General features: G+C 37.1%; 1 protein-coding gene and 2 pseudogenes across 2 annotated transcripts in view; all 3 read right to left on the bottom strand.

Annotated features, from left to right (window-relative positions):
* GNRHR (gonadotropin releasing hormone receptor) overlaps positions 1-631 on the bottom strand; it is a 16,241-nt gene extending 15,610 nt beyond the window's left edge. For both annotated transcript variants that reach the window (XM_044225106.1, XM_044225107.1), the window contains exon 1: positions 116-631. In XM_044225106.1, the coding sequence (XP_044081041.1) occupies positions 116-631 (516 nt within the window). The remainder of the gene's footprint in view (positions 1-115) is intronic.
* A 14,731-nt stretch (positions 632-15,362) lies between these two features.
* Positions 15,363-56,442, bottom strand: LOC122890174 (annotated as a pseudogene).
* Positions 49,194-49,294, bottom strand: LOC122890700 (annotated as a pseudogene).
* Positions 56,443-66,254: the final 9,812 nt, after the last annotated feature.

Genomic DNA, 66,254 nt, shown 5'->3' with positions numbered 1-66,254 from the left:
GCTTTCAAAGATAATACAATGCTGCTTTTGACTTGGGATCATAAAATGCAGCACTCGAGTTTAGAGAGGGAATCTGTGATTGCCAGATCCTAAAAAGTTCACGTTCGTGCTTTACCTGTGGTCCAGCAAAGATACCACTGAGGAGCCAGGCCAAGCCAATCAGGGACTGTCCAACGCCATTGCTTTTCATAGCTAGAGGCCTCGTGATGGCCAGGGAGCGGTCCAGGCTGATCACTACCATCATGAAGGCTGGGGCATACATGGAGAAAAGCTTCAGGTAGCTGAGGACTTTGCAGAGGAACTCTCCAGCATACCACTGGACCGTCATGTTCCACATGCCATCCAGCGGCATGACAATCAGGGTCTCCAACAGGTTGGCTAAGGTCAGATGTTTTAAAAGCACCTTCATTCTCGAGAGCTTTCTCCCTTTCTCTTTCTTTTGAGTCCACTTCTGAAGTTTCAATAAGAAAGAAGCATTAAAACTTGTAGAGAGTAGAAAAAGGAAGAAAGTAACTGTCACTCGGATCTTCCCAGATAAGGTCAGGGTGGGGAGGTTGCCCTGCACCAGCGGGCTGCTGCTGTTCACCGCTGAGCAGTGATTTTGATTCTGTTCAGGAGAGGCGCTTGCCATGTTTCCTGACTGACCGAGACCTTCAAGACTTGGGTTTCTGGCCCTTGTGATGTTTTGTCATAATCTAGTCCAAAGTTCCGTTTTATTTCTGCCTTCTTTGGAAACGTCACACGTTTAGATTTATGTCAAAATTTGTCCCTGAGCTACTTTATGTTTAATGTAAAAGATCAAGGTGAACTTGTTTTGCAGGCTAATAATCCGACAGAGTGCTAAAACAGAGCATGTGGGACACATTCTGAGGGCCAGATGTAACTGTAGTACTGCAGCAGATGGCCTGGTTTTCACAACAATTTTCCCAAGTACAGAAGGACACTTGAGGCTTAATTCTGAATTTAAAATTCACTCATGCTACTATTTATGTAACTTAAAGAGATTTTCTAAAAACTATGAAGTGTTACTATTCTGTCCAACAGTTACAAAATGAAGATGAAGAAAAATACTAAAAAAGAACTTGATCCAGTTAAAATCTGTTGTTTTAAAAAGTTAATTCACTTCTCAAAAACATTTGTTTTTCTTTTTCAATCACACACTGCTGTACCTTCACACACTAGACAAATACATTCATTTAAAATCATCCTCCACAAAACATCAAATTAATACCTTTACAGAATTAATTTGATCAAATACAAATTGATGTGCATTCAAATTTATCTATTCATCATTTATCTATTCATATGGACCCACTCCCCATGCTTAGGCTGAAGTAAAAATGATTAATTAACTCTTTATTATTGCCTTGCTTTTATAATGGCTTAAATATTATACTTGACGTTTTTGCACATTATTGCATAAGGTAGCTAGATATTGGAGAGAATGCTGTATAAATGCTGTACCCACATTTATATATGTTTATATATAATATGAATATTTGCTTAAATTCCTTTTCATGTTATCTGATCATTTCAAATTGGGGCCAGTTAGAAACTCTGTGTTACTGCTTTAGCTTTCATGGTGAGTGTTTGATGATGTTATTTACTAACACTGATGTGGCTTACACTGGAATTTATTAAATCACTAACTTGATTTGTCTTTTGTCAGCTAGTTTGCTTTTGTGGTAGCTAAAGCAGGAATAACCATAAGAGCTTACTCAGCAAGGAGTCAGCCTCTCTGTCTCCCTCTGCCCCTTCCCCTGCTCATGCTCTTTTCCCCTCTCTTTTTTTTTTCTCTCTCTCCTGAATAAATAAATAAAATCTTTTTTAAAAAATAAAATCTTTTTAAAAAAGAGTGTAGGTGACTTTTTTGACTCCGATGGTCCATTCTTATTGGTTCATTTGTTTGTTTTCTCCATCCCATATTCATCAATTTAATAAATAGTTACTAGATACCTGCTACACATACTCTTAGCCTTTGCAGGTGATAAATTGTGCACCTGACATCATCCGGGCCCTGAAGAAGCTTATCTGGTACCACAGAAGATTAGGTGAGAGTACTGGATATGTCTATGTGCCTCTCAGACTCCCTCTGCACTGGCCGCCTCCTGCACCTGGAGGAATGAAGGGCGCTTGCTTACCTGGGCTCCCTCTTGGCTATCACCTCACATCCAGAATTCCTGGCTTTCTCTCACCACTTCTAGATTTGAAGGAAATATTACACTGCAGGACGTGGACTCTGGCTTCCTAAGTGGCTTACTGAAGGGTCTGGAAATATTTTCATTTAATTGGTGAATACAATTTCTGCATATCAGAAGTCTTGGGAACAATGTTTTAAATATCTGCTAAGTGTTATACAGGAAAAGGGTTATGTGAAAAAGCAGGTTTTCAATAATGAGACTTCTTATTTTATGAGTATGTTGGCAAATGAACCTATGCTGGCAAATCGTTGTGGCTCACAGGAACCTAACTCCATATTTTTGTTAGGAACAAGTGTTCAGTATTCACCAATTAAGTGTTCACGGAAACCTACAAGTTGAACATTTTTCACACCATGTGGCCTTTTGAATTGTGTAGGTCAGTTACCATAATTTTTTTTTTTTTGGCTTTCACTGTCATAACGATGCTGTCCACTATATTTTTTAAAAAATTAATCCTCATCTCATGAATCCACAAATTTTCCCACTTTTCCACTTTTTCCATGGCTTCATCACACACTGATTATGTTTTAGAACTCTTTAGAGCAGCCACGTGTTCAGATCAGCAAATGTTCTCTTCCTTTTCCTGGATGTACCATATTGTTGATTCGTTAACAGTGAACCCACAGCTCCCAGCACTGTTACTCTGGCCTGAGGAAGCTTATTCAATACGTGTATTTTCGGGGCAGCTGGGTGGCTCACTTGGTTAAGCCTCTGCCTTTGGCTCAGGTCATGATCCCAGGGTCCTGGGCTTGAGCTCTGCATCAGGCCTCCTGCCCAGTGGGGAGCCTGCATCTCCTTCTCCCTCTGCCTGCTGCTCCCCCCCCCCACCCGCCTGTGCTCTTTCTCTCAAATCAGTCAATCCATCAATCTTAAAAAAACAAACAAACAAACCTGTATTTTCTCTGTAAGGTTCATTGCAGCCTTCTTGTGCTAAGGAACATTGGCCAGCACTTCAGCACTATGTGGCTGTTTTAAGCACTGGAATCACTAACAGAATGCACAAAATATGAAGAACATGAAGAAATATACTATGGAAAGGAAGCTTGCTTCTAGTATGAGTACTGCAATGAGATTTGCACGTCAGGCCGTTCACATTTCTCCCCACTCTGCGCATGCACGTGTCTGAGAGTAATCATAAAAGCACTGTGGATATAGATTTGGGGTTCACAAATGAATTTTAGCAAATAGGTGACTATGCAAGTAGTAGGATTGCCTGTACATAAAAATCAGTAAGTAAAACCAGGAAACAAATTTTCACTAGAACTCCCAAGTAAGTTAAACTGTATTACAAACATAAAATGTTTATAGCATTAAAAAACATAGTGTTTTCACCCAGAACTTCACAATAGATTGAAAGAAATACTATTTGTTGTGTCCTCAGCTCTTGAGAGTTTAGAAGAGGTAGTGGAATTATCTCTATATAGAATAATTAAAAAGGCATTTTTTTACATCTGAGATATGTGACCATAAAATTTGTACCTACTATATTAGCTATATGAGGTTCCTTATAATAGCTTGTTATTCTGAAGAACTCAAAAGGCTTTGCATATACCTAATGTCGGTTAATCTGAGCAGGGCCATATGCCTGAAACCATATAAAACAACCCTTGGATAGATTTTACATATTGGGAAAGATGTTATATGTGGGCCCAGAAACCAAAAGAAGAAAGGAAAAATGTTCATGGTAAAATATGATTATATTGAAATACATTTTGCCTTTTGCCTCTCATTTAGGGAAAGAACTGGAGCATGACTGCTTTATTATTAATTTCTACCTTTCCTTTCCTGCCTCTTTCCCTTTCTCACATTCATTTCCCACACTGTAAAGTAATGAAGGAACCAGAAGACAGTGTCAGAGAAGTAATGGGAAGAGAGAATTTCAGGACAGAGGGAGCGATTCACGCATCAAATATCTCAGTGACAGGATAAGGCCCAAAGAGAATTAGGACGATGTGAGAATTGGGAGGTCATCAATGACCTGCCTTGAATAGCTTTGGTGCTTTTGCTGAGAATGACCATTAAAGAACGTATGAAATCTGAGAAAGTAGATATAAAGAAAAGAGGATTTTAAAAACAGATATGTAAGTCTTGAGGATGTTTAGAGATTTAGAGATGGAATCAGTAGAGAGGGAGAACAAGTCAAGAGACCAGGACAAATCATAGCAGGAAGACAAGGGAACAGATCCCTTAGCGGAGCTGATTATGCAGGAAGGCAGTAAGGGTTTAGGGTTGAAGGAAGTTAGGGAAGTTAGTGGATCTATGGAAGGGTGGAGGTAGGGTAGACTGAGCTAACAGGAAGGGTCAAGAAAAGAGGATCCTGTGGGAACGAAGACAAATGATAATGGAGGAAGGGAGTCTTAAACCAGGAGGATGTAGATAGATATTTGAATTTAAGATTCCAGATGCGAAGTTGTTCTGATTAACAAGAAAGTACAGGATGTGGCCGTGAAAGTGGATAGATGAAGAAGAGGGCGAATGAAGTTTGATGCCATGTTAATTATGTCCTTTTTTTTGCAAGAAAAATAAATTCTCTTAAATAATAGAGGCTTCTTTCCTAATATACAATGCCTAGAAAGCCAGTAGGAACCCAGGCAGCTCCAGGGAGGAGCAAATTCTGTTTCATGATCTGAGTCGGTCCTCCAGCGGGATATCTTTGCTTTTCTTTATATTATCTTCTCCGTCCTCTTCTTGTACCTAATTACTCAGTTCTTTCCAGATTGCAAGAATAAATTCTGAGTTGAGAAACAGAGATGGTGGTTTGGAAGTGACCCAGAGGAGCCAGAAATGGATTTTTAATACCTCTTTACCAATAAGACTAAAAGAATAGAAGAAGACAGATCAGTTACTATTTATTTATTTATTGGCTTATTTTATTTAAACTCAGTTAGTTAACCTATAGTGCGTCATTAGTTTCAGATGTAGAGTTCAGTTATTCATCTGTTGCATATAATACTCAGGGCACATCATATTACGTGCCTTCCTAATGCCCATCACCCGGTAATGCCATCTCCCATCCACCCTCTTGTTTCCTGTAGTTAATAGTCTCTTATGGTTTGTCTCCTTCTCAGATTTCATCTTATTTCTCCCCCCCTTCCCCTTTGATCCTTTGTTTGGTTTCTTAAATTCCACATATGAGTGAAACCATATGAGAGTTGTCTTTCTCTGATAGACTTATTTCACTTACCATAATACCCTCTAGCTCCATCCATTTGTTGCAAATGGCAAGATTTCATTTTTTGATCACTGAGTAATATTCCATTGTGGAGATCTATATGTATGCCACATCCTCTTTATCTGTTCATCTGTTGAATAGATAATAGATCTGTTCATCTGTTAATGGACATCTGGATTCTTTTCATAGTTTGGCTATTGTGGACATTGCTGCTATAAACATTGGGGTGCAGGTGACCCTTCAGATCACAACATTTGTATCCTTTGGGCATCTTTTAAAGGAGAAGTATGCAAATGAAGAGTATTTGGTAGAACATTTTGCTTATAATAGGAAGAAAAGATAGACGCAGCAAATTATCAGAGAAAAGGAATATATATGCTTTCCCCTGTTTTTCACAACATGAATTAACTTCATTTAACCAAGAATGATAGTGTCTGTGGTGTCACAGACTTAGTGAGTAAAAGGGGGAGAATTTTCATTTCAGTTTAATTGGAAAGATTTGAGGAAGGAATGTGGGCTATTAAAAATATATATAAATATATATGTCATATATATATATGTCACATATATATATAATTATAAAGAAGTAGTTCCATGAAATTGCTATGGAAATGAGGAACAAATCCTAAAAGCTATACAGTTTTTTCTAAGCCATGTTAAATTATGCATAGCATTTAAAATGGAAGATTCACTTTAATTTTCTGAGAGTATATCTTATTTGGAGAATCATACCATGAGACATTATTATAGTTCTTATTCCAGTATAGTGGTGTCAGATGTAAAGGATAGGAAATTATGGTTGATAATTTAAATATAATATGAGAGATCAGATTAGCAAAAAACATAGAACAAAAATCATTAATATTATGAAGTGAATGAAAAAACAGGAGTATAATGATCACATTTATTTGTCAAAATTGATACAGTCACTAAATACTGAAAGTAGTAATCTTTTTTGTTTTAATTATAATTAATGATATGTAATAAATATGAGTTAATGAAGCAAGAGCGATCATTTTTACTTCAATAATTCAGTTAATTGAACATTTATTGAACATTATGTCTTAGGCACTGTAGTTACCAAAGAAAGGCCAGCCAAAGCTTGTTATATTTGATATTTCCAGACATTTAATAATTACATTATGTTGAGATATTTTTATGCATTTAAACTTCATGTGGGCTGCTGGATATTGAAAGTAGTATGGTTTCAATTTTATTCTTTGCTGATAATTTTCTGTTGACACATTCAGCATTTCCATCTTATAAAGTAATTCAATCCTAAAATATGACCATCTTAATCTCATCTTTTTCAGCTTAGGACATTTGAAAGCTACATGTCCAATAATTATTTTAGGAATTTATGATGCAGTCTACGGCCATACCACCCTGAACGTGCCCGATCTCGTCTGATCTCGGAAGCTAAGCAGGGTCGGGCCTGGTTAGTACTTGGATGGGAGAATTTATGATGCAAATGTGTAATAACATAAATTAAATTTAAAATACAGTTTAGAAAGTATCTGTGGTTATTGGTATTATCCATTTCTTTTTTTTTTTTAAGATTTTATTTATTTATTTGACAGAGAGAGAGAGAGATCACAAGTAGGCAGAGACACGCGGCGGGTGGAGGTGGGGGAAGCAGGCTCCCTGCTGAGCAGAGAGCCTGATGCGGGGCTCAATCCCAGGACCCTGAGATCATGACCTGAGCTGAAGGCAGAGGCTTAACCCACTGAGCCACCCATGCTCCCCTCCTCCCCCCTTTAAAAAAGATTTTATTTATTTATTTGACACAGAGAGATAGGTATTATCCATTTCTTTTTTTAAAAATTTTTTCAATTTATTTATTTTCAGAAAAACAGTATTCATTATTTTTTCACCACACCCAGGGCTCCATGCAATCCGTGCCCTCTATAATACCCACCACCTGGTACCCCAACCTCCCACCCCCAGAATTATCCATTTCTATTCAAATTAAGTTTCAGTAATTTATGGGTTCCCATAAAATTATTTGACAACCTATTAATTCCTGTATAACATATTCACTATTATTTCATTCAGATTCCTTCCTTTAAAAGTGTTTCTATAAATGCTCTGATGTTTCTAAGAGTGGTTTATTGACCTTTATATTCCTTCATGTGCCTTTCAGTGGGCATTTATAAAAAATCATCACTATTACTTGCTTTAAATTGTGTTATGTGCCCCATACAGTCTAGTATGCAAAGGTTTAATATTTTTTGTGACAGAATTAAATAGGTTTCCAACATTTAATTCCATTCTATATCTGAGTGAGGTATAAGAATATGGCAGAAGTACTTTTGAGTGCCACTGAAGTTAGCTTAGAAATAATTAGTATAATGTTACAAATATTTAATATGTAGTATTTTTTTCTGGGAAAATAGTAATAAATAATAATATAATAATAGTAATAAATCCTTTTAAAATTTATTTTACTACTTATGCTACTTCCAGAGAAAGCATAGGAAATTTCTCTGTATTTATAAAATTGAACAATTTCCCAATTTCTACTTAATAAAATAATGAGAATAATGTATCACAAATTTGCACAGACTATTCCACCAGAATAAGAATATACTGACTTAAACAATTCTCAATTTAGTATTTTTCCCTGTTTTTTCTAACTTACATTTCTTTAACAGGGGGAAGTAATATCAAATAAATGGTTATCCCAATTCTTCAAGTATGTTGACCTCTTGTAAGTAAAGATTTTACTTAACAAATACCAATATAGAAATTATTATGTATCAGGAGCTATTCTAAGTGCTTTGTAGCTAGTCATTTAATCTTTGTAACTATGTTTTGAGGCAAATACTATGACCATTCTGAATCTATAAGTGGGGACACTGAAGTATAGAAATGTCAGCTACCTTCACACAGCAAATTATGTGGCAGAACAGGGGTTTGAATCTAGGTGGGTTGGCTTTTAACTCTAGGCTTTGCGGTTTCACAAAACCCACTCAGCAACCTTTCCTTCTCCATGAGACATAACTATTCCTTTTGGAGCTAATGACAGTGACATCAGTTTTATAGGATAATTTTTAATAAAACAGTTTTTAAAATTTTTTTTTATAGGGGCACCTGGGTGGCTCAGTGTGTTAAGCCTCTGCCTTCAGCTCAGGTCATGATCTCAGGGTCCTGGGATCAAGCCCCGCATTGGGCTCTCTGCTCAGCAGGGAGCCTGCTTTCCCTCTCTCTCTCTGCCTGGCTCTCTACCTACTTGTGATCTCTGTCTGTCGAGTAAATAAATTAAAAAAATCTTAAAAAAATTTTTTTTAAATAAAAATCAATATGATGTTTTTAAATCATTAGGACTTGAGGTTGAGAGAGAATGGATACCCAGAGATGCTGTAGTTATTTAATAAGGTCTGCAAAAAAGGTTTGTACGCAAATAGATGATTTTACTGTCCTTTATCTGGAATGTTTTTGTGATTGTTTTGCTAGAATGTGTATTTGGAAACTAATTAGTATTATTTTTTGAAGATAGGCGTAATAATGGGAAGCTTATAGGTAACCCTTCCTTAATTTATTTTCCTCAGTCTATAATGCAGATATCATATATTCAAGGCTTTTGTTATAAAGAGTAATTTCATTGATAGGGGTCTATATCTGTGATATAGTATTATTTGTTATATAGAATTTTTCCTTGACTAGATCATCAAAGCACCCATAGGGGGGAAAAATCTCTTAAAGCAAAAGTTTTTGAATAACAAAACTTGATTAGCTGGAATTTTACAGACCAGGACATGGCTAGTTACTTGGAAGTGTTTTTGCATGATACTTCTTTATGAAAAGATGAATTAAAAACAAAGTGAAGTGATAACTTTGGGAGTTCAGTTAAACACAGACAGTGTCCGAAAATCAGTACTGTTAACATTCAGATGCTTAAACCACTTGCATCTGACCTTATAGCACAATCCAAGGAAACATCATCCTTGTAATAAGGAACTTGAGGGAAGATATTTTGGAACAATAAAGATTCATTTGGGTTTACTATAGTGGGTTTATTGAATTAGAAAAACACATTCATGTATTTTAGGAAAAATATGGCATCCCCTAACTAATTAATCTGAAAATGAAATCAACCAATGTATTAGGCTGAGTTCCCTAAAATCAGAGCTGGAGATGGTGATTTTTGTGCAGGTGATTTGAGGAGGTGCTCCACAGGGCAAGCCTGTAAGGGAGTGAGGAAAGCAAGATAGGGCAGACGAAGGAGCCGGGCAAATGGGGCTTCAGCGGGACTCCAGGCTTAGCCAGATCCCACGTGGAATCCTGCTGTGTAAATGGGCACCATGGTTTGCCCACCCTGTGGACAGGGGCTGAGCTTCTGTTCTCCTGCATCAGTTACTCACTGGTTGAGGCCCACCTGGTAGGTGGGGAGAGGTATCGCTTCTCAGGCCCATTTGGGCGGTGGCTCCCATAAACCGAGGGCGTTTCTCAGAGGGGAGGGCTCAACAGCAGGTGGAGGCATGTCCGCGCCTGTTAGAGGCATCTGGGGGGAGCAGCAGCAACGTCCCCCACAGCCACAAAGTCTCCTCAGAGATCATCCTAAGAAATCAGCGTTTGAGGGCAATACCATTCTCTGCAATGGAATTTAAACTATATTTTCATAATGGATATAGTAGAGAAGAAAGAGCACAATGTTGGGAATCGAGCGATCCCCATTTTCTTGTGTGGTTCTCAAGCCTCTGGGGTCTCAGCTCTTAACCTGGAAAATTCCTGACATGTTTTTAAGTTCTCTGTCAGCTTCAAAATAGTTTTCTGTTATTTTCCTTTATTATGCACAGATTTCTTTTAATTAAAATGTTGTGGGGCGCCTGGGTGGCTCAGTGGGTTAAGCCGCTGCCTTCGGCTCAGGTCATGATCTCAGGGTGCTGGGATCGAGTCCCACATCGGGCTCTCTGCTCAGCAGGGGGCCTGCTTCCCTTCCTCTCTCTCTGCCTACTTCTCTGCCTACTTGTGATCTCTGTCAAGTAAATAAATAAAATCTTAAAAAAAAAATGTTGTGCTTTAGTTTTTTAGATATGCCTTTTTTAATAGTCATAGGAACTAGTTTCCAAGCTTTAGTCATTCATTCATTCTTTCATTAATTTAACAACTGTTCCTGTGTGTCATAATTGTAGATATGGAAAAAATAGACTGAGAGCCTATAACATGGATGTTACATTTTTAAAAAGAGATTTTATTTTTTTATTTGAGAGACAGAGAGTGTGTACAAGTAGGGGGAGCTGCAGGCAGAGGGAGAAGACGAGTTCCCGCTGAGCAAGGAGCCTGACTCGGGGCTCCATCCCAGGACCCCAGGATCATGATCTGAGCTGAAAGCAGACGCTTAACCAACAGTTACCCAGCAGCCCCTACGTTTTCTTAGTATGAAAAAATTTTAAGAAATGTCATTTGAACTATTTGGGAAAATAAGAAATTTCCTCTTTTTTTTTTTTTTTTTTTAAAGATTTTATTATTTATTTGACAGAGAGAGATCACAAATAGGCAGAGAGGCAGGCAGAGAGAGAGAGAGAGAGGAGGAAGCAGGCTCCCTGCTGAGCAGAGAGCCTGATGCGGGACTCGATCCCAGGACCCTGAGATCATGACCTGAGCCGAAGGCAGCAGCTTAACCCACTGAGCCACCCAGGCGCCCCAAGAAATTTCCTCTTAAAGAATGTCACTTTATATTAAAACCCCCATAGAGTGAAGGGTTAAAAGAAAGTGTGACAAGACTATTTTTTCCTCATACTTGAAAACGTATGTCATATGGCTCTCTCTCTCTTTTTTTAACAGAACAATCCTTGGAAATGAAGGAAAAAAAACTATCTACAAAAGTTTTTGCTTTTGTTTTGTATTGTTTAGTTAGTGAAAAGTCTTGATGAAAATCGTTGAGGAAGCCAGCTTTTTACCTAACCTATAAGATCTTCTGAGGGAAGTTAAATTATGGCAGGGAGAGTTTGAACAATGCCACATGCATTTTCTGGTGGCATAACAAGAATCGTTTGCTTAGCGAAAGAGTCCTGAAAAGCAGCAGTCTGAGTAAAAATAAGACAAATCAGAGTTCAAAGTGAAAAATACTAATCTGCAGTAAGGGTAGCAAATTCTAATAAAACTGGTTTTTTTTTTTTTTAAGAATTTATTTATTTATTTGACAGAGAGAGATGACAAGCAGGCAGAGAGGCAGGCAGTGAGAGAGAAAGGAGGAAGCAGGCCCCCTGCTGAGCAGAGAGCCCGATGCGGGACTCGATCCCAGGACCCTGAGATCATGACCTGAGCCGAAGGCAGCGGCTTAACCCACTGAGCCACCCAGGCACCCATAAAACTGGTTTTTATCAGATATTAGATTACCTGATAAAAGAGTCTTTAAGCCACAGCAGAGTGTAAACAGTCACAAAGATGCTGAAGGAGATGCTGGAAAGTTCCGGCTGTAGCAGTCACAAAGGCATGGTGTTGGAACAGGCGAAGCAAGAAACCAACTGAGAAGTGAACCTGATAAATTAATTAAAATATTACTACTTAGCAGTAAAGAGGGATCGACGGAAAAAGTGGACTTCAACATATGGTACTTACTTGTTTATATAATGTTTAATGTTTAAATTACCTGTTTAATAAACTTGATAATAATTTATTTATACTTAGTATATTGAGTTTTCACTATTGTCTCAAAGTTCTCATTTTTAAGTTTTGCCAGGTACTATTTTAGAGCAGGAATACCTGAATCTGGAGAGACCCATTGTTGACCCAGTGGGCAGTCACTATTCTAACCGGTGTTCCCTGTTGTTCAGTCTCTCTCGTAAAGAGGAGGAAAAGGAAGTCTGTCATCCCAGAGTGTATCATTATGCAGGTTGATTCACTTAAGCTGACCCTATTTGGAAGTGGCAGATTTCTTTTTAAAAATTATTTTTTATTTTTTAAAAGATTTTCTAAAACATTTATTTGAGAGAGAGAGAGAGACAGCAAGAAAGGGAACACAAACAGGGGTTGTGGGAGAGGGAGAAGCAGACTCCCCACTGAGCAGGGAGCCGGATGCAGGTCTTGATCCTAGGATCCTGGGATCATGGCCTGAGCCAAAGGCAGACACTTAACTGAGCCACCCAGGAGCCCCTGAAGTGGCAGATTCCTTAAATGTGCTGCTTACTTAACATACCTGTTTTTATGTCAACTTATTTTCCAAAATAAAAAGTATTTGTATTCCGCTCCCCCCAACAGGAATATCATATACTTGCTATACGCAAAGAAGTCAGGTAAAGAAGAGTACTAGTGACTTAAATCATCTTGCTTTTTTCTAAGATACCAGAATAGGCACAGCATAATACTGCTTTATCTAAAATCTGTTGTTAAAACAAGAAACACATGAAAATATGGTATCTGTTGTGAGGTAATATAATTTAGAATAACACTGGTATTGATTCAGAAGATAGCACATTTTGCACAGAGTAGTAGATGACCATTATTTTTTTGTCAGCCAACATTTCTTTTTTTTTTTTCTTGAAATGATCCTCCCTGCTCTGAGGGGTTATTGATGAACCTCCCCTTCCCCCCTCCCGGAGGGATACCCTGATCCAAGCTGGGTTCATCATAGGCAGCCTCAGGATTTTTTCTTTTTTGTTTTCTTTCTTCTTCTTTTTTTTTTTTTACTGGAGCCAGAGGGCAGGAGTCCATATTTTTGTGGGACTGTTAGCTTCGCGCTAAAGAAAACCTAATCCTAGAGCCAGTGAGCAGGTCTTTACTACCTCAGTGGTAGCATCCGGCCATGAATGAAGACAAAGGAGGGAAAAGTTCAGATGGGGCTAGAGATCATGACAGTATTTGAGCCCCTAGAGCTAGCTTCAGCTCTGCCACACGTGGATCTCTGGATTTTTAGTTAACTGGGTTGAAAATGTGTTCTTTTCATTTAAGCTACTGTTAGTTGGGTTTATCTCACTTGTGACCAATGATTCCTGACCAGTATCCCAATATCCATATAGCTTTTTGTAAATACTTAATTTCTAAAAAATTAAAAAGGAGGAATACGAATTCTTATTAATGTATAGCTTGAGATATGTCAAAGTATTTTTTAAATCCATCAGATAATAAAGTTACTATATCAATTCATTTATATAGTCTATGACAAATATTATATTTTAGAATACTATGCTAGGTGGATCTTAGTTATAGCCTTATCACAGAACATAGCTGTTTAAAGTGTGGGTTCTGGAATCCGGTTGTTTGATTTTGAATCCCAGCTCAGCCAGTTATAAACTCTAGGCTTCATTTCTCTCTGTCTCAGTTCCCTTATCTATAAAATTGACATGACGAGGGAGCCATCCTCACACAGTTGTTGTGAGGGCTCAGTGTAATGATGCATGTCAAGTGGTACATAGTAAGTGGTCTTATATGTTAGCTACTATTATTTATTTTGGGGGTCTATGGACAAAATTTCTACCATAAAGAAAGCTATTAGTGGTAGCTGTAGGAATACTGGTGATGAAAAAGAGAAGGGCTGGAGCGCAGTCTGGGAAAGTACCGCCATGCGATAATATTCATGATAAAAGCCAACTGATCTGTTTACGTGGCAAGTTGTCATGAACCCTACCAGTGTGTTTATACACGTCTGTGCCCTTAGGTAGAATGATTCTGTGTAGGCAAAAGGAAAGTGAAGGGAAGGCAAAATTTCCATGTTGCTTACTTCTGGCTGATAATTGATATTGTTGAGGACAAGAGAGTGGAGCTAGGTAATACAGTGCTATCTGCAGAGCATGTTCAAGCCTACATAGTGAAACATAGTCCATGTGCCTGAGGATAATTTTACTATTACGTGTGTGTTTGTGAGAAACATCTTCTGACCTCACGTATGGAAGAGAAACAGGAACAAGTCAACCAGCATTGGTATTTATTTATTCAATGTACCCCATGGGACTAACATGCTGTTTTGGGTCATCAAAGTGAGGAAGCCATAAATAGAGAAGAGATTAGCATTGGCACAAAGACAGTAAAGAATACGTGTAGATGTAAGGAAATGTAATGAAAGCAAGAGGCTTTCATTAAAGTTAAACTGTCCCTGCTCCCTTTCCCCCAGGGGATTCACTTAAAAACAAGTCCCGGAAACCAGCTCCAGGTAACAAAGCCCAGATAGGTCAGGCCAGGTGGAGACATCCGATCAGTGGGGGGTTGCATACTGTCTCCCTAGCTACCAAGGAGTATGGGCCCCTGCCCTTTGGGAACCTTTTTGGCACCAATCCTAATCAAGGTGTGATAGGCTGGTTCAAATGTCTACTAGGGTAAGTGTAATTCAATTGGTCACCTAGCATTACTGTGGAGTTTCCTGTGTGTGTTACAAAGGTGGTCAGGCCCCACTGCATGGCCTTTGCCCTTGAAAGCTAGTCTGTGAAACAGAGAAGGGTTGCCCTCTCTTGTAAGAGGTGTGTCCCCCAACGTTCGGTTAGATTCCTGATGCCTGGCGGGAAATAAAGCTTTGCTTGATCTTTGCTTTATATCAGTCTCGCTCCTTTAATCATGGACCCATTATTGGGGCATAACAGTAGACAATTTTTTTTTAGAGATTTTTATAGGCACTAAATGGCAATTCACTAGGCTACAACCTACCAATATATGGAGCTTGTGGCACCTTGTGATTTAGCAGGGAGTTATTTATATACTCAGAAGGGAGCTTATCCCTAACACCTATTCTATGATTTCCTAAGGGACCTGGCTCTACAAATCAGTAGAGAAGACCTCCTTAGTAAACTGTAGTTTATATTTGTTCATATAATTACCTTCAGTCTGTAATTAGAGGAGTAAAGGGGAAATTATATTTCCTGGTTCATTGCTGTCACTAACCCCTTTTCAAAATCTAGTATACAAAATTTTTCATAATTCTAAAATTGTATATCTTTATATTTGCAACATTAAATGCACATAAAGAAAGGTACTCTAAGTTAAATGTGGTTTGGGAATTACAAACACATTTAACAAGGGTATGATTTTCAAATTTGAAACTATAAAGAAGTTCTGCACTAGAGACCAGTTTTGGACAAGATCCAGTCTCGATAGTGTGTTACTCCAGTGTAGACACCAGGCTTGTTTGGGAGAGCTCATTCATGTCCCCAGCTTACAAGTGCCTTTCTAACCTGTACCAACCAGAGGTCCGCTGCAGTCACCCTGCAGAGAAAGAGGATGCAAACAATTACTATACTTTAAAGATGAATACTGCTTCATCTCCTCTTCTGTAATAAAAACAGGGAGATGCAGAAAAAGGGCGAAAAAACTCTAGATATTTCAATATTGAGTGAAGTCATACAGTATTTGTTCTTTTGTGACTGACTTATTTCACTTAACACAGTGTCCTTCAAGTTTTATCCATGTTGAAGCATGTGTCAGCCTTTCCTTCCTTTTTTACTCAATTTTTTGCATATGCAACACTTTGTTTATCCGCTTATCCATCAAAGGACACTTGGGTTGCTTTCATCTTTTGGCTATTGTGAATAATGCTTCTATGGATTAAATATACAAATAACTATTTTTGTTCCTGCTTTCAATTTTTTTGAGTATATGCCCCAAAATGGAATTGTTGGATCATATTGTAATCTATTTTTAATTTTTTGAGGAACCACCATGCTATTTTCCCATCCAAGTACTAACCAGGCCCGACCCTGCTTAGCTTCCGAGATCAGACGAGATCGGGCGCGTTCAGGGTGGTATGGCCGTAGACCACCATGCTATTTTCCATAGAGGCTGCACCATTTTACATTCCACAAACAGTACACAAAACTTATGGTACAGTTTTTAAAAATCTAGTCTTTATTTCAAATTCATAGAGTAAGTGGAGAATAATAGAGAGCATCTCTCCATTTCTTGTCTTTGTCTCTTTTGACTTCCTAACTCATCTGTATCAGCTCTGTTTTACACTCATTGTCAGATAAATGGAGGTATTTAGTTCTTTGCAAGGCTAATCCCTCCACCTGGTTTCTGGATCAAGGACACTGTTCTATCAATAATCTTCTCTTGTTTGTTTTCCTTTGTCTTCATTTCCTGCACTGGCTTTCCCCACCAGGCATATACTTTTTTTTTTTTTTTTTTCAGTTTTGCCCATCAAAAGAAATGACAGCCTTTTTGGATCTTAAGACCACCTCCATTGTCCTAGTTATCTTCCTTTCATATAGCTAAGTGGCTTGAAATAGTAATTTATACTGAAATTTCCATTTTCTTGTCTTTTTTTCAACTTTCTTCTAAATGGTTTTTCTTTCCACTGACAAACCTTCTAAACATTACCAGTAAATGATTGTTGAAGTTGACACACTCTTTCCAGCATCTGTCTCACTCTTTGGCATGTGTCACTATTGACTATTCCCTTTTTCTCTGATCCCTGGAATCCTGTGACACCAATTTCTTGTTTTTGTTATTCTGATCTTTATTCTCTCTTACTCTTTGCCTCTTAAAAGCATTTATACCAGAGTTCTATTACTTAGGGGTTTTTTATTTTACATACCTTATCTGAACAACTGTATATGCGCTCATGAATTTAACTACCATCCAGATGATTAGAATTTCAGATTTTTATCTAGTAACTTCTTCCTGAGCCCAAGATTTTTATTTCTAAAGACGCACTGGACATATATGCCTCAATATTATGTAGGCACTTCAAATTTAGCACACTCCAAACTTCATCCTCCACAAACCTTCCTTATCTCTTGTACATCTTCTCTCAGTTGTTCAGGAAGAAATATGGAATTTAGCATGTATTCCTCCTTTTCCCTCTTGCTCACTTCTAATCAGTCCCACGGTCTTGTCTATCTGTCTTGTCTCTTTATTCCTACTGTGTCTCCGTTGAAGCCCTCATTACTTTTCTCAGGCAAAATAGATCTCAGTATCTCTGAGATCTCTTCCAGTCCATCTTCCACTCTGCCTGATTAGATTTGGTAATTAGATCATCATTAGTAATCTTGGCTAGAACATTTTCACTGGTCTCATAGAACAAAAGTCTGCAAGCAGTGGGATAGAGAGTAAGTTAAGAATATGGAACAATGATGGTAAACTATTCTGTAGAGATTTGACCAAGAAGGGAAAAAGACAGAGAGGGTATATTAAGGGAGAGACCTACTACTGTTTTCAGGATATGAGAAAGAGCCCATTGGGTTGGGATAGTTCAGGAAATATGGAAGAAAGTTCAAATTAATATAAAGTTCAAATGCTTGTGTAGATAGAGAGGGGATGAAGAATACAGACAAAAGATTAGATTTGAAGAGTAGAAGAGATTTGTTTGCCTGAGCCTGGAAGGTTAGGAGAAGTACAAATATAAATTTATCATGTAGAAAAGAAATTAAAGGAGTTCTCATGATTTCTTTCATTCTTTTTTCTAGTTAGTATGAGGGAAATGTCATACGTTAAGGAATATAAGGGCATATAGGGACACATTCAAACAATGTAATGAAAGGCTGACGAAGACTATGAAGGACGTATTAAAAAATTCTATAGTGTATTGAGGACCCAGCTGTGATGATATGACACCAGTTTACAAGGCTGCAAGATTTCTTCTGGTTGTGATCAGGAGTATACAAATAGGAGCCAATGAAATAGTCCTATTGCTCTGTAGTTGGAGATTATTAGCATGGGTGTGGGGACGTAGAAGATGGTGAAGGCGCTGAGGGGGCTGTCAGTTGAGTGGCTGAAATGATAAAACCTCTAGGCTGCATCAGACTAGAAGAGAGTCATGGCGCTGAGGGCGATGGACTGAGATAAAATCGCGAGAAACTGGCATTTAAAGCCATGACTTGCAGTGGAAGAATAGGGTTAGTGGGACCGTTGAAAGATGGGAATCTGTAATTAGAGATCATAATTATGTATTGCAAGTACTTGCTTGTGTGTCTTCTCGTTCCTAGAGTGCAGGAATAATGCCTTCTGGCCCGTAGTAATCCATAAAAAACGAATGGATAAAATAAATGGTTTTTCTGGACTTACCACTGATTCTGCCTGCCTAGATAACTGCAGTAGTACTTTTGTTAACTCTGAGATTATTACTTGTAAATGGCACCAGAGGTGTTTGAAGCATATTAAGCATAAGGAAAGGCAGCTTCGTGTGGCATTCAGAGTATAGACTATGTAGCCCAGGGTCTAAGGTCTGAGGTCTACACTTAATACCTGTGTGAGTTTAAACAATTTACTTAACCATAGTCTCAGTGTCTTCATCTGAGTAGTAGTACTTTATAATAGTACATAGTACTATGTACTATGTACTAAATAGTAGTAGTTTATAATAGTACAAACATATACCACAGCGTTTTTGCAACTTGAATAAATTAATATTTGTAAAGAGCTTAATACAGTGCCTACCACACGGAGATGCTATATAAACATCGTTAAATAAACAAAATATTTAGGGTATTGGAACCACCCTCAGTTCAGAAAGTTCCATGATCATTAGGTTTGGTGTTGGATTCAGTTGAGTGCTTCTCAGTGAAAGAGCCAATCTGACGGAAGTTGTCAATATTCCATTCATCTCCTATTGCTTATTCCAAATTTAGTCTCTTCCCCACACCTCCTGACAGCTTCTTATAACGGTAGGAGTGGTTTAGCACATTAGTATCTTAATTTAATAAGTATCTTATTAAATACGAAATTTTTCTTCTTTTGAGAACATTGCATAAGCAAATTGGAATTAAAAAAAAAAAACAAAAACCACAGGAAAAAAATCTTGAAAATGGAGTAGGCAGATTTACCTGGCAGGCATCCACACTTCCCTTCAGGAACCCCACACGCAACATTCCAGGTATGATCACATGACCATATACCTCTTCACTGTTGCAGGTTTTATTATCTATGATCTTCACTAATCCTTTCTGGAGTATATTAGGACTTGTTCCTAAAGGAAGAAAATCATACAATTTTTGTTAAGTTAATATTAATATCTCTGGCTAGGCTTATTAATTCCTAATGGTAGGTACAATTTCCAAATCAATGTAAAACATACATTTTAATTAGGATTTTGTCTCCTTTCTTAGTTATAAAGTAGATTACATGTATGTCTTAGAAAACAAAATGAAAAATTCATATTCCAGAAACATACACTTTATAATCATTTTAAGATTTTCTGCCATTACTGTAATTCTGAATCATAGAATTTAGATTTATTTTTTCTGCTTTCAGATGCATTTATGAACATAAATAGCCACTAAATCTTTACATTATTAAGGTCATGGGGATGCATTGCCTTGTCACACAGGACTACTCATTTCTCTTCATTAGAAATGCCCAGTCCTCTGCAGTCTTGTTTGTTTGTTCTGGTGCTTACCTGCATAAAACAAATATTTATTATATTTTGTGGAGATTCTCTAAATGTAAGCTTTGTGAGGGCAGGAATATTTGCCTATTTTATTCAATAATATATCCAAAACACTTGGACCTGTATTTGGAATAAAAGTAATAATCAAGATAAATATTTATTGTATGAGTGAATGAACGAATGAATAAAATGGAGGAAATGAATTACTTCTTTAAATAATGCATTTAAAAACTGCCACTGTTAAGGGAAATTATGATACAAGCTCAATGAAATTGTGGTTTCTGTGTGAATGTGGTTGAGGATAATTTTCAATCCATTGCACATTGTCCCCTTTAAAATGATCTATAGAACGTATTTCTCAGATTAGTTATGATAAGGAATATTTATTTTTAACTTCAAAAACTCAAATTCAAACCATGTGTGGAGGAAGGTTAGGAACTCACCATCAGACTTCAGTGTTCCCCATCCAGTGACCACCACATCTGACTTGGGTGGGAATGTGTGAGTAGCTTCTGGAAGACATGCTCTTCGGTGTTGCTTGTATGTAATACTGGTGAGGACAGATGCACAACAGCAATGTCATTATCGCGTGTGGGGTAATGGTACTTTTCATGAATTATAATATCCTTGATACTTTGCTGTGTTTGTGGGTCACTTAAGAGGAGCCCAAAACTACCATTCCATTCTTTTTCTTTTTCTTTTTTTTTTTAAAAAGATTTTATTTATTTATTTGACAGACAGAGATCACAAGTAGGCAGAGAGGCAGGCAGAGAGAGGAGGAAGCAGGCTCCCTGCCGAGCAGAGAGCCGATTTGGGTTCCTGATCCCAGGACCCTGAGATCATGACCCGAGCTGAAGGCAGAGGCTTAACCCACTGAAGCCACCCAGGTGCCCCATAAAATGTATTTAAAAGATAAGCCATGGGAACTCATTTTATCTGTCCAGAAGGCTCAAGAATATTTAGAAAGATAAATATGGTAAGATTAAATAAAAAGTGCAAGATTACGACACAGAGTAAACTTATGGAAATTAAGGAAATAGCCTAAATCTTCTTTTACAATCATTAAAAACTATAAACATATGGACATTGGGGAGGGTATGGGCTATGGTGATTGCTGTGAAATGTGTAAGCCTGATGATTCACAGACTTGTACCCCTGGGGCAAATAATACATTATATGTTCATAAAAATAATTAAAAAGACTATAAACAGGAAGATATTTCTGACTTTTACTATTATTTGTTAATCAAGGGTTTGTATATTAAACACTGAAAAATAGTGCTGTGAGAACACTTCAAAGTGTGCTCGCGTGGCTCAGTCCTTAAGTGTCTGCCTTCAGCTCAGGTCATTATCCTGGAGTCCTGGGATCAAATCCCACATTGGGGTCCCTGCTCAGCGTGGAGTCTGCTTCTCCCTCTCACCGTCTCCCCACTTGTGCTTTCTCTCAAATAAGTGAATAAAATATTTAAAAAAAAGTGCACTTCAAAGTCTCAAGGGTAAGAGGGATTAAAAAAAAAAAAACAGTAAGTGCCACATAAACAAATAGAAATTAGTAAAATGAAACCTCAAACAAAGGGCTAAAAAAAAAGCAAATGCTTGGTGCAATAATAGACCCTTTAAAGAAATAATAATTTCAAATCGGGCTGCTATGTACATGGGAGGATGCAGGATGAATTCAAATACTTATGACTAAATAAATCAGACCAGATGAAATAATTCTGAGAAAGAAATAGGAGACCAGTGCTCTACTTGGGATTTAGTTTCTTTATAAAATTGAATTAAGTCTAGCTTAGTGATTCTCAACTGAGGGCTATTTTGTCCTCCAGGAGACAGTTGGTGTTAATTGGAGACATTTGTGGTTGTTCGTCCCTGGGGGATGCTACTGGTATTTGGTGGGGAGGGACCAGGGATGCTGCTAAATATCCCGTAATGCATGGAACAGCCAACCCAAAACTAAGAATCATTTGGACCAAATATAATAGTGCAGATCCTATTCTAGCCTGAATATATCTTTTTTTTTTTTTTTTAACTGATTCATTGAGTAATTTTGAGAGTATACGTCACAATATGGAACATTTGGAGGCTTAGTTGTGTGGCCATATTCTTGAAAGACATGTATCAGACTTTTGGTGCATGAGTGGCTTTGAGGCCTTCCGTGGTGCAGAGCTTACTTTATGAAGCAGTGAGCAGGAGTGACGAGCCCTCTGTTACTAATCAGAGTGACTCCCCACCGGTGCACACTATTCCGCTGCAGGCTAGCTTGCCAAGGCCATTCCTCTTCCTGGGCATCCATGCCCCCTGCTATCTTGTTGCCAGAAGGAGTTATTGTTCCCTGTCCACAACCTGCTTAAAATAGAGTTCACTAGCATACAATGATATTGCTATTATTATGCATGCATTGCTCTAGTAAACAAACTCTCCACTGAGGAAAAGCCCACAGTCTTGGAGAAGTTAGGACTAACTGTGGACATGAAGTTTCCTGAGAATTTATTCAAATCAGATGGACATCTTCCTCCCCCAACCTCATCAGTCACGTATGCTCTCCGTATATCTGTACGGCCTTGCTCTGATCTGTTATAAGAAGCAAGTGAAATGAAATGTTTGAATTTGGAAGATAATGATCAGTAACGGTTGTCTATGTGAGCCTTTTAATTTTGTGAGCAGTTGTTTAAAGCAGTGATTGCCCCGAAACATTGATAAGAAAGAGTGAATGGATGTGAATGTCAATGGGATATTGACAAGAGAAAGAGTAGACAAAAATGCATTCACATTCAAGTGACAATCCACCATATCTGGTTAAAAGGAATAACACACAAAGAGAGCCAACCCTTTCCCAAAGGGATATGCTTCTCTGTGTCAGAACTGTGCTCTCCTGTCAATTTAGATCCAAAGAAACTGCTAGACTCTTTTAAGTCTTTAAAGAAAATCTGCAGTAATCATGCATCTTCACTCTAATTCTGTCTCTGATTCTCTTGACTAAGTCATCTTACTCTAATTAAAACACTGAGCTTATTCCCTAACAAGTTTATGGCATCTTTTTTTTTTTTTTTTTTAAGATTTTATTTATTTGACAGAGAAAGATCACAAGTAGGCAGAGAGGCAGGCAGAGAGAGAGAGGAGGAAGCAGGCTCACTGCCGAGCAGAGAGCCCGCTGCGGGACTCGATCCCAGGACCCTGAGATCATGACCTGAGCCGAAGGCAGCGGCCTAACCCACTGAGCCACCCAGGCGCCCCAAGTTTATGGCATCTTTTACTAGAGATGGTCAGCCTCATTGATTAAAATTTTTTCGAGGGCAGGAAACATATATTTAAAAAAAAATTTTTTTGGGGGGCACCTGTGTGGCTCAGTGGGTTAAACCCTCTGCCCTTGGCCCTGGTCATGATCCCAGAGTCCTGGGATGGAGCCCCACATCGGGCTCTCTGCTCAGCAGGGAGCCTGCTTCCCCCGCCCCCCTCTCTGCTTGCCTCTCTGACTACTTGTGATCTCTGTCTGTCAAATAAATAAATAAATCTTAAAAAATATATATATATATTTTTAGAATCTATCATGGAGAACCTATCACCTATAAGGAGTTCAATAAATGTTTATAGAAATGAAGTCTATGTCATATGACTCACAAGACATCTTGAAATAAAAATGATACTTGACTTTGAGACCCCTTTCTGGAATGGGTGTGTTCCTAACATTTAGAGAATAAGAAAAACTTGCCATAATCAGTGCAGTAGACATCGATAAAAGCAGTGGTGGTCAATCAGGGACAATTAGCCCCAGGGCAAATTTGGCAATATATGGAAATATTTTTGGTTGTCATAATTTGTGGGGGGTGTGCACTTTTGGTATGTAGAGGCCAGAGATGCAGCTAAAAACCCTATAATGCATATGATTATTCCTGAAACAAAGAATTGTCTGGCCTAAAATGTTAATACTATTAAAGTTAAGAAACTCTGAATTAGAAAAAGGTATTTGTATCAAGAATGAGAACATTTAAATTAATTGGAAAGGTTAGATGGTCAGTTGCTTCCCAGGGATGTGACAAGATAATGTCTTGAGATAATCGTCCCTGAAGATGGAAAGTCATCGGGAGCACGGGGGAGGGACATGTAGACTTTTAAAAAGGTCTTTGTTAGCCTTTTGAAGTCCTTAAATGTGTATATTGCTTCTTGATTCTAGATTGTTCTCTTTGATGCAATCTAAACATCAGATTGTTAAGGCAACCTTTTAGTAAAAGCCACTTACCTGCAACACAGCCTAGGTGATTGTTATTTTTGAATGCAAGAGTCTCACTTTTGACTCACTGAATATAACTCCCTTTTCTTTTCCTCTTTCTTTCCACTCCCTTATCATGGAATCTACAGAGGATAAAACAAATAACTCAGAACCCAAAGGTATAAAGGTTCATCCTTATCCTCCCTTCTGTTCGGACAACTCCTAAAGGAAGTTGGCTTTTACTCAGCTTCCTTCAGAGAAATATAAAAACAAAGATGCTTCTCTGTGGGCTAGGAGAACCTCCCTGGGATGACTCTACTTTCCTGTTTGTGCATTTGTTCAGAATTGTAATCTAATTTATATTCATGCATCAATTTCCATTCTGAGTTCTCATTTACTCATTGTTGCTATGTCTCTTAAGCTTCTAGCTGCCACCTCTGCAGTATTACCTTGTTATAACCTCTACTGAAATCTTACATGGCACCTTTTAGCTTTTCTTATATCAGAAGAGGTCATACAGCAAATTTTAAAAATTTAAGGAATATAATGAAGATTTGATGGCTGATACTTCCAGAAACGTCAAAGAATCTACCCAGCTCTTATAGCCTCCCACTCTTCTAACTTCCATCCCATCATTTATCACTATAATACACGTACCAAACTCTATTCTTTCTTCATGTACCAAACTCTATTCTTTCTTCAAACCTGTTTGATTTTTCTTGCCTACCTCTCCCCTCTTGCTATATATTTAAAGTACAATTAAAACCTCAGATAGGCCAAGTAAGGTTCAGAATACTGATCTGGTTGATTGCTTAGTGTTCTAGCTAGGGGATATACAAATTGGCTGATCTCTTTCTTATTGCTATTTTTATTCCTGTCTTGATTACTTCTCTTCTGCCAACCTGACTTATTTTTAATTGTAGATTTTGATGGTATCAGTACTAAAATTTTCAACTGGAATGGACTTTAAAATGTCCTATTGGGATTGTTCAGTCAAAATATATCAGAGAAAAATAATCTAATACAGCTTTGTGTTTAATTTTGCCCAGGTTGTTCAACTCTGCTGTGACTGAAAGGTAGTAAGAGCCATCAAGGTTGGTGTCACCGGGCCCCAGAGGGTGATTTCCAGCTGTCCTAATTAGTCTCAGTGCCCAGGTAAGAGCAGTGCTTCTCTGACAGCCCGTGACAGACTCTAGCAACCCTGGGGATCATATTTCCCAGGGCTGTTGGTGGGAGAGAGGAAGCAGAATGCCTTTGACAGCAAGGAAGCTGATCGTGTGTAAGTCTCAGCACATGAAACTTGGCATGCATGATCAGAATTCCACAGTGAGTTCCCAGGCCTAAAGTTTTTATAGGTAGAATAAAAAATACAACCAACATAAGTACCTTGTTTGTGCTATCTTCTTTTATCATTGCAACAGCTTGGAACTGAAGGTTTAAGAAACTGATTAATAACCATCCAGTTAGTATGTGTTGGATCTGGGCTCAAAACTGATGTGTAGCTGGTTTTCAGTCCTAAGTTCTTAATTATCACTGCTTGTCCCTAGATACCCTCTGCCATTATGGCATGTAATAATGTGTTTCTTATTTAAAATCAGTTGTAGCAGTCAATTTAATAAATTATATCAGTCAATTTAAGACCAATCATAATCATCTTTTCCCAGGTTTCTAAAAGCAGACTTCCCATTACATTTTTGTGGACACTGTATTGATTGTCCAATGTAAGTCTTTTTTTGCCATTCAGGGAATTAAATTTCACTAGAAGATAACTCTTTGTTAATGAACTTACAAAGCATTGAGAAGATTTTCTGCTGTCAGTGTTGCGATATCTAAGAGTCAAAGAAAAGGAAATAGGAAACATTTACATTTATGAACATATTTTTCAACATTAATAATTATTTTGTTTTGAGGAACACATTATTCATAAATATAACCACATTATTCAATTTTGACTCTATAACTTCTATGTTCATGGATTAACACAGAAATAAACTCTTAGTATTCATTCTTCTGTTCCTAAAAAGACTCTCAAGTTTCTCATTATAAGTTGAAAAAGAGGTCTGCATCCTGGAAAGCACTAAAATACATGAAAAATAGTGACCTTTCACTGTATCTTCAATCCAAATCACCAGATAACGGAATTATCTGACCTCATTTATGTACCACTTTAAATCCTCTTAGCCCCCCCAAATTTATAAAGAACTTATCAAACTCAACACCCAAGGAACAAATAATCCAATCAAGAAATCAAGAAACATAAATACACATTTCTGCAAAGAAGACATCCAAATGGCCAACGGACACATGAAAAAGTATTCAGTATCACTTGGCATCAGGAAAGCAGAAATCAAAACCAAATGAGATACCACCTCACACCAGTCAGAATGGCTAAAATTAACAAGTCAGGAAACAACAGATGTTGGCGAGGTTGCAGAGAAAGGGGAACCCTCCTACACTGTTGGTGGGAATGTAAGCTGGTGCACCCACTCTGGAAAACAGTATGGAGTTTCCTCAAAAAGTTGAAAATAGAGCTTCCTATGACCCAGCAACTGCACAACTGGGTATTTACCCTAAAGATACAAATGTAGTGATCTGAAGGGGCATGTGCACCGAATGTTTATAGCAGCAATGTCCATAATAGTCAAACTGTGGAAAGAGCCTAGATGTCCATCAGCGGATGAATGGATAAAGATGTGGTACACACACACACACACACACACACACACACACACACACAGTGAAATATTATGCAGCCATCAAAAAAAGAAATCTTGCCATTTGCAACAATGTGGATATTATAGATATAATGCTAAAGGAGATTATGCTAAGTGAGATAAGTCAATCATATGATCTCTCTGATATGAGGAATTTGAGAGGCAGGGCAGGGGGTCATGGGGGCTAGGGAGGGAAAAAATGAAATAAGATGGGATCGGGAGGGAGATAAATCATAAGAGACTCTTAATCATGGGAAACAAACTGAGGGTTGCTGGAGTGGAGGGGGTGGGAGGGATGGGGTGGCTGGGTGATGGACACTGGGGAAGGTATGTGCTATGGTGACCACTGTGAATTGTGTGAGATGGATGAATCACAATCCTGTACTCCTGAAACAACTAATACATTATATGTTAAATAAATAAGTAAATAAATAAATACTATTGACCCATATCTTATTCCAGCCACAATGTGGTGATGAATTCCACACATATTTGAATCCTCTTTACTCAGAAGTAATTTCACACATGCCCTTCTCAAGTTAGCACCTTACGTTTCTCAATTTGTGCCAGAAGGAACCCATTGGACATTTCCAGATGGGCAATGGGAAATGTGGGAGTTAACTCTGTGGGAGCTGGTGTAATGCTTCCCCCTTTTGTCATACGGGAGCACAGTTCTGATATATAACTCAGAAGATCCCATGGGATAGAGCTAGATTTGCCTGTGATGCTGAAAACTCTCCCTCCCCATTTCATTCCTTTTGTTCTATACTTTCTCAGATCAACTACTATGTGCAAGTCTCTGCTGCAGGCTCTGCTTTTTGAGAAACCAGGCTAAGATAATGAAATAACCATATATCATAACAAATAATGCTAATAACTAGGAAAGACTATGTATATTATTTTTTAAAAAAGATTTTATTTGTTTATTTGATAGAAATCACAAGTAGGCAGAGAAGTAGGTAGGGCTGGGGAAGCAGGCTCCATGCTGAGGAGAGAGCTTGATGCGGGGCTCCATCCGAGGCCACTGAGATCATGACCTGAGCCGAAGGCAGAGGCTTAACCCACTGAGCCGCCCAGGTGTCCCAAGGCCATGTACCTTATTATATTTAGTGCCTTTTTGGTGTTGAGTTGTATTTTGCTCCTTTAAAAATTAATATCTTTTGTGTGATTTCATTATTCAGAATACTCAATTAAGCATGCCATTTTATTTCCCATTTGCTTTGGATTAAAAAAAATTATTTGGTAATAAGGCCAACTTTAATATTGTCTTCTCATTCCTAGACATGTAGGGAGTTTTTTGGGTTAGATTTACAATAGACAATTTTGCTCTTGGCCCCAAATCCCTGCAGAACCACCAAACCATGATAAAAGTGTTTGAGAAGAGTGTGGACAAGTGGATCACAATTATGTCCCAAATTTCAGATGTAGAAAAATGTAAATATACTAACCATTTCTACTTGAGAGTTTCTCTTCAAAAATGAATCACCACTTGCTTAATAGGTTAAATACTATAAATGCCAATGAAAGTTCATCTTTATTATACTCTTGCATTTCTATAAATCCAGGAGGGATTATATTCGACAATTATAGTTACACACTCTTTCATTAGGTTGCACAACAAATCAAGGAGACAAGAGAATCCTTTACCAGAGCGTCAACTTGTTTGAACAAAAAGGCAGGAGCCAATTTAACCATCAGACAGACTGACTAGATATGAGTCACACCTACTTAAACAGAAAGGTGGCCCATTTCCATCTAATCCTTTATAGCTGCCTTCCAGAAGCTAATTTTTATTGGGCAGGATAATTTGGGGTTTTATTTTGAGCTTTGTGTGGTTAGTAAAATGTATCAAACCATATTAAGAGTTTGGGAAATAATTTACCTCCTGTAGATTAACTGGAAAAATGTCAAATCCTATACCTTACAAGAACTAATCATTTAGAAAACCCTACTATGTTCACAGAACTTTTTTCTTTCTTTGAGGTTTCTTTATTGATGTATGACTTGCTAAAGGGAAGAAATGTTTGTGACTTATAATTTGCTTTTAATAGTTGTGTTATGCCAGAGCTTCATAGAGTAACTATCACTTGAGTGGAGGAAGGGCAGGCGCAGTACATGGGGAAGTGATTTAAGTTGTCACTCCCTCGGATTGAGTCACTGCTCTTTGTGTTTCCTACTTTTTAGTTTCCTTGGCTCACACTCAAAGGCTAGAATTCCTATGGATTTACGTTTGAATCAGGAGTCAACTCTGTCACCTAAGGTACTCTTTGTACAGCTGTAGCATATAAAGGAAGAGACAAAAAACAATGGCATGGCCCCTGCCAAGAAGGAGATTCCATCAAAGGATAGTAAGACAAAGCATTTTTTTTTAATACAACTTACAAATGATACATTTATTTTTATTTATTTTAAATTTTTTATTTTTTAAATTACTTTTCACTGTACTAGAATTCATTGTTTATGCACCACACCCAGTGCTCCATGCAATACGTGCCCTCCGTAATACCCACCACCAGGCTGGCCCAACTTCCCACCCCCAGCCCCTTCAAAACCCTCAGACTATTTTTCAGAGTCCATAGTCTCTCATGATTCATCTCTCCCTCCAATTTCCAACTCCCTTCTCCTTCCTCTCCATCTTCCTTTGTCCTCTGTATTATTTCTTATGCTCCACAAATAAGTGAAACCATATGATATTTGACTGTCTCCGCTTGACTTATTTCACTCAGCATAATCTCTTTCAGTCCCGTCCATGTTAAATCCACTCTGAGATACCACGTTACACCAGTTAGAATGGCCAAAATTAACAAGACAGGAAACAACATGTGTTGGAGAGGATGTGGAAAAAGGGGAACCCACTTACATTGTTGGTGGGAATGCAAGTTGGTGCAGCCAATTTGGAGAACAGTGTGGAGATTCCTCAAGAAATCAAAAATAGAGCTTCCTTGTGTCCCTGCAAATGCACTACTGGGTATTTACCCCAAAGATACAGATGTAGTGAAAAGAAGGGCCACCTATACCCCAATGTTCATAGCAGCAATGGCCACAGTCGCCAAACTGTGGAAAGAACCAAGATGCCCTTCAACAGACGAATGGATAAGGAAGATGTGGTCCATATACACTATGGAGTATTATGCCTCCATCAGAAAGGATGAATACCCAACTTTTGTATCAAGACAAAGCAGTTTTTTTTAAAAAAAATATTTTATTTATTTATTTATTTCACAGACAGAGATTACAAGTAGGCAGAGAGGCAGGCAGAGAGAAGAGGAAGCAGGCTCCCCACTGAGCAGAGAGCCCCATGTGGGGCTTGATCCCAGGACCCTGGATCATGACCTGAGCCCAAGACAGAGGCTTTAACCCACTGAGCCACCCAAGCGCTCCTCAAGACAAAGCAGTTTTAAAAACAGCTCAGGAACTGTGCATTATCTTCTCCTGTGGGCCAGAAATCACAGACAACTGACATGGACCCTGTCCTCAGTGAACTTGGGGTGTAGTTGGGAGAGTTGGACGACGAAGTAGATAATGTAATCTTGTATGATTAGTGCTATGGTAGATTTGTGCACAGAAAATTGGAGGCACCAGGAAAAGTCACTGAACATAGAGGGACAGCAGGGAAAATAGGAAGAGCTGGCAACAAAAATTCTTTTGGAAAGGAACCAGTGAAACTTATTGGGGGCAAAATAGGCATGATTCACTCATCGTTGAACATTAGATTAGAAAAGATGCTTAGATGCTTTCTAAATGAGGCTTTGGATCTGTAATTATTTAATATTGGGTGTCTATCTGAGATTCAAAAGTGAGAAATAAAAATTTAGATGTATTGGTGAAAGTTTGATATCTAGTGACTATTTTCTTCCTTAAAAAAATATCTAAAACAGGGCGCCTGGGTGGCTCAGTGGGTTAAGCCTCTGCCTTTGGCTCAGGTCATGATCTCAGGGTCCTGGGATGGAGTCCCACATCGGGCTCTCTGCTCAGCAGGGGGCCTGCTTCCCTTCCCTCTCTCTGCCTGCCTCTCTGCCTACTTGTGATCTCTCGCTGTCAAATAAATAAATAAAATCTTTAAAAAAAAATATCTAAAACACATCGCATGCTCTCCTTATTGCCCTTCACTCAGTTACCCCATCCCCCAACCACCTCCCCACAACCCTCAGTTTGTTTCCCGGAGTCAAGAGTCTGTCATGTATTTTCTCCCTCTCTGATTTCTTTCCATTCAGTTTTCCCTCCCTTCCCCTGTGAGGTGATGAGCACTGGCTGTTATGCACAACTAATGAATCACTGAATATTAAGTCAAAAACTAATGAGGTACCATTATGTGGGCTAATTGAATTTAAATAAAAAATAAAATAAAATAGACAATTAAAATTACAAAAATAAATGAGAGAAATGGAGAAAAATATCTGAAACATAATAATCATGAAAACTAAACTGTATGATTCTGAAGTAGAAGGAAGACTTTTATAGAGCAGAAGATAAATAGATCATGGGCTTTAACTGTACTTAGGTGAATTTATTACGTTGCATAAGTCCAAATGGTAAATAAATTGATTAATCCTACTTTTCAAATATTTTCCCAAGGGTTTCAGCATTAAAAATATAGAGGAGATTACTGATTCTCTTTTGGAGTATTTTATGAGATGTTTAAAATGTTTCATCTGTTTGGTTTGTGAAAATTTAAAAAATATAAGTAAATGTACATGAACTTACTAAGTAAGGTAACTACTCTAAACTTTTTTTTATAACTCAGGAATTATTCTCTTCCACCTTGGAAGTTCATTCATAATATTTTCACTGCCCCCTTCCTCCCAAAAAAGAGCATTAATATGAATGGTCTGAATTAAAAGGCAAAGAAACGGAACAGGCACTTGGATTGTGGTTGAACAAAATGTGATTCTTTGCACACTGAAAGTTTTAATTAATCACCTGGCTATGTAATTAGCCTCAGTAAATGCTTTTCTTTATGCTTCTCAGTAGACTGAAAATTATTTCTGTGGTTAGACGTTACATATTTGTCATTCCTTGGAGTGATGTAGATTAGTTCTTTACAGCACATATCTTAAATATGGTTTTTTTTTTTTTAAAGATTTTTATTTATTTGACAGACAGATCACAAGTAGGCAGAGAGGCAGGCAGAGAGAGAGAGGAGGAGGAGGCAGGCTCCCTGCTGAGCAGAGAGCCCGATGTGAGGCTCCATCCCAGGACCCTGGGACCATGACCTGAGCTGAAGGCAGAACCTTCAATCACTGAGCCACCCAGGCGCCCCTTCAATATGTTTGCTATTTTGACTCTGAAGATGAAAATTTAAAAAGTATTTTATTAAGAGATAATTATAATAGATACATCTTTTAATAAAATGTTTTAGTAAAATTAATACACTTTAAAATTAATTAAGTCTTTAACATTAGTTAAATCTTATATACGCAGGTGGGAGTTTTTAAGGTAGAACTGTGCTTCAATTTTTTTTATTTTTATGAAGATTTCAAGAAATATGAAAAATCCAAATTTATTTGGATATTATTCTATACTTAGCCATCGTTGGTTTTAGCCTTGAAAGCAGTACAGAAGGTTACTGCAATGAAGAGAGGACAAAACATGTCCTGGGAAGTTTGTTTGTTTGTTTGTTTTTAAGATTTTCTCTATTTGACAAAGAGCAATACCAGAAGCAGGGCGAGCAGCAGAAGGAGAAGGAGAAGCAGACTCCCCACTGAGCAGGGAGCAGATGCAGGGTTTGATCCCAGGACTCTGGGATTATGGCCTGAGCTGAAGGCAGACACTTAACTGACTGAGCCACGTAGGCCATCCCATGAAGAGTATATTTAGACAGTTATGTTGATACAGTGAGCAGTGGACAATGTAAGTGATAACATATGCATGGCTTAAGCTTTTGAAATGACACACTTATGTTTCTTTTTTTCTTTTTTTAAAGATTTTATTTATTTATTTGACAGAGATCACAAGTAGGCAGAGAGGCAGGCAGAGAGAGAGGGGGAAGCAGGCTCCCTGCTGAGCAGAGAGCCCGATGTGAGGCCCCAGGACCCTGGGACCATGACGCAAAGCCGAAGGCAGAGGCTTTAACCCACTGAGCCACCCAGGCGCCCCAACACACTTACATTTCTAAGTGGCCCTTTTGAGGACACATATTGGACAGAAAGTTAATATTTAGGATTAGCACTTTCACTTTGAAAAGTTTCTATCTTGATTCTGCCTCATATCTAGACATCTTGTGAAGGTCTGCATTTTGATGCCATAACTCTGGTGTAACACCCAGCTGAGAATACTTTATGGATGGATTTCTTTCAGTTCATGTCCCCTGTTTTCTTTATGAACTATTTTAAGAGGTAGTTTCTCCAAGAAGCTTTCCTTCTTAATTCTTTCTTCTCAGATAATTTCTTAGCTTCATATTCTCTTGCCAGTTTGCAAATAGTAGTTTTTTTGCAATAGTAGTTTTTGATGCAAAATAACTATCACCTTGTAATATTTTGTTCATTCTAGACACTAGTCCTTTGATAAGTGGTGTACAAATATTTTTTTTCCAGTCTGTAGATTGTCTTTCCATCCTCTTAACCAGGTATTTTGCAGAACAAAAATTTTAATTTTGATGAAGTTTAATTTGTCAAATTTCCTCTTTGGGTCATGGTTTTGATGTCAAATCAAAGATCTCTACCTAGCCCTAGCCAAAGATTTTCTTCCACATTTTTTTTCTAAAAAAGATAATCCCGAAGTTCCTGGGAGGCTCAGTCCATTAAGCATCTGCTTTTGGCTCAGTAAAGTATTGATCCCAGTACAGTCATGATCCCAGGGTCCCAGCTCTGTGGGGAGCCTGCTTCTCCCTCTCCCTCTGCCTGCCACTCCCCGCCTGTGCGCACACTCTCTCTCTGGTCAAATAAATAAATAAAATCTTAAAAAAAGATAATCCTGTATATCAACTTGGGGACAGTTGAGAGGCTTTTGATCCATAAAGATGGCTTTTCTCTTCATTTATTTACATTTTCTTTCATAAGCGTTGTGTGATTTTCAGCATTTAAGTCCTGTGCATATTTAGTTAGGGCTCAGGAAGGGTGGAAGTAGAGGATCCCTACTCAGCCTTTGCTAGCATAGTTTGAGGTAAGGCCATAGTTTTTTCTTTGGTGTTTTGGCTGCACCTGGGCAGTTATTGTCTAAAAACATTCTATCTTGTTATACTGATGCTTTCCTGGTCTTTTGAATGAAGAAAGCAAGCTTCCCCCCACCCTCTCCCCTGCTATTTTTGGGAGTTTTAGGGTCAATGGCTTCTTCAGGTCCCCTTTAAGAATATACGAAGCAAACTGATGGGAACCCACCACCATGTTGTTTGGTCCTGAAGGTCACTGCCCCGTCTGGGCTCTTGTTATGTTTGTTTTCTATATAATACCTAGGAATTTTAGCTGTATTTAGTGGAGGGAATAAGAGAAAGTATATTCAGTCCATCTTCCTGGAAGGGAAAGCATGAATTCCTTACTGCATATTTATAAAACTTTCTTCTTACACCTTTTATTCTATTTTTTGTCTTGTTTTATCATCTCAAATCCTTGTTCCTCTTTTTTTCTTCTTAATAAATGAAAATATTTCCCAAAGCTCTATGTTTGACTCTCCCTTTTCTCACCTTACTATATTTTCAATCTTATCCTTTTTTTAGGACTTCATTATCATGTTATGAGGATGGTCATCATATTTATGGTTTTAGACCCAAGCTTCCTCCAGAGGACCAATCTTTTATTTCCAAATGCCTCATAAATAAGTTTATCTGGAGATGTATAGGCTATCTAATACTCAAAATATAAGCTAATCATTTATATTCTACTACATCTTTATTCTCTATTTTTTAAATTTAATTTTATTTTTTTCAGTGTTATTCTCTATTTCTATATGAAGTTAACATCCCACGAATTACTCAGACTTAAAACTTGGATGTTGTATTCAATTCCTCTCACTGTTGTGCCTCACATCAGTTACGTTCTGTCATTTTTTAAAAAGACGTTTATTTATTTGAGAGAGAGAGCAGAGCAAGAGACAGTATATGAGCAGGCAGGGAAGGGCAGAGGGAGGAGAAACAGACTCCTCGATGAGCAGGGGGTCCAATGCAGGGCTCAATCCCAGGACCCTGGGATCATGACCTGAGGTGAAGGCAGAGGCTTAACCGACTGAGTCACCCAGGCACTCCATTCTGTCAATTCTGTAAATATAATCTCTTTGATATATGTTCACTATTTCTAATATTATTTTCACTATGATAGTTCAGGTTTTCAATTCTTCACACGTGTACCATTTTAATTCTCTTCTAACCAGCCTTTCTGCTTAAAGACTCTCCCCTCTAGCTCATTTTATACAACATTATCAAATAAAATTTTAGAAAGCAAAGCTTTAGCCTTGTGTTTCTAATAATTTAATGGATCTTAATGGGCCTTATCAAAGTGCAAACTCTTTAACCTAAAACACATCACTCTTAATTTTGATTATGTTGTAACTCCACTCAGCCTGGGTGTAAGAAGTACAATGGCCTCAAAGGCTTAGGTTTTTGAGAAATAACAGAAAGCTAGGACGAACTTGAAGGGAGACAGGGGCATTAGTCTTGCTATAAGTACAGTTGGCTTCTTAGGAGTATATAGGGCGTAGGTTTTTTGAAAGCCCATAGCAAATTTGAGATTATTTGGGTTTGATGGTGATTGGCAGTATTCTCTGGCAGGTTATATTAGTCAGAGTTCTCTAGAGAAATAAAAGTATTTGTTCATTAATTAATTAATTAATTAATATATAATGAGGAATTGGCTCACAGGCAATTATGGAGTCTGAAAAGTCCCACGATCTGTCATTTGCAAGCTAGAGACCTAGAAAAGCCAGTTGGTATCATTCCCGTTCAGATCCAAAGGCCTGAGAAACAGATTGCCTATGGTGTAAATTCCAGTACAAGGAGGAGGAGAAAAATCAACGTTTTAGCTCAAAATCAGGCAGAGAGAGAGAATTTACCCTTTCTCTATCTTTTTATCCTATTCAGGCCTTTGATGGGTTAGATTAGGCACACCCACACTGGGGAAGGCAATCAGCTTTATTCAGTCCACCAATTCAAATGCTAATATCTTCTGGAAACATCCTCACAGATACACCCAGAAATAATGTTTAACCAGGTATCTCTGTGTCCTGTTCAGTCAAATTGCCACATAAAATTAATCATCACACTGATCTTTCCCAACCTCAGATGCATGATGTTGGCTATCAGGACAGTAGTGTCTGTGTTCCAGATGTGTCTAATACATAGCTGTATTATTCAATAATTTGGATTTCAAACTCCAAGCTCAAGGTTGCATTTTAAAAATCCTTAAATATTATTCTAAGTAAATATCTAGCTTTATTGGAAGACATTTTGAAATGCCAGGAATAATGCTCCACATCTTTCAGGAGACTTGGCAACATTTTTTTTTTTTTGGAATTAAGTCAAAAATTAGGAAATGATGGTGTCTGAGGAGCCATAGTTACATAAAAAAATTTACTAACTCGAAGTTATTTAATTAAATAAGGAGACCCCAAACACCCTCATTCAAAGACTATTTGCCTTCGAATTTATAAATTACTATGAAATATTTAAAATAAATTTGGAGAACATAGAAGAAAGATCACAGAGCAAATGGAAGTGACAATAAGAACTCTGCTTGACATCGAAGTATGAGGAAGAAATAAAATATAAAGAACAAAAGCCTTAAATATTGGGATCATTTAATGAAGATACCAATAATCCTACATTTCCCTAAATGCCCCGAGGGAACTACAATACCCACTATATATTAATGACTGTTCATAGTAATGTCAGAAAAACTAGGTGTTAAGTTTGAGAGAGAGAGAGAGCACAAGCAGGCAAAGTGGCAGGCAGAGGCAGAGAGAGAAACAGCCTCCCCCCCCCCCCCCAGCCGGGGAAAGGAGCCTGATGCAGGACTTGATCCCAGGACCCCGGGATCATGACCTGAGCCGAAGGCAGCGACTTAACTGACTGAGCCACCCAGGCATCCCAAGTTTGAGATAGATTTTTGAAAAAAAAAATGTTAAATAGACTTTCTATATCTTATTAAAAAATAAAATATAAACTCTTTAGAAAACTTGCCTATTTAGAGTACTTCCAAGAAATTTTGAATGGTTAAGGTCTTATACTAAGAATATTTTAAGAAAACTTTTGCTCAAGATTGATTTTTAGAATGTTTATAGCAGTAATGTCCACAATAGCCAAACTGTCCATCATCAGATGAATGGATAAAGATGTGGTATATATATATAATGGAATAATATGCAGCCATCAAAAGAAATGAAATCTTGCCATTTGCAATGATGTGGGTGGAACTAGAGGGTATTATGCTGAATGAAATAAGTCGATCAGAGAAAGGTAATTATCATATGATCTCTCTGATATGAGGAATTGGAGAGGCAGGGCATGGGGTTTGTGGTTAGGGAAGGAAACAATGAAACAAGATGGGATCTTGAGGGAGACAAACCAAAAGAGACTCTTAATCTCACAAGACAAACTGAGGGTTGTTGGTGGGTGGGCGGAGTAGGGAGAGGGTGGTGGGGTTATGGACATTGGGAGGGTATGTGCTATGGTGAGTGCTGTGAAATGTGTAAGCCTGATGATTCACAGACCTGTACCCCTGGGGCAAATAATACATTATATGTTAATAAACATAATTTTAAAAAAAGATTTCAAAAGAATTCAAAAAGATTTAAAAAAGAAAAAAGAAAGGACACTCTGGGGAATACAATGCTTTTATTTATTTATTTATTTTTAAAAAAGATTTTATTGGGGCACCTGGGTGGCTCAGTGGGTTAAAGCCTCTGACCGGCTCAGGTCATGATCCCAGGGTCCTGGGATTGAGCCTCACATCGGGCTCTCTGCTCAGCAGGGAGCCTGCTTCCTCCTCTCTCTTTCTCTGCCTGCCTCTCAGCCTACCTGTGATCTCTGTCTGTCAAATACATAAATAAAATCTTCAAAAAAAAAAAAGATTTTATTTATGTATTTGACAGACAGAGATCAAAAGTGGGCTGAGAGGCAGGCAGAGAGAGAGAGGAGAAAGCAGGCTCCCGGCAGAGCAGAGAGCCTACTGTGGGTCTTGATCCCAGGACCCTGGGATCATGACCTGAGCCGAAGGCAAAGGCTTTAACACACTGAGCCACCTAGGTGCCCCTACAATGCTCTTAAAAAATGTCCTCTAGGATTAAAGAATCATTAAAGAATGGTTAATTCAGTTCCTTAAAGCATGGTAGAAATGAAGCCATGCATTATCTCAGGATCAAGCCACATGAATGGAATGTGTTCTACTAACATCATCATCCATATTTCAGTCTTGGCCAGCTGTCCCAAATGAATGGTAGGCCGGGGCTTCATTCTTCCTCTTGTGAAACTCTTAATAATGGGTCAGGACTGTCATCCTTATATATAAAGTTCTATGTTATTATTCCTTCTGCTACTTCCACAGAATTTGAGTTTTTACTTTAACCATTTATGATTTACCATAAGTATTTAAAATATTTCTCACATCTATTCAATAGATGTGTACCAGTATGTGCAAGGCATTTTTGTGTAGGAAATTATTATTTTTAAATATACTTATTACAGTTATGAGCATTAACTTTATAAGGTGCTTCATTTAAAAGCCTTACTTAGCTTATGAGATATTTCTTCATTTTTACAAGGAATGACCTGATTTTTTTCCTTTCAGAACTTTTAGGAGAGCTACCATGTGGCCATCCTTATAGTCATGTAGTTGGTACATCCAGCATAGTATGACATTTTTTTCTTAGTTCTTGGTGTGTGTTATGGCAGTGACTGTCAAGTACATCATTCTGTGAGGTCCACTTGTTTAATGAGATATCATTTACATTGTTTTCCTGTACTCATTTTGTGCACTAAAATTTAAATTACATGAACATTAAGTACTATATGTATGTTCTGTTTCGTTGTTAAACCATAGAATAACAAGATCATGTAAGTAATCTTGTTATAAAATAAGTAATAAAGGAAAATTCACTGTGTTAACCAATTTTAACTGTTGAGGTTATCATCTCTATGTGGGTTTTTTTTTTTTTTTAGATTTTATTTATTTATTTGAGAGAGTGAGAGAGCATGGGAAGGGGTTGGTGGAGGACAGGCAGAGGGAGAAGAAGACTCCCCACTCAGCAGGAGCCTGGTGCTGGGGCTCAATGCAGGGCTTGATCCCAGGACCCCAAGATCACGACCTGAGCCAAAGGCAGATACTTAACTGACTAAGCCACTCAGGAACCCTAATCATCTCTATTTGAAAGGAATGTGATATTGTTTAAGCATAAGAGAACATAAATTCAGGAATTTGGGAATGTATAAAAATTTTTCCCATTGAAGTCAAGGCTAATGGCTTCCTCATAAAGAATTTGCCTTATGAGAGAGTTTAGAATTGGTGGAAAAAAATATGGCTAACTAAAGAGTGCACTTCATAAATACTGATTGTTATTATCTTGGAAGGTGGTAAAATGTCATTTTTTGTGGAATTCAGGAGTGACTGGAAAATTAAACATTGTGTTCATGGGCCTTAATAATTGAAGTCTTCTTTCCATCCTAAATCTGGGAGTGGCAATATCTACTAGTAACACACTTGCTATCAGCCCTCCTTAATTGGGATTCTAGAAGAGAGTTAAGCTCTAATGCCCAAGGGGGCTTTCATTTTTATGAAATTAATAAACTCCCTCCTTTTATTATTGAAATATAGTTAACAATCATTGTTGTATGAATTTCAGGTGTATAATATAGTGGCTCAACAATTTTATTTATTACTCAGGGCCCATCGAGAGGAGTGTACTCTTTTTTTTTTTTTTAAAGATTTTATTTATTTATTTGAGAGAGAGAGACAGTGAGAGAGAGCATGAGCGAGGAGAAGGTCAGAGAGCGAAGCAGACTCCCCATGGAGCCGGGAGCCCGATGTGGGACTCGATCCCGGGACTCCAGGATCACGCCCTGAGCCGAAGGCAGTCGTCCAACCAACTGAGCCACCCAGGCGTCCCAAGAGGAGTGTACTCTTGATCCCCTTTATCTTCCTGCAGTTCTCTTTTATGAGTCTGGAATCATGGTGCGTATCATCCTTAAAAGAACTGAAAACAGTCACTCACATCATTTTTGCTAGGGCTTAATTCTTTTTTGGAACTACAGTTGAGAAAGGCTATATACATTCTCTCCTACTCTGGTTTTCATTTGCAACTTAGATATTATGGAATTCATTAATTCACCCAACAATCATTACTGCTATATGCCAGGCCCTGTGCTAGGCTTGAAGACTTAATGGTGAACAAACAAGGACATGGCCCCTCCTCTCATGGAGCTTATCTGATGGAAGACATGGTCAGTAATCAAATAATTACTTTAGTGAATTTATAACTAAAACCTGGAAGGTGCTGTGAAGGAAAGCAACTGGCTACTCTGAGAGCTGCGTCATACGGATCTGACCTTGACTGGGACTGTTGGCTAAACGTGGTGACGAGGGTTTAGAGGTCAGTGGACTGAGAAGCCTGGAGTTTTGGGCATGTTGTTGACGAAATCAGTTTTCCACTATTCTCATTTAGCAAATTGCAATCAGTGTTTGATTTTACCCGCTGATGACAGCATTAAGTCCAATCCACATCCCACTGTTTATATTGGATAAGCTTAAAATAGATTTGTGAAATAGTGATACTGATTGTGCCTTTCATATATACTAAGTCAGTCTAAGGTCAAATATATATATTTGTATATGTATTTATTTATTTTATAGGATTTTTGCTGAGAGGGACAATATTCTTTTTCTCTTTGATTTCCCCATAGTGCCTGGCAAAGTGTTTGTACAAGTACTTCAAAATTGGTTATTAAAGTTAATAATTCATAATATTTTATTTCAACCCCTCTCAGCAATTCTTTAAGTTAGATATGGATTTACATGCTTTCTTCATTGATGTTAAAACTGAGGACAGAGTTTAAAAGACTTTGATTTGTAATGACTGACTTCAGATTTAGAAAAAGAAGCCAGATTTTTCTTCCAGTGGAATCTTTAAACCTGCATCTTAAGTAGATTTTTAGTGCAGTTCTCAGTTTTAAACTGATTCATGAAATACTGTAGAGATTGCACAGTGCACTTAGATTCAGAAGATATGAGTTAAAGTCTCAGGTTTGCTCATTATTTATTTTATGACTTAGACTGAATTTTACTTCATTGACTCTTCTTTACCTATAAATGAGGCAACCAGACCAGATTTCTCTAAAGTCTTTTTCAGCTATAAGTTCTTCCAAATGTCTACTGTTGCAATAAATAGTACACTTTCATGAATTTAATTTGGACTAGAAATCAGTAACCTATTTTCACTATCCCTGATTTTGCCAACTGATCTGGAATAAATAACTTAATATGCATGACAGTTACAGAGAATAAAAATTCGAAATGGAAGTTCTGTGAGATTTTGCCTTTTAGTCATGATGATACATGGCAAATTATTAAAAATATCATCAACACTACCCTTTTCAGATACTCATTCCTGTATTATTTGGTATGTACATAGGAAAAGAAAATGAATTTAATATTAGCATAAACAGAAAATGGTAAGGTAGAATTTTATCCAAATTTCCTGGACCATAGTCCAGTTAGTATGGCAGTTAGCATATTCAGTTAGTATTTATTTGGTAAATGAATAAATAAGTTAAGCCAATAGTAATTTAGTATTATAACTAAGAATGATCTAAAGCAGTTTTCTTTGGGTAGGTATAATTATTAAGTGCTGAAATATTAATGGACACTTGAGTTGATTAACTTTTTATTTCTACAGAAGTAATAATTTTTATCTCTCAGTTCAGCTGCCACTGATTTACTTCATCCTTGGGGCTTGTAAAATCTCTTTACATGGGCTATTACCCTGTTTTGACTCTATATATCAAAGGCACATAGGAATGTTCCCTAAGATTCACTTGTTGGGCAATGAATATCCAAGAATACAGTTAGCAGAAGAAGAACCACGTTCTCCGTGAAAATACTCTTGCAAAGTATATATATAGAAGAAAATCTACCTGGTTTACTATTTTTAGAGTACTCCCTCTTTGGCAGGCATTGCACTGAGGGCCTTAGAAGTGCGTGTTCATTTTTTTCAGAAAAAAGAAAGCTCCCATGAAGTCTATGGACCATGATTTTTTTTTTTTAAAGATTTTATTTATTTATTTGACAGAGAGAGGGATCACAAGTAGGCAGAGAGGCAGGCAGAGAGAGAGAGAGGAGGAAGCAGGCTCCATGCCGAGCAGAGAGCCTGATGCGGGACTCGATCCCAGGACCCTGAGATCATGACCTGAGATGAAGGCAGCGGCTTAACCCACTGAGCCACCCAGGCACCCCTACACCAGTCCTGTTTTCTAAAGTTTATGAGGTCTTTGTAATACAACAGCCTTTTGTGATATATTTTTTATTATCATCATCCCCATGATGAGATGTTTGGACTGAGGCACAGAAATGTTAGGCAATTTTTCCAAAGTCACACAGTTGATATATAGAGGACCTGGGATTCAAATCTCATCATGTCCCACAATTTTAACCACTATTCTCTATCTTTTCTTTCCAGACATAATAATAAAGGAACACTAGATCTGTATTCAGCCCATTGCTGTAACTAGTAGCACTGGGAAGTGATGTGTAAACCACAGCTGTAGGAAGTAGTGACTTATTCCTCTTTGGTAAGCAGCTTGCATAAAAATGAAATTCAACAGTGCCAACATACTTAGGAGCAGATCTCTAAGCAACCGAACTAACAAGGAAGCATAAGGTCAGGCTATCAATAAGACAGCAGCAACCTTGTGACAGCAACCTTGACTATCTAAATAAGCTTTCCATAAATCCCTAAACCAGAGACCCGTTTACGTGGTGACCAATGAAGATTCATAATTGCTTTCAGTACAAGCTGTCTTGAATGTGAGCTTTGTGTTAAGTTATTTCTGTGTGGTTTTGCAAAACTGGTCCAATTGACTGCTGGGTTTGCTTTCTCACCTTCGACCCCCCAGTTTCACAAGGCATCTATCTTCTGATGACGGATGAAACAGGAGGAAGGTGGGGTTTCTAGGCAGCAAGTAGAGGCTAAGACAATACCAAAGGGCCATCTGTGCTTAAGTGTATTGCTCTTAACAGTTACTATTCATAAAATTGTAAGGTGGCATTGTATTAAATAGAATTATGGAAAGAAATGGTATATCTGGAAAAGGCCCTCAGAAAGTCAATTTTCTTGGGATCCTATATAATGTTCTTAAATGTTGGTGGAGTATTGGAAATGTAATGTTGTTTCTTTCCATTTAAGTTCATGTTTTTAGCAGATGAATTTTCGAAAATATATCTTTGGTGGCAAATTCTTTGTAAATTGCAGATCTGCTTTATACTCTGTGTTCTTTCAAGGTCACCACGCATAGGATAAGCTGTATGAGAAGGAGGGTCTAAGACAAAGCATCTGATAAGCTGAGGAGAGTCACATTTCAATAACATGATGGTCTCTCATCTAGGAGAAGCGTGTTCAGGTTTTGCTTTTTGATCCTTTTGATGTACCATGCAAATGAAACTTTGGCCTCGATTTATTTTTCCCCATACACATTACATCCTTTTCGTCCTTCCTCTAGGGGCAGGGATACTTTTCTGCCCTTGGTCAGATTTGTGGTAGCAGAGAACTGATAGCTGAGCTTAGCTGTGCCAAGCATTGGTGGTACTTTTATCAGAGAGACATTCATTATCCCAGTAATGAAGGGATATTTGCCCCTACCTTTTAGAAGCTATCTTTCACGATATTGTTTGGTGACCAGGAATAAGAATTAGATTGTATAACTGCACACCTGAAATTAACATAACACTGCATGTTAACTACACGGAATTAAAAAAAAAAAGAAAAAGAATTGGATTGTATGTAAGAGTAAGAGAAACAATGTCCATTGAAGGCCTATCAGGAAGTTGGCTTGATGCTAAAGAGATTCAGACTAATTTCTGGAATGCAGGAGTCTAGACTCTTTAGATATTCAAAAGAATTGAGGGAGAAAACACAACCCACAGAATAAGTCATTAAGAGTTTATGGCTGCCTTACGGGGCGCCTAGGTGGCTCAGTAGGTTAAGTGTCTGCCTTTGGCTTGTGTCATGATCCCTCGGTCCTGGGGGGTTCCCTGCTCAGGGGGGAGTCTGCTTCTCCCTCTTTCTCTCCAACCCTCCTCCACCCCTGCTTTCTCTCTCTCTCTCTCTCGCTCGCTCATTCTCTATCTCAAATAAATAAATAAAATCTTTAAAAAAAAGAGTTTATGGCTTCCTTGTTTTGCAAAGAAATGTTATTTGGGGCCCTGACTACTTTTTTTCTTTTTAAAACTCTATCATCAAGTAAGGTTTAATTCCAGGAACACAAGAATGATATTATATCAAGAAATTGATTAACATGGACATTGATTAACAGTGGTTACAAGCAATAATCATTGTATAGAGAATTATATTTGAGGGAAGTGTTATCATTTTTATAAAAAACATTAAAATTAAAAGATGAAAATCACTCTATACCATACATAAAAAGGCTTACCTGAAAATTTAAAAGAAGAAGAATCTACACATAAAGACCCGGTTTTGCCCTTCAGCTTCTGATATAAAATGTTTTCAATCCTATCCTGAAATTTTCCTGCTTATTTTTAAAACACGATTTAAACTTCAGCACAGCATGTATTATCACTTTCCATTGGGCTTGGCTGCAGAATAGAAACAGACAAATAAATCATGCTTTTCTTACTAGATCATCTTAGTGGAGTCATTTTACCCTTTTATTAAGCAGAACTCCTGACAGCTATTCCACTCTCAGGGGAGTGGAAATGGTAATTTGTGGACACGGTGAATAGTAAAGAGAGGGTGATTTAGACTCAGGGAACTGTATTTGTGTTCTAGATTCACTATCTGTGCACGCCTTGACCACAGCAAGCCATTGGTGTTCTCTATACTTAAGCAAATTTCTTCATCTCTGTGATGGGGACAGTATTATTTCCTGGGTTACTGTACACACCATATAAATTAATATAAATGGAGGTATTTCATAAATCTCAGTGCTGTGCAAAAATATATTTATTGATATAAATATAACTATGTATAATAAATTCATGATGGACTTTCAGAATCTAGGGCCAATAGCAAATAACAAATGAAACATAACAGGTGAGATGAAAGAATCACTGGTTATCTTGGGTTTTGGTTTTGGTTTTTTGTTTTGGTGGGGGCACCATTTGCAAGAGTGGGCCAGTTCTCTCTCATCTGTTGGAAATCATGATGGAGCCAACACCTTAGACTGGATTTATTTTGTTTGTAATTCTGACTTAAAGATGCGAGTGTATAAACCAGAAATTTTAAAAGGGAGTAACTATAACTGACTGGATGGTATGTCTGTTCTGCTTGATATTAGGTTTTTGTGCCTCCTTCCTTCTTCCCAGGCATTTCTCTGCCTTTATTCATTTGAAAATCCACACAGCCTCAGATTATGTGACTCAAGAGAGATCTTGAAAACACCCACTTGCGATCCTTCATAATACCCATGAATAAAAACAGAAACCGTGGCTAAGATCCAAGATTTTCTAACTGTAGAGCTTTATAATTTCAATAAGGTTTTTCCAGATAATTCTAAATAATGGATTAGCTGAGTTCCATATCACCCTTTGTTATTTTGTTTTAGGTTTTACGTACACCAGATGTTCTTCCTTTGAGCACTACACTTGTATTCTTTTTATTTCCTCTGTACGATAGTCAGCTTTTAGAAGTTATGTGTCAATTTCTTTTTTTTTTTTTTAAAGATTTTATTTATTATTTGACAGAGCGCGATCGCAAGTAGGTAGAGAGGCAGGCAGAGAGAGAGAGAGGCAGGCTCCCTGCTGAGCAGAGAGCCGGATGTGGGACTTGATCCCAGGACCCTGAGATCATGACCTGAGCCGAAGGCAGTGGCTTAACCCACTGAGCCACCTAGGCGCCCTTATGTGTCAATTTCTTTTTTTTTTTTTTTTTTTTTTTTTAAGATTTTATTTATTTATTTGAGAGAGAGAGACAGTGAGAGAGAGCATGAGCGAGGAGAAGGTCAGAGAGCGAAGCAGACTCCCCATGGAGCCGGGAGCCCGATGTGGGACTCGATCCCGGGACTCCAGGATCACGCCCTGAGCCGAAGGCAGTCGTCCAACCAACTGAGCCACCCAGGCGTCCCTTATGTGTCAATTTCTTAAGTAGTCTCACCGCTTCTGCTTTTGTGCAGGTACAATGCTACTTTGTGTGTTTTATGGAGACAAACCCTTTACTTCTCATGGAATAGACAAGAAATATTATATTGCTCTCTTTATTCTAAAGATTTTTTTTTTTTTTTGTCAAACCATGTATTTCCCTCTGAACTTTTCTCCTGGATTGAATAACGATCTAAAACTAACCTAAACACAGACATATGTATTCTTAATGTGACATCATCAGAGTCATGATTCTCTTTTCTACTGAAAACATGATCTAAAAGTTATTTTAATGTTACCTTCTCTTGACTCATTCAAATAATCTTTAGTTTCTTAGGACAAGTGCCTGTAATTCTTTGCCATAGGCAGTTTTCCTTTCTTTCCCGAAGTTTCAATTCATTCCTTCATTCATTCATTCATCTAACAGATATGTATTAGTCCAGGCAATATATCAGGCAGAGTTCTAGGTACCAGAGCTACATTAGCCATCAGCGTATAAGACCACAAAATGCCTGCTTTCATCCTAGTAGGAGAAACAAGAAAATGAAGAAATAAAATAATCTTCAAGGCGAGTTCTATGAAGACTGTAATGACTGGAAGGTTAGAGGTGGGGACATTACAGACAGCTGCAAGGATGGCCTCTTTGAAGTGAGGTCCTAAGGACAAGAAGGAGAAGAACTGGTTGGGGGGGGGGAATGTCCCAGAAAGAAGGAGCACCAAGTACAAAGGCCCTGACCAAGACAGACTTAATACTCTCCTCAATTCTATTAAATGTCTTCTTCCTGACTCTCGATCTCATAACCCTTTCCTTAAGAGCATTCACTTCAGAAAAGTTGTAAATTCTTTCTCTACCTCTTTGAACTGTACGCTAATCTTTTAAAAGCCTGATGCAGTTTAACCACCTCAGAAACGTCTTTCTCAAGGACCTGAAAGCCATCTCTTTGAAATGTAGCCCTCAAAGCAGTTAGAGCCTCTATCTCTCAGTTTCCATGATGGAGGCCTCACTTTGGTAGGCACTTTACTTACTACCGGCTGTAAAACTATCTCCTGTCATGAAGGTATGAGAAACTAACTTTTTCTTGGGCAAAGCCCACTAGCAAACACAGAAGACCCAAGATTTCCCTGTTGCCCCAGCCTTTAAAATCTCTATGGTTAAGGGTGCCTGGGTGGCTCAGTGGGTTAAGTATCTGACTCTTGATTTTGGCTCAGGTCATGATCTCAGGGTCCTGGGATCAAGCCTCTCATGGGGATCTGCACTCCCTCACCCTTTGCTCCTCCCTCTACTCCTCCCCCTGCTCATGTTTTCTCTCCCTCTGATAAATAAAATCTTTAAGAAATAAAAAATAAAAACATTATGATCAGAGAGAGGCAGGACCAGATCAGGTAGGGTCATATGGACTCTACAAGGACTTTGGTATATGTGAGAGGCTGTCAGAGTATATTGAGTAGGGGATGCTGTGCTATTCAGGTTCACTTTGATTGCAATGTGGAGACTAGCCATGGAATAAGAGTCAAAACTGAAGTTGGTGCAGTAATCTAGATATGACTGCTTGGGTTTAAACTACAGCTCTATTATTTATTACATGTGTGACCTTGGCAAGTCACCTAAGCTACATTTGCTTTAGTGTTCTCATCTGTAAAATAAGAAACTAATATGTACATACCATACAGGGTTGTTATCAGGTTAAATGAATTGATATAAATAAAATTTTTTGGGGGGGGCTACTGGTTAAGAACATGGGTTACTTAAAAATAAGCCAGGAAAATCAAACAGCAAAAGTTCTAGTTTTAGATAGAGATAGATTCCAGAGCCCATTAACTTTTCTATTTATGCTCGTGGCCACTATTTTTTCATATCTGTTGCAGGTTATCTGTTCCTTGCTAATGTTTGGATACACATCTTCGCTGCTAGCAATGGTTGTAGAATGGGAATTCTAGGGGGGCCAGGAAGGTAATTAAGAGGAGTGAAGCTGGTTGGAGGCAAGTGTATATGCAAGCGTCATGTGAGCATTGGGAACTGCCACTGTGTGGCCTCGAATTCAGTGGATCATGTGGGGCTGTGGGCCCTGTGTGGTCAGATCTTCTTATTTTCAACACACTCTGAGGATTTTGTGTTTTATATGATATTTACCAACTTTTACATTTAATCCACAATTCCAAGCTCTCTAGTAGTTTGCCCCCCCCAGTCAGATATTCTGTACATGGCTCTCTTATCCTATCCATTCTTTTCTTATATTGAAATAATCTCCTGACTTTAGAGTTGTTTAGACCTTGTGCCTTCACATAAAAAACAAACCCGTGCAACATTTACCTTAAACTCATAATCAGTCAGAATTCTTGGGTCTGGTTAAAAAATGTTCCAAAAGATCTTGAATACCTTTTTTTCACATTTGAGAATGCGCGTGGTTTGGGAGCCTCAAGCTAAGACTTATTTCAACCTTTCAGTTTATACCAAGTGAAGAGGAGGTGTGAAGCTGAAGGACAGAATTTTCTGCTCTGTGCCTCTTGGGCTATTTTACGTACCTTACTTGGAAAACATGAGATTTGACATACTGTCTTCTCAGTTTGGATCCATGAAATGTTTCATTTATCTGTTGTAAAGTAAAATGCATAATAATTTAAGTTTATTTAAAAAAAACTTTAAATTTTTCATTGTGGAGAACTCCAAACATACACAATAACAAATGAAATACTATAATAAACCCCATGTACCCATCATTCAGCTTCACTAGTTATTATTAAATAGCTAAACTAGTGTTATTTTCCTACTACCCGCATCCCAGGAATTAAATAAATCCTTAAAACTATTGAATACACAGAGGTTTGAGACGAGAAAAAGAAAGAGATAGAGGGAAAAAGTAATAAACAGTGAGAGAATATGCTTTTGAGTTAAAGATCATCATTCACATACCAGCTGAGAAAAATACATGACTAGGGACTCTACTAAAGCAAGATAAAAATCAGAACTGAGATCTCAATAGAGGGAGGGATGAAGAGGGGGAACAGTGATAACAATGAAACCTGAGCAGGATGTGTGTTCAATGCAATGAATGTATAAATGTTTGCAGTGGAAGCAATATTCTTTAAGAAACATCCCAGTAATAGTTTAGAGCATCAGATACTATTTCAGCAAAACCTAATCACCAGAAATGAGGGGGATGGGAAATAAAAGTGTTATAAATCCTCTCCAAGAGTAAAGAATGGGAAGGGAGGAGAGGGCAGAAGTGAAAGTAGTTAAAAACCTCTTCTATGGTTGGGACTTACGTAAGAGAAATAACATTTGATGGGCCTAATAATTTCTATAGGACTAGAGGAAAATGTTTGCATCCAAATTTGAGTTCCAGGAAAAATGAGTTAACTATTAACTAGGTATATTGAAATTTCTAAGAAGGAAAAAATGCAATGAAAAAACTATTTATTTATTTAAATATGGAATGCTTCACGAATTTGCATGTCATCCTTGTGTAGGGGCCATGCTAATCTCTATATCATTCCAATTTTAGTATATGTGTTGAAGCGAGCACATGAAAAAGAATTTAAACCAGTCACAAGGAAAAGAAAGCAAAAAAGTAAAATAGATAATTTATTTAAAGAAAACTGGAGAAATAAAATCAATTATACTACTCATTACAATTGATGAGAATAAGTAAAATTTTGTCATTAAAGAATCTATCAGTTGCATTCAAAATCAAAACCTCATTATCTATTATTTAAAAAGTTCATACTTATAAATAAAGGAATGAAAGACTATCGGAGATGAAGCTATGGGAAGGAAATACTGTCCCATTAATGTGGAACCCAATAATGGAATCCAAAAGTATATTCTAGAAAATATGGACATTTAGGATATAACAAGGATGGCATTTTAATCATTGGAATAGGGTGGATTATTTAATAAGTAGTATCAGTTCACCTGGCTCTCTATTCCAGAAAGAAAATAAATCTGGTCTCCTACCTTAAACTAAAACTACTTCCATATGAATAAAGACTTAAAAGTGGGAGCAAAAACTTCCTAGGACACTGAAAACACTTCTTTTATGGACTTTGGAAACCATTTGAATCAAGATAGAAAATTCAGTAGAAAATCGAAAATACTGATTCAAAGAGGCACATACAGCTTGATGTTTAAAGCAGCATTATCAACAGTAGACAGATTGTGGAACTAGCACGTGTCCATCAACTGATGAACGGATAAAGAAGATGTGGTGTGGGCGTGCGTGTGTGTGCTAGTGGTGTGTATACACATAGACACACAATGCAGTATCAGTCGACAGCAAAAAGAATGAAATCTTGCTATTTGCAACAATGTGGATGGAACTAGAGTGCATTATGCTACGTGAAATAAGGCAGTCAGAGAAAGACAAATACCATATGATTTCACTCATCTGTGGAATTTAAGAAACAAAACAGATGAACATTGGGGAAGGGGAAACAAAAAAAGAGTGAAGCAAACCATAAGAGACTCTTAACTATAGAGAAAAAGTCTGAGGGTTGATGGAGGGGAGGTGGGTGGGGGAGGAGCTAAAAGAATGATCAGCATTAAAGAGGGCACTTGTGTTGAGCACTGGTTGTTATATGTAAGTGATGAATCACTAAATTCTACCCCTGAAACCAGTATTACACTATATGTTAAATAACTAGAATTTAAATAAAAATTTGAAAAAAATTTAAAAAGTTAGGATATAGTATTTATTTATATAGTAGGGCTATAATTTCATTAAAGATGAAAAAATAAAGCTTAATGTTTGAGATAAAAAGTAATAGAGTAGACATAAGGCCACCTAAATAGTAAGTTGTAAAAAGTATATTTGAAAGATATTTTTATGCAAATAAAAGGTATATTTGAAAGACATTTCATGCAAATTAATATCTGTATTTTACAGAGATTTTTACAAACTGACAAGGATAAGACAAATAACTTACTAGAAAAATGGGACAAAGGATGTAAATGGGAAATTCACACGTGAACAAGTCCAAATGGCCACCATGCAGAGAAATAGATTCTCAACCTCACTACTAGTCAGGGAAATTCAAATTAAAGGGACTATAATATACATTTATCAAATTAGCACAAACTACAAGTGTATTTGCACCTGTTGCTGGTGGAGATGGGAAGAGTACCCAGATACATGACTTATGGAAGTGTGAATTATTTCGACCCTTTGGAAAGCAATCTGGCAACATTTCTTAAAATATTTAATGACGAAATCTTATTCTGTACACCTATCAAATATGTGTAAATATAAGGTTGCAGGTAAGAGGATTTGTTTTGTAGTGTGGTTATATTAGTCAAAATATAGTGTGTTTTGTAGTGTGGTTATATTAGTCAAAACCCGGAGACAAATGCCTATGAGCCAGGGAAAGGTAGGGTGTATTGTGCCACATGTACACTAAAGAATAGTATGCATTTACTGACAAGAATACATTATACCTTTAAGTTGGCTTGGAGGAAATTCAGGGAGATGTTGCTGAGAAAACAAACTTTATAAAATTGTGTGTAATATGAACTAATTTTGGTAGAATATTGACGAACAACCCTATGTCTTTTATTTTTCTATATATTTTATATATATTTCTATATATTTTCTATATATTCTAATATAATCAAGGAGGAATATTGTGGATCATTTTGAATAGAGTTTGGGGGTATGCGTAGAAGGAGAAGGAGGAGTTGGGGGAAAAGCAGAAAAGAAAAAATTCTTTACTTATATCCATTTTATGTGTTTTGATTCTATTTCTCCACTTATGTAAGTTTTCTATTTTCTATTTCTTTTATATGTTTATATCCTTATATAAACTTGAAGATTTTTGGAACTTGAAGATTTTTGGAACTTGAAGATTTTTGGAAAGTTTTTAAGGTAGTAAATAATGTGATTTGATTTTTCATTTTTAAATGCTCACTTTAGCTAAGTGTGGAGAACAGATTAGAGGGAGACTAGGTGAAGAAACCAGTTAGGAGGCAAGAAATGACGGGGGCTACAATTGAGGAGAGAAGTAGATCAAATTATTTTCTGGGGTAGAATCACTAGAATGTGCTGGTTTGTTGGTTGAGAGGAGTATTCCTAGCAATTGGGTTGATTTTGGTGCTCTTTCCTGAGAGGGTAAAATGGAGAAGAAAGAGATTTTGGGTAAAGATCAAAAGTTCTCTTTTGGGGGTCACCAATGTAGATGGCTTTTAAACAGGAAGTCTGGGATGAGGAAGTTAGAGGAAGTATAGATCGACAAGAAAGGAGAGGATAAAAGAAATGAGAAAGATGGAGATGGGGGAAACTGTGGACAGTGCAGTGGGGACCACTTGTATTCAGAGATCTGCATATGCTGAGGAACCAGCAAAGGCAACTGGGAAAAGCAGCTAGTGAAGAAGAAGAAAATGCAGAGAGGGAGGTGTCTTAAAAACCAAAAAGAAGAGGTTTGAGGAGAGAAGAAAGTAATGCTGAAAAGTTCAAGTAAGAAGAGATCATAGGGATGCCTGCCTGGCTCAGTCAGAAGATGATGCAACTCTTGATCTTGAGGTTGTGAGTTCAAGCCCCACATTGGGTGGTGAGATTACTTAAACAAAATAAAAACTTTAAAAATAAAATAAATAAATAAAATAAGTATATAGACCCTTGAGTAAGCTAATCACTTAATAAGGATTATGCCAGAAATACAAGTAACATTACTTCCTATATTCTTCAGATGGCTAGTTGATTGTCTCAAAACTATTGAATATGAAATAACATCGTTATAAATTAAATGATTGTACTGAATTTACAGAATACTTTGGATAGGATTAATATAATTAAAATAATGAGTCTTTCCTTACAGGAACATGTTTTTTCTTCCTTTTATTCTTTTTTGCTGTTTAGTAAGATTTTATACTTTTATTTGTATAGACTTCATGTAATTTTATTGAGGTATTTTATACTTTTTGTTGTATTAAATGGCATTTAAAAATAATAACTTTTATATTATATTATTGGTGATTAAGAAAGCTATTACTTCTATGTATTAGTCTGGAATTTGGCCACTTTACAAAACTCAATTATTTTTCAGTTGAGTCTCTTGAATATTTTAAGTATATAGTAGTATGGTCTGTAAATAATGACTTCCCCTCATTCTTTTAAAAAACATTTTTAAGTTTAAATTCAACTTCATTAACATATGCTGTATTAATTTCAGGGGTAGAATTTAGTGATTCATCAGTTGCATATCACACCCAGTGCTCATTCTATCAAGTGGCCTTCTTAATGTCCATCATCTAAGTCCCCACTCCCTTACCACCTCCCCTCCAGCAACCCTGTCAGGACCCGAGCAGAAGGCAGAGGCTTATCCCACTGAGCCACCCAAGTGCCCCAGGGCTGACTATCTTAATCTAAAGCTAAGATAGTAGTAAAAAATAGTGTGAATTATCAATTATTTCCAACGTGAAAGGTGATTGTTAGATTTCTGGCACATCTAGGAACATAACATTTAAAAGGGCAGTGCACAGAAATTTCAACTTTCCAAAGACATTTTTTTTTTTTTGTTTAACTCCATATATTCCTGTGAATCCATTTTTTCCAAACTTGCTGTCATAGTCAATGTTATTGACTTTAAGGCTGATGTGATGGTAGAAAGGTATCTTCTCCTGAAGAACGAGAAAAGAAAAAAATAGTTCTCACTTCATTTTGTAATTATTTCATTCTTAAGAGGATCATGCGAAATGTAAAATTGCAGTGAAATATAAATTCTAATAGAAACCCTACACTTCATTTGTCTTGATTCCTAGTGATTGTTAAAATAACGTCTACAGAACAATGTTTATTAAATTATACCCCTACCAAAAAGTGTATTCAGAATTTTTTTTTTTTTTTTTTTTAAGATGTGCTGAATAGGTCTATAATTCCTTTGGTTTAATAACTACAGGCATGGGGGCATTTTACAAATAAAGGTAGAGGTGGCACTTCAAACCTGGCCTCAGCCACCATTAAGCTGCATGCGAATGAGGGCAAGTCTCCAGAAATGGCACTCTCCCTCTGTCACGACATTTGCATCTCCATGTGCCTGCACACAAGAAACACGTCTGTGGTTAGTGGTGTCATTGCTTGGAATGACGGAGAAAACATGGTTGCAGGTAACACGAGTTATGCCTTTATAAAACATCTTCAACCGCAGAGCAGAACTCCCCTCGGAGCACGTGCTGGGGGTGGGGGATTGCAAACAGCTGCTTTGCCAGGAGGTGCTTTTGAAGATTGTGAGGACATTCTTTCAGCAAAACCATTGGCCACATGTGACTGCTTCTATGTATCCAATACTAAGAAATACAAGATTGACTCTCATGAGAGAGAGAGCGAGGGAAGGAAAGTACTTTCCACACAGAGACTGGCTGGGTTTCATTGTATAGGATGGTTTTATTGCCTCAAAGTAATCTTCTGTATTCAGAATTTTTTAAAAAAAATTATTTATTTATTTTTTTGTATTCAGAATTTTTTTTTTAACATTTTATTTATTTATTTGACAGAGAGAGGTCACAAGTAGGCAGAGAGGCAGGCAGCGGGTGGGGTGGGGAGCAGGCCCCCCGCTGAGCAGAGAGCCCAACTCGGGGCTTGATCCCAGGACCCTGAGATCATGACCTGAGCTGAAGGCAGAGGCTTTAACCCACTGAGCCACCCAGGTGTCCCTGTATTCAGAATTTTTAATGTAAAATTTTAATGTGCCTGCTTCAAATTTGGGTCATCTGAAGACATATATATTACTATGATAAATTATATTAAAGCATAGATAATTATCTTAGTTTTTGTGATCATCATAGATTACATATAGGAAAACCAGTGGAGTCCAGGTTTGTCATTTTTAAAGCACATAGAAAGTGTTTCTGAATCTCTCCTGAGACAAAGGACCCAGAAAGGTGGACTTTCTAGCATTTCAAGGACTTTGTCTGTGGCTGTGGTGGTAGCGGGCTAGGGGTCTGTGTTGAAGCCTTTAAAAGAATATTCTCAAGATGCAGATGTGATTTCTTTACATAATCCCACCTAGGAAAGAAACCCAGAGAAGGAAACAGAAAGGGGAGAAATGGAAGGCTCTCAGGTAAGTGTTTCCTGGGTCAGGGGGTGTCTACTTTTCTTCCTGCAAAGCCATGGTTTTAGAATGAGCAGACATTTACTTCTGTACTTCTGGTGTTTTTGCCTAAAAAATTTGTTTCAAGTACTTTTTTGATAGTTTTTTTCACAACAATAGACTCGAGAAGTTGTCATAAAGATTATGATGGCTCACCAAGAGGTGAGCCCTTTACAGGAAAAGTGTGATGACTGTGTTGTAGATGCTGAGCACTTTCAGCCCCAGACTAGTGTGATGCTCTAGAAACTCTCCTCCATTACTGCTATTCCTTCATTATGGCACCCGGTCTGCTACCTGCTGTGAAATACATAGTCGTCATCCAGTGAATGCTTGTTGAATTCAATAGATACAGTTTCAGAAACCCCTTTTCTGGATAAAAAGCACAATATTTGGTTCAGCAGATTGGCATTTGGTTTATTTAGTGACAAATATGTAGATTTCTGAAAAGAGTCTTTCTGATTCATTTAATGTTTTAGTTCATACAAGATATTGTGACATCAGGTATGCAGACTTAATGTGAAAAACCAATGATTTTTATAAAGACAAGTCCAACCAAATATTTTACACACTCTCAGGAGGCTCTACAGGTCTTGTTCCCACAGGTTTATGGTCACTTGAGAAAACTACATTATTAACAAAACTTACTTATTCTGATGCAGAAGTATTTAATTTGGGATTTTTCTTCTTAAGAAGTTTTTAAGTCGCTCAAGTTTATAATTTCTGGGAAATAGGTATTACTGTAAGTAATTCTGAGAGTGAGTTCTTAACTATATTAGAACTCCATATTAATTTTCATATAGGTAGTTTCTTCTAGGCACACTAAACATATCTGTATAAAATATTGCTTTAGAATAAGCTTCAAGTGGTGATTACACACACACACCCACACGCACAATTGTGTGCGGTATTTGGTATTGGTGTTTGGTATTTCAAACAAGTCTATTTTATAGTATGTAACTATAAAACAATTTTGTTTTAAAATTTTTTAGTAACAAATAGTATTATTGCCACTATAAACCACAGAACATGTTCTCAATTCAGAAATTAAAATACCCAGGTCTATTTTTTAATCAAAATTTGAACTAGATTTAAAGTTAGGATTTTTTTTCCCTCCCTCTTCCCAAGCTCTTTACTCACCCACTCCTACTATTCTTCCATTTCCACTTCATTAACTGGATCTGGACTCCTGTAGGTCCTTACTTGAATGGCTAGGAATTTGGCATCTAGTTTTAGTGGCATAGGACCTTCGTACATATTTAAAATCAATTGCCTTTTAGGTTTTCCTGAACTTTCCTGAAATTGATTTCTCTTTCAAAGCCCATATCTTGACATGAGGGGAGAAAACATCTGTTGTTCACATATTGGGGAGGTTGTAGTAGTATAAAAAATTTGTGGTATGCCTTTGTCCAAAGATCCTCTTAAAATATCTTTTCTCCTCTCCAGTGTCTGGTACTTTTACTCTTTTGATGAAAGGCAGCAGGTTCTGTGTCTATACCTTGAGTGAGCAACTCTTCCTCAAAGATTCATGGGCATATGCCATGACTTTTGGTCTGGTAGGAGTAGCAGCTGGTATTACAATCGACCTAGTGATCATGTTCACCTGATCTGCCTCTAGGAAGACTGCATGGAAGATGAAGCCTAACAGTACAAACAGTATCTGGGACAGATGGCCTCTTTACTCCACTGTGTAAAATGCTGTCTGTCTCTATGGAAATTATTTTCCCCGTAAAAAACAAAGGACTGCTTACTTAGCTAGACAGCTTTTTCCCTAAATGTACTTTTTCAGAAAATACTACTATGTTCTAAAGCAATGGTTCCCAACTTCTGAGTCATGAATTTTAGAATAGGGGCATGGTGACAGCAGAAGATGATCCTAGGGAGAAATATTTATATATCCACTAGGCATTGTTCTAGACTGAAAAAGTGATGGTTCTTTTTTATTATGTTCAGTTAGCCACTGCATAGTACGCAATTGGTTTTTGATGTAGTGTTCAATGATTAGTTAAGTATAACACCCAGTGCTAAAAAGTGGTGATTCTTGTACATATATGTACTACTGATTTTCAAACATAGGTAGATGTAGTTAACTAAATACAAGTAATCAAAAAGAATTACTAAATTTATAGTTGTCTTTATTTTCTTATTCAAAAAGATAATTATTCTCTTGTGGGAATGTAGAAATATTTTTCTCTTATAAAAAAATCCCTCATTTTTGAAAGGTTAGAAAATAGTGGGTTAAAGAAAGTACAAGAACAGCACACAGCAAATCTGGCACAAAGTGCTATTTTTAAGAAAGATTGATCTTGAGGAACCCATAATTTTTTTGTACTTGATGCAGAATATATACAAAATTTGTATTTGTACTGAACTTTTAGATTACATCCTTCAATGTAGAGAATATTCTAGTTTTTAGAAAGAATTTTGTGAAAAGAAAACATTACATAGGGAGAATTATATGCTTTGAAACAAAAAATCTTAGCTTAGAATCACATATTCTGGGCTTTTATATTTGTTTGTTAACTTATTGATTATCTCTTCAGAAATTTATAAATTCAACAAAGGTAGGAACTATGACTTATACATTAACATATTCCCAGAACCCAAATCTTCAGCAGGAATTAAAAAAAGAATACACCAAATCCCTGGGTTTAGAATACCCCAAGCCAAAGTTTACTAAAGAAGTTTGCAATCAGTATTATTAACCTTAAGAAATTCTCTCTGCTAAATAATCTTGTCTGACTTCTCTCCTTCCTCCATGCTTAAAATTCTTAATTTTCCCAATAATAGAATCAATAATTCTGTGTAATTAGAAAGTCATACACAATAAGTACTTACCATAAGTGACAAAATAAACAATGAGTCCAATGATAACTGCAGAAATAACCAGCATTAAGGTGCCCAGTGTAATCTTTTCACATGCTGTGAGTTTCATTTTTGTGTTTGACTCTATCCCTCTGAGAAGAAAGTACAGGAAAGCAAGTGTTAATATGAGCAAGATAAAGGACATTCTCAGAAATATTGACCTGATATGAAGTATAAAATGGATTATTTTACATTATGGATTCAATGGACTGATGCCTTTGGAAAACAACATGTAGAACCAGTAAATATAATACTTGGTCTCCTTATTTTTCAGTACATATGAATAATTATGGTAATACTAAAATCAAAATTTATTCATTTAGCATATACTTATAGATGTTCTACTATGGACTAGGCACAGTCGTAAGAACAAAGATCTCAAGCACCTGGGTGGCTCAGTGGGTTAAGCCGCTGCCTTCGGCTCAGGTCATGATCTCAGGATCCAGGGATTGAGTCCCGCATCGGGCTCTCTGCTCAGCAGGGAGCCTGCTTCCTCCTCTCTCTCTCTCTCTCTCTGCCTACTTGTGATCTCTCTCTGTCAAATAAAGAAATAAATAAATCTTAAAAAAAAAAAAAGAACAAAGATCTCTTTCCTTATGGAGATTACATTTTATTGAGGGAAGACAGCAAACAAGGTATAATTAATAAATAACAATATATATTTATATGTATAATTAATAAATAAGTTATATAACTGGTAAAAAGATCTTAAGTGCTATAGAAAAAGTAGAGCTAGGTGAAGATCAGAAATGTGGGAGTGTGTGAGATGATGCTGGCAGGATATGATATTAAAGAGAGTGGTCAGGTTAGGCCTACTGAGAAGGTAAAATCTGAGAGACTTGAAACAAGTGATGTTGTTGGCAATACAGGTATCTGGAGTGTCCCAGGCAGATGGAACAACTCCACAAAAGCCATGAGGGAGAGGTATGCCTAGAAGAACATGCTAGGAGGGCAGCGTGACTGAAACATTGAATGAGAAGAACAGTAATAAGGGAGAAATTATGAGAGGTACCAAGGTCTCAGTCATACAGGGCTCTGTGGGTCATTGTAATAATTTTGGCTTTTTCTCTGAGTGAAATATGAGTTATAGGGGCCTTTAGGCAGGACACTGATGATGTGATGACCTGATCTAATTTCTAAGTGGGTTTTCCACAACTGCTTTGTGGAAAGTAAATCATAGAGGGCAACGGTGGAAGCAGAACCACAAGATCGGAAATGATTATAATAATTCAAGTATAAGATGATGTTGATTTGGACCAGAGTGGTAGAGGTGGAGGAAATAGGGTTTGAATTTTGATATGTTTTAAGTATAGAGTTGGTAGGATAGAGTCTAGGATAGTAATATAAATTTGGCAATCTTCAACATATAGATTCGAATCTGAGACTAGAAGAGATTACCAAGGGAGTAAGTATAGATAGAGAAGACTAGGATATGGTCACTGGAACAGTCCCATATTAAGAGATTAGGAAGAAGAGGAAGACTAAGCAAAGGAGACTGAGAGGGAGCAACTAGCAAAGGTAGGAGGGAAAGCAGGAGAAAATGGGGTCCTGGAAACCAGTAGAAGTCTGTCAAGAATAAGGAAAGGAAACAACTGTGTCAAATGTTGCCGATAGCTCAAGATAAGCAAATGAGCACTGAAAATTGACCATTGGATTAGCATTATAGAGGTAATTGATGACCTTGATGCAAGAAGTTTTAGGAGTGGCAGGGAAGAGAATCGTTAGAGATGATTTCAAAGAGAATTGAAGTAGAGGGACAGGAGGCAGTGACCACTAGCCATTCTTTCAAAGATTTTGCTGAAAAAAGATAATAACAAAGTGGGACTATATATATGGTGAAGGATTGGAATCAAGAGAAATTTTTAGTAGAATAGTTTAATAAACCTCCATATATCCATCACATAGATTTAAGAACTGTGAACACCTTATAATATTTTGTCTATTTTTCTGAAAAAATTTAAAGTAGTTGCAGAAAAATAATTGCATCATGACATTCACCCCTAAATATTTTGTTTTCCCTCTAAAAATAAGGACATTAAAAAGTATGAGTTTTGTAATACCTAATGAAATTACCAATAATTCCTGAACAGCCTCTTTTGCCAAGTTCATATTCAAATATCTCTAGTTGTCCTTAATTGTCTTCTATGATTTTTTGTTGTTGTTGTTGTTGAGCAAAAGTCAAATCAAAATCTTCACGTTGCATTTGGCTATTATACTTATCTTTTAAAATCTAGAACAGCTTCAATACTCTGCCCTCACTTTAGTATTTTTCCATGACATTGATTTATTAAAGACACTGGGTCAGTTGTCTTACAGGATACTCTCTACCTGAGAGGGGAGAAGAAATTTGTGTATTTGTGTTTCAAAAAACTTTTTTAAATTATTTTTTATTATGTTAGCCACCATACAGTAGTCATTAGTTTTTGATGTAGTGTTCCAAGATTCATTGTTTACGTATAGCATCCAGTGCTCCATGCAATAGATGCCCTCCTTAATACCCATCATGGGGCCAACCCATCCCCCCACCCACCTCCCCTCTAAAACCCTCAGTTTGTCTCTCAGAGTCCTTAGTCTCTCATGGTTCATCTCTCCCTCCAATTTCCCCCACTTCATTTTCCTTATTTTCCTAATGTCCTCCATGCCATTCCTTATGTTCCGCACGTAAGTGAGACCATATGATAATTGACTTTCTCAGCTTGACTTATTTCACTCAGCATAATCTCCAGTCCCGTCCATGTTGATACAAAAGTTGGGTAGTCATCCGTTCTGATACTGAGTAGTATTCCACTATATATATGGACCACATCTTTATCCATTCATCCGTTGAAGGGCATCTTGGCTCTTTCAACAGTTTGGCTATTGTGGACATTGCTGCTATGAATATCAGGGTACAGATGACCCTTCTATTCACTACATCATTGAGGTAAATACCCTGTAGTGCAATTATAGGGTCATAGGGTAGCTCTATTTTTAATTTTTTGAAGAACCTCCACACTGTTTTCCAAAGTGGCTGCACCAACTTGCATTCCCACCAACAGTGTAAGAGGGTTCCCCTTTCTCCACATCCTCTCCATTTGTTTTTTCTTGTCTTGTTCATTTTTTCCATTCTAACTGGTGTAAGGTGGTATCTCAGTGTGGTTTTGATTTGAATTTCCCTAATGGCTAATGGCGAGGAATATTTTTTCATGTGTCTGTTAGCCATTTGTATGTATTCATTGGAGAAGTGTCTGTTTATGTCTTTTGCCATTTTTTGACGTGATTATATGTTTTTTGGAAGCTGAGTTTGAGAAGATCTTTATAGATCTTGGATATCAGCCTTTTGTCTGTAGTGACATTTGCAAATATCTACTCCCATTCTATGGGCTGCCTCATAGTTTTGTTGACTGTTTTCTTTGCTGCATAGGTGCTTTTGATTTTGATGAAGTCCTTGAAATTCATTTTTGCTTTCGTTTCCCTTGCCTTTGGAGATATGTCTTGAAAGAAGTTGCCATGGCCAGTGTTGAAGAGGTTATTGCCTATGTTCTCCTCTAGGATTTTGATGGATTTCTGTCTCACATTGGGTCCTTCCATTTTGAGTTTATCATTGTGTATGGTGTAAAAGAATGGTAGAGTTTCATTCTTCTGTATGTAGCTGTCCAATTTTCCCAGCACCATTTATTGAAGAGATTGTCTTTTTTTCCATTGGATATTTTCCCCTGCCTTGTTGAAGATTATTTGACCATAGTGTTGAGGGTCCATATCTGAGCTCTCTACTCTGTTCCATTGGTCTGTGTGTCTGTTTTTGTTCCAGTACCATGCTGTCTTGGTGATCAAAGAATTTTTTAATTAAATATTTTTTGTGACAATTGGACTCATATGTTACAAGAATAATACAGAAGAAATTCTGGTATATTTTACCCAGTTTTCCAATAATAACAAATTGCAGAACTATAATACAGTATCATAATTAGGGTATCTATAGTGATATGGCCAAGGGACCTAGAATGTCCATCACAAGGGTCTCTCACTGTTTGTGTGTGTGTGTGTTTGTGTTTTAATAGCCTCATCAACTTGCCTTCAGCCCCTTTACCCTCCTTTACCCCCTGGAAACCACTAGTCCTTTCCTATAATTTTGCCATTTCAAGAACGTTATATAATTGGGATCCTACAATATGCAACTTTTAGATTTTTCTTTTTTTCACTCAACAAAATTCTCTAGTGATTCAGGTTGTTGTATATATCAATAGTTGTTCTAAATGTTATCAATGTTGTTTAAATGTTTAAATTTTTTTTTCAAAATTGCTGATATATGTAATAACTCTTTCTTTGATATGTCATTTGCAAATATTTTCTATCATTCCATAGGCTGTCTTTTTGTTTTATAAATTGTTTCCTTCATTGTACAGAGCTTTTTATTTCAATGTAGTCCTAATAGTTTATTTTTGCTTTTGTTTCCCTTGCTTCAGGGGACTTCTCTAGAAAAAAGCTGTGATGGCTGATATCAGAGACATTACTGCTTGTGCTCTCTTCTGCACTGTCCTTCATCCACTTTGAGTTTATTCTCTGCATGGTAAAAAAAAAAAAAAAGCGGTCCAGTTTCATTCACTTGGATGTAGCTGTCCTGTTTTCCCAACATCATTTGTTGAAGAGACTGTATTTTTCCCATTGGATATTCTTGCTTCCTTAATTGATAATATAATTGTGGCTTTATTTCTGGGCTCTGTATTCTGTTCTATTGGTCTATATGTCTATTTTTGTGCCAGTACCATAGTATTTTGATTACTACTGCTTTGTAGTACATTTGAAATCTGGGATTATGATACCTCCAGTTTTGTTATTCTTTCTCAAGATGGCTTTCTCTAGTCAGAGTCTTTTTGTTTCCATACAAATTTTAAGATTATTTATTCTAGTTTTGTGAAAAATGCTGTTGGTGTTTTGATAGGGATTACATTAAATATTTAGATTGCTTTGGGTAGTATGGACATTTAAAAAATACTTATTCTCCAAAATCATGAGAACATAGTATCATTCCATGTCTTTGTGTCATCTTCGATTACTTTCATCAATCAATGTTTTATAGTTCAGGGTGTGGGTTTTTCACCTCCTGGTTTAAGTTTATTCCTAGGTATCTTATTAAATTTGGTGCAGTTATAAATGGCCTATATTGTTATTTTGAAGTGAGTTTCTTGTAGACAACATATGGTGGGGTTCTATTTTTAAATCCATTTTGTTAAGATCTGTCTTTTATAGTTGTATTTAGATAATTTACATTTAGTGTAATTATGGGTATTTTAGGGATCAAATCTGGCTTTCAAATGCCTTAATCAAAACATCTTTAAGAATCTCTGGGAGATTATTCATTATTATTCATAGACTCATGGGCTTGTTAGAGGCATGGGATGACATACACAGTCCGGAAACAGTAGTTGAATAGAATAAGAGAATAACAATAATAAAAGATTTTAGAATAAACGATCATATTATTTATTTTTAAAAAGATTTTATTTTTTTATTTGACAGAGAGAGAGATCACAGAGAGGCAGGCAGAGAGAGGGGGGAAGCAGGCTCCCCGCTGAGCAGAGAGCCCAATGTGGGGCTCAATCCCAGGATCCTGGGATCATGACCTGAGCTGAAGGCAGAGGCTTTAACCCACTGAGCCACCCACGTGCCCTGATCATATTATTTACAAATTAAGAGGCAACTTTATTCCAATGTATCTATGTTTCAATACTGTTAAATGTTTTTCTTTGGAGCACACAAAATGTGGGTGGAAGAAATACCTCTTTACAAGTTGAGTAGTTTACTGTATTCATGTTTATTAAGCATTTTCTATGTGCAAGACATTGGACTAGGCAAAGGGTAACAATGATGAACAAGATCACTAATAAATGTAACCTGCAAGAACTGTAAAATATTATTTTGTTTTATGTACTTATATACTATATTATTATACTTGTTTGCAAGTATACTGGTAGTACCAGTTCGGGCTACCATAACAAAGTATCACAGACTGGGTGGCTTCAACAAAAGAAATCTCTTTTCTCACAATCTGGAGGGTAGAAGTCTGAGGTAGGTGCTGGCAGGTTTGGTTTCTTCTGAGGTCTCTCTCCTTGGCTTATAGATGACTTTTCTCCTTATGTCTGTCTGCATATCATCGTCCCTCTGCACATATTATGTCCTAATTGTTTCTTCCTGACTCAGAGAATGCAAAAATTTATTTTCTCACAGTTCTAGAGGCCAGAAGCCTGAGATCAAGGTATTGGCAGGGTTGATTTCTCCTGAGATTTTCCTCCTTGGTTCATAAATGGCCATATTTTTCACATGGTCTTTCCTCTGTGTATGTCTGTGTCCAAAATTTTTCTTCTTATACGGACACCAGCCCCACTGGATTGGGCCCACCTTAATGATTTCCTATAATTTAATTGTCTCTCTAGAGAGACCCTATAACCCAAAACAGTCAGATTCTGAGATTACTAGGGGTTTGGATTTTGACATATGAATTTTGAGGGGACACAATTCAGTCAGTAACATATTTTGGATTATATACTTGATATTGTATATTTTACATTATATATATAATATATCCATATGCACAATATTCCATGTATGCTTGTATGTTTGTGTGTATCTATGTTTGATATCTGCATGTCAATGTATGTTGAAATGACCATACTAGATATTGATTAGTTTTCAATACCCACATTTGATTTTTATTTGAAAACAAAATCAAATGCCTATAAAAATTTATTTCTAATTACTTAATAGTCATTCCCTGAATAGATGATACTCCCTAAAGAGCTAATGTTAATTAGATATCCAATGCAGGTGAAATTTTCAAGTCTTACGTTTTAGAAATTTTATTTTACTTAAAAACCACTTTGATCATTTAAATATATTTTGTCTAAATTATGTTTTCACTTTGCACATAAAAATATCTTGATATTTCTATGAAAGTATCATGCCCATGAACATTTTGGTTCATTATAAAATAAAAATCCCTAAAAGACACTTCATTATGAAAAATGTTTTCCTCTAAATATCTACAATCTGGTCAACTCATTGAGTCTAAAAGAGTGTTTAAAATTTGAGGGAAAAATAAATGACTAAATTACATGGTAAAACCCTGGTAACTTAAATTCCTGTTATCCTCAAGCAGCCTTGTCCACACCCACATACATATGCCTGTATATTTTATTCAGTACAGCATGCTGTGGAATAAGCCTCAATGAAAATGTGATGATTGTAGTATGAAATTGATGTCAAAATCTTGGAGTATATTTTTTATTCATCTCAAACTGTGCCCTTCTAATAGATTGAACTATCTAAAAATGATGCTTTTGTAGGTTAAAAACTCAAACATTGGTAATTTTATAATAATTCACCCTATAGCAACACAAGTACACTTTATTTATTGTATCCTCTAGTCATAAGCTAATAGAAAGTGATTCTTGTAAACAAGAATTTGTTTAATAGGGAGATTGGCTTCAATCTGTAGTGTTCCTAACAGGAGAGACACATACCCTCTTGGAACTAGAAGGGACTTTGCAAATCACCCATTCTGGTTTCCTAATTTTAAGAGGACATGTAAGACAGTATTTTCTCTTCAGGACCTTTCAAATCTAGGGCAGATAAGTATTCTAGGTAGAGATTTGTCCTTTGGTTATTATCAGCGTATTTAGGATTATTGTTAGGATTAGGATTCTTTTCTTATCTCTAGAAGGAAAGTTAAGTTGTATTGGCCACTCTGACATGCAACTCTCGCTTATCTTATCCAAAATGTGAGATCACGACAGTGGTGTTACTATCTGATTTGCAAATGTAAAATTTTGGTTAATGAATAAAAATTAATTTTAAAGGCAAATGAACTAAGTGTTTCTGTCATTCTCACCTGAGATTTCTAAGATACAGATGTTCTTCCTATTTGCAAAGGGTTTTACTGATTTGGAAGGTAGTTTCCCCTGTGTGTTTGTGTGTGTGCACACACGTGTATGTGTGTGTATTCCCGAATTCAAAAGGAAAATTAAACTTCATCAATATCCAGTTCTTCTAAGTATTCTTCTAAAAACAATGCCAGATATATAAATTCCATGTTCCCAAAGTAGTATTATGTGGAATATTGGTTGAAAATAGACTACTTATTTGACAGAAATTGCTCTTGGGTGTAGTTTACATGAGCAATAGAGAAACCTGTTTTGATTTCAGCAATATGCCTTAATTTTTTCTAATTGTTTTACTATTCACCAAGTATATCCCGAAGCCATTCAGGTGCAATAATAAAATGATAAACTGAGAATTATTTAGCAATTTCAGAAAAAGTGGCTTTCTGGTGAGTTGTACTTTTTATTAATTCTTGAATGATGAAACCAGAGTGTGTCTACACATTATTTCTCACATGTGTTTATGGAGCACAAGGAGTTGAGTGAGTTAACATGGATATAAAACACATTAGAACCAAGATAAAACATTTTTACTCAATTTTTTGTTAGTCCATAAAGATTAACAGTAACCATTTGGAAAACATTTCTGGGATTCTCTTATAGCTAATTAAGCTAAATATTAACATAA

This window comes from Neovison vison, chromosome 11 (assembly GCF_020171115.1).
Source record: "Neovison vison isolate M4711 chromosome 11, ASM_NN_V1, whole genome shotgun sequence".
NCBI classification, from domain to species: Eukaryota; Metazoa; Chordata; class Mammalia; order Carnivora; family Mustelidae; genus Neogale; species Neogale vison.
This window is presented reverse-complemented; position numbering and strand designations above follow the sequence as displayed.